At 40.7% G+C, this 55391-nt stretch overlaps 2 protein-coding genes across 5 annotated transcripts; both read left to right on the forward strand.

Annotated features, from left to right (window-relative positions):
• The first annotated feature begins 1553 nt into the window (after positions 1–1553).
• On the forward strand, positions 1554–8952 carry LOC310829585 (vomeronasal type-2 receptor 26-like). 3 transcript variants are annotated; one of them, XM_083708262.1, is made up of 4 exons: positions 1554–1883; positions 4157–4250; positions 6150–6276; positions 7875–8943. In XM_083708262.1, exons 1-4 carry the CDS (start codon positions 1852–1854, stop codon positions 8774–8776), a joined length of 1155 nt encoding a protein of 384 aa, XP_083564388.1. In that variant the 5' UTR covers positions 1554–1851; the 3' UTR covers positions 8777–8943. The 3 variants fall into 3 exon arrangements, with proteins under 3 accessions (XP_083564388.1, XP_083564390.1, XP_083564389.1); XM_083708264.1 differs by lacking the exon at positions 7875–8943 and adding an exon at positions 7621–7707 and having other exon boundaries at positions 1796–1883; XM_083708263.1 differs by lacking the exon at positions 1554–1883 and having other exon boundaries at positions 4127–4250; positions 6200–6276; positions 7875–8952.
• A 17644-nt stretch (positions 8953–26596) lies between these two features.
• LOC310829562 (vomeronasal type-2 receptor 26-like) lies at positions 26597–51207 on the forward strand. Of its 2 annotated transcripts, XM_083708190.1 has the most exons (8): positions 26597–26948; positions 28272–28365; positions 32249–32423; positions 42310–42425; positions 43839–44130; positions 46765–46992; positions 48235–48361; positions 50259–51207. In XM_083708190.1, the coding sequence occupies exons 2-8, from the start codon at positions 28331–28333 to the stop codon at positions 51158–51160; spliced, it is 1875 nt and encodes a 624-aa protein (XP_083564316.1). In that variant the 5' UTR covers positions 26597–26948; positions 28272–28330; the 3' UTR covers positions 51161–51207. The 2 variants fall into 2 exon arrangements, with proteins under 2 accessions (XP_083564316.1, XP_083564317.1); XM_083708191.1 differs by lacking the exons at positions 26597–26948; positions 28272–28365; positions 32249–32423; positions 42310–42425; positions 43839–44130 and adding an exon at positions 45360–45785.
• Positions 51208–55391: the final 4184 nt, after the last annotated feature.

The raw sequence follows: 55391 nt of genomic DNA on the forward strand, positions 1-55391 counted from the left end.
GTTTTAGGATAAGTTTGCAGTCTTTGGGTGTGCTGTGGTTTCTTCCAGACTAAGCATATTTTGAGTTGCTCGAACAATCTGCACCTCACTGTATCTGTTTCCCCCAGCAGGGCCTCACTTATAGATCCTCCTACTAAAGAAAATACAACTTCTGTGTGCAGGCAGAAAAATTTGCACAATCTTTCAGTCAAGACCTGAGGTGCATTAAGCAGAATTTTTTAAAACTAAAAAAATTTAAAAAACATGAAATAGGAGTGGAGGAAATGGATGCAGTCACCTTCTTTCACCAACTGATCAATGTAAAAACGGGGTCACATCTTGTTCAAATCAAGTTGAAACAAGACTCATCTGAATAAAAGTGGCATTGAAGGAAACAGTGACATTTTGTCCCCAAAATGCTAATGTTATTGATACTGCTGCTTGTTTTTTTCCCTCATATTGTGAGCAAGAACCATTCCATTCTTTACAGCTTGAAGACCCGATTTGTCCAATGCAAAGTAAGAAACATCACTTCACATCACTACACTGCAATTTGTAATGCAGGAAATATTCTGTACACAGCAGATTTTTCTAATGAATGTAGAAGATTGTTCCTACTAAATAAATAGATCCGCCTGTTTTATTTCATGGAGGGGATAAAAAATATGAGACATCATTTTCTGTGTGCATCTTTGGTTCTTTCCCCCCATCTGTTTATTATATGTAATCTAATTTGTATTGCAGTGTGATTCCAAAAAACTACCAGGAGGTTCTTGCCATGGTATTTGCTGTAGAGGAGATAAACAAAAATCACCGTATTTTGCCTAACATCACGTTGGGCTTCCGAATCTATGATAGCATGCACAGGGTTGTAGTTACTTACAAGCTTTCACTGGACCTACTTTCTCCACGGCATATTTCAGCTCCAAATTATAAATGTGATCGCCAGAACAATTTGATGGCCATTCTTGGAACAAAGTCCCCTGAGCTCACCTTCACTTTGGCCACTATTATAAACATGTACAAGATTCCTCAGGTGGGTGTTTTTGAGGCTAGTGCTGAGATTGTGTGAGATATGAGCATTCAAAATGCTAAGTAAAGGGTTAATACTCACAAGGACTGCAACATTCTAAGAAAGAATCTTGTGAGGTCATATAACTTGTGCAGGAGGCAGTTGTGTAAGTTGGTACAGTTACGTCAGTTAATAACAGTCTTTTTGTGTCAGAGACACTGAACAGTAGGCCTGTTCAGTTTTGCTGCAGTCTGCCTCAAAGTTTGTTGGTCTGTATGAGTTTTAGTCTTAGTGATAAGCAGAGAGGGGGCTTGGAGGGGCATTTCTCCCTCTCTGCAGCTTGAGCTCCTGCACTTCTTTGGAGAAGAATATCAGACAAACCCTATGACTACTGAGACACCTTTCCAGGAACCAGTGGGTTACACCCTAAATTATGTTTATTTAGATTATTTCAAATTAAATGCATCAAGATTGCCTTGGCTTGAAATATCCATTGATGTGAACTAAGTGAAACTAGTTTAAGAATGCATCTAACCCATTGTTTCTAATGAGAAAGTCATCTGCTGCTGCTGCTGTTGTTGGTAGTAGCAGTAGTAGCAGTGGTAGTAGTGGTAGTAGCAGTAATTAAATTTGTATACTGCCCTTCATCAAAGATGCTATCATTATTTTCCCCTGGTAAATGAAAAATTCATTTAAACCAAAGTAGTGGCTGTGGACAAAAATAATCCATATTAACAATGCATACCCTTAATCCACACATTTTCTGTGCTATTCATATCATATGTGTTTGCTTTTAGTTCACCTATGCCTGTCTTGACTCAAGGGTGACTGATAGAAGACAGTACCATTCCCTGTACCAGATGGTCCCTAATGATGTCCATGAGTACAATGGGTTGGTCAAGTTACTTTTGCATTTCAAATGGACATGGATTGGTCTCTTTACTATGAAATACATTACTGGAGAATTTTTTTTGGAAGCATTAGTTCCACAGCTTACCCTGAATTACATCTGTGTTGATTTTATACGTAGGATATGGCATTTGGCTTATGCTGAAGGAATGTCGGAATTGCTCTTCAGTGAATTTAATAAAATTTCAATTGTCATGACAAGCAAAGCCAATGTTTTTGTGGTCTATGGTACTTCCATAGTGATGGACATTTTGATCGGGTATCTTCATACGGCACAACTTTCTATAGGTAAAGTATGGCTTGTGACAAGTCATTGGGATTTCAAAACCACCAATGAAAGGAGGTGGGATATACACCATTTACAGGGTGCCTTATCTGTATCTATACACTCAAATGAACCCCTGGGATTCAGGACGTTTCTTCAGAGTCTAAATCCTTTTGAGGAAAAACAAAATAATTTGATCAAGGATTTCTGGGAAAAGACCTTCAAGTGCTCATTGAAAAATAATAATGTGGGTGAAAAGCCTAAGAAACGTTGCACTGAGGAGGAGAAATTGGAGATTCTTCCATTACAAATCTTTGAAATGAGCATGACTGGCAGCAGCTATGCTGTGTACAATGTTCCTCACGCAGTGGCACATGCTCTACATGCTATGTATAAATCTAGATTCATACCCAAATCACAGGTGGCTAGAGTGGATTTGCAGAATCTGCAGCCATGGGAGGTAATTTTACCCACAGCACAGTATTTTCTGCTCTTGGGTAGCCTAGAATACCATATTATTCCATAGCTGTGTAAAAAAAAAAAAAAATCTGATGTACATAAACAGATCTTACATTTAAAGCTTTTTCTTTCCTATCAGTTATAGATAGGTAGCCGTGTTGGTCTGCCATAGTCAAAACAAAATAAAAAAAATTCCTTCCAGTAGCATCTTAAAGACCAACTAAGTTAGTTCTAGGTATGAGCTTTCGTGTGCATGCACACTGTGTATCTGAAGAAGTGTGCATGCACACGAAAGCTCATACCTAGAACTAACTTAGTTGCTCTTTAAGGTGCTACTGGAAGGAATTTTTTTATTTTGTCTTTCCTATCAAATAGCTTGGTGAGAATTGCTGGCTTCCCTGTTTGCTGTGTTATACATAGCACTTTCACTAATAATTCATCCACTTTTATGTCATACCTCCTAAATGTGCAAATATTGGTCTGGTTGTCTTCCCCTACTGACGTTTCTGATAGACCCTATGTATAGGTTAAGTATACAATTCTGCATTTTCCAGGGCTGCTGATAACATTCTCACTGCTGGCTAATATACCAGGAACACTTATTTAAAGAAAGAAACAGGAAGATTTTTTTTTTACTTTTTCATCTTTTATTAGAAAGCATCCTCATCATGTTGAGTTTTTGCCTGCACTTGAAAATTTATTCCTTTGTCTTCATTGATGCATTTGGATACTTCTGAACCTATTGTTGTCCAGTTTTGTGTGATGGAACCTAAGAGGAATTAACAGGTTTTTGACACTTTAACTGAATCAGGTGGAGGATCAGCCACCTCTAAGTATGCAGAAGTGATGACTCCTAATGAGTTAGCTGCCAGAGACCAGGCTGCCTACCTGAAAAATAACTATTACTCAGGTGTGACAGGCTGTTCCTCAAAGAGCAAATTTCTTATGCTATGCTGATGACCTGCAGTTATGTTCTGGGTGTGGCTCTGAAGACCCATAGTTTTAATCTGGCAGTTTCTGGTAGAGAGTGATGGCACAACTTCCTTACATGAGTTCATTAGCTAGGATAGTAAGCAAACTTTGCATGATAATTCCTAAGACTGAGAACCTAGTTTTTGTCTATGTTTGGTTACAATTGGATGCAATTTTAAATCAAGATGATGAACTGAACCTTTCAAAACTTTGCTGTTTTTAAACAAAACTGCCAATATTCTATACTATTTTACGAATTAACTTTAGAATTATTTTTTTATGGTGAAACTAGCTTAAGGTTTTTTTATTTCATAAAATGTCTGGACTGTCTACAAACACACAACTAGTGCACACCTCTCTGAAAATTATGGTTGTATTCACCACTCTGAGGATTCAAACATTTTACCCCTTTCTATATTTTTTGAATGTAGCTCCATCCCTTTCTAAGAAATCTCACATTCAGCAACAGTGCTGGAGAGACAATACAGCTTAACGAACATGGAGAGATAATGGCAAAATTTGATGTGACCAACTGGGTTTCCAAATCAATCTTTTGGTAGAGTCAAAATTGGAAGGCTGGATCTTCAAGCTCCTCCAGGCAAGGAGTTAACCATTCAGGATGAACGCATTGTGTGGCATAGAACATTTAACCAGGTGAGCTAGGAAGACTTTTAAATCTTTTTCTTCCAAACAACTGGAAATGGATTTTTCAAATGTGCCTGATGACTTTTTTTCAATATTGTTACAAGCACTCCGATTAGTGCACCCCCATTCTGCAATCAACAAAAGGTTTCAAGACCTCCAACATGTACCCTGGGTTGGTTTCATTTAAAGAGGGTCACTGGAGACTCAGGAAATGCTTGCAATGTAAGGCTAATCTGTACATATATTCACAGTAAGCATAAGAAGTTGGTCCATAGCCCTAATTTCCACTGATTTCCCATCCTTCCTCACATGATCCCAGGGATGGTTACAGTTAAAACATCAGCAAATCAATCAAATGCAACATTCATAATACAGAAATAAAACAATAACTAATAATTTAATTGAACACAGAAAATAAAAAGGCAAAGAATAAATGAATAGCAGCTGGCCTTCTGAAAGAAGAGGGTTTTCAACTGCCAGCAAAAGAGTAAATGGTTGGTAGCAGAACTACTTAGGAAGGGGGATTCAAAAAATGGAACATTAAAACTAAGATGGCCCTGGAGTATGCTGCTTACTCACAGTCTTCAGCTAGTAATACGAGCAGGAAGTACGAGCAGGAGAATATATGGAGATATCATTCCCCATCAAATCTCCCCAGGCTCCAATGGGATTAGAACCACCAATATCACAGCATTGTATTGTCCTACTAGGGAATTCAAGTCTATGTCTCTTTCTGAATCAGTTCCAGGAGTGCTAATCATTTGATCACTTTCACAAACCAACCCTTCAACGTCATCTTTGGGCATCAGAAGAAGACCAGCACCTTAATCATGGGCCAGCAGCAAATTAGTAGCCAGTGCCATTCTCTCAGCAGTGGTGTGACTGGTTGCCAATACTGTGTCCCAGTAAGCAGTCAAGCAACTGTAATTTGCATCAGCTTCAGCCTCTTGACCAGCCTCAAGGGATTCCCCACATAGACACCAGGGCTACAGCCCCCCTTGTTTCAGATGTTACAGAGAAGTAGAGTCCATTACGTCAACTCAGAAGGATACCATGGTCAATGGCATCAAAAGCCATTGACATGTCCCTTGTCCTTCTCCTCATAACCAGGCATGAAACCAGACTGGCATGTGTCAGCCATGATACACTGGAAAAGAGATATAGGACATAGTATAGAATTAAGTGTGTTGGAAAAATTGAGGAGTAAGTATTTAAAATTTACAGATTGTGATACGTTGAAAGACGTATGAAAACTTCATGAAGATTATATATAGGTGGTATTTTATGCCGAGTAAATTAGAGAAAATGTATAAATCAGAATCAAGTACCTGTTGCAAGTGTCAAGAAAGGGAGAGTACGTTTTATCCTATGTGGTGGGCATGTAGAATTCTGCAGGAATTATGGGAGGTGATATATAATGAAATCAAAAAAATTTATAAAAAGAACAGAAACCTTCTCACAAGGTATATTAGGAACAGATGCCACCGCAGAACGGCAGAATTTCTTTAAGCAATTACAGCAGTCTGAGGTATATGCTCAAAAATAGAAAGAGAGAAGGAGGAGTGGAAGAAAAAATTATTGGAATATGCAGAATTGGCAAATTTAACCAACAGAATAAGAAATCAGGAAGATGGCGTGTTTAAGAAAAAGGGGGAAATGTTTGCAGAATACCTCAAGAACTATGCAAAGCAAGATAAAGTGTTAGCAGGATTAGTCTAAAAGTAGCAGTTTAAATTCTTAAAATTATAGTGGGGGGAAATGAATAAAAGGGGAATTAGAATATGTAGTCTTAATTGATAAATATATGGAACCATGGAAGTGGTAAAGATATCTATTATTCAATGTGTGGTGATATTCAATGAAATGTGAAATGTAATGAAAATAATAAAATTGGACATTTATTTATAGATTCTTCCCACTTCTCTGTGTAATGACAAGTGCCGTCCTGGATACAGTAGGAAAAAGAAGGAAGGGGAGCCTTTTTGCTGTTATGAATGTGTTCCTTGTCCAGAAGGGAAGATTTCTAACCAGACAGGTAGGAGATATGGTTGTCACAGAGGTCAATGTGCCTTTGACACTTAAGGTAGGTATTTTCAGTACATTCCTGTACTACTAATTATTTTAACAGTATCATAACTGTTTTTAATGTACAGTTTTAAAATGTTGCATCTGTTGGGATCTGTTGGTAAAGGGTGAGTAATAAATTGAATATTAGTAAGTGCAGAATGAATTCCACAATTTTCCAGCAAGACTGACGTGACTATATTTGGTATTCAGCTAAGTTGTTGTGCGTGCAGAACAAGGCCTGTGCATGCAATGGAACCTCCCTGCTCCCCCCCCCCTTCAGAACCTAAACCCATTCTGGGTTTCCCACAAGGCTCCAGGGAATAATTATGGAGTTCATGGAAAATAGGGGGTACAGGGGGGAAAGTGCCAGTGCGTGTGTGGACCTCATTCACCATGTGTTTGGTCCACAGAGTGCTACATTGAAACCCACCATATGGCTTTAAAGGGGGGAAACAATCATACTTAAAATGTGCATTATCTTGTTTGAATGCTGAAAATATTCCATATGCAGTACACTTTCCACCAACAATGTAAACAATTCCTTTTCAGAAGTAGCCCAGTCCAAATTTAAGACATGTAGTAAAACAAGTTACTATTTAGACTTTCATGTTCTGATATCAGCAATTCTGGCCAGGGCCTTAGAAGGACACCAAATGGGTTTTATTATATATCGTTTGCTAACTATTGGTATTGTAAGTAACATCTCTTATTCTATATCTCACTACAGAAATTTATTGTGAGACACATCACATAAAGCGGAAGCTGAATTTTCAAAAAATCATCTTCATTATAATTTTCCAATTATATATATAACAAAAAATTCAGTACACTTTACTTATTTCATTTTTATTAACCCCACCATAGAAAAATAGATATAAAGCAAAAACAAAAACAAAAAAGATATGTATATTGAGAAACTGAAATTAAATGATCTGAGAACCTATTAATCCCAATTTATTTCTTCAAATAAGTAAAACATGTGAATCAATAGAATGATTTTTATTATCTTTTTTATTACTTATACCCCGCCCATCTGACTTGTTTGTGCACCAGCCCCACCACCACCTGCTCTCCGCCCCCTGGTGCCGAAACATGAAGCTTCGTGACTAACCAGAAGGCCCTTGGAGGTGGACATTATTGTCTGGGATGAACAGGGCCTGAATATATACATATTCCTATATACAGGGCCTGAATTGTGCTCAGAAATGTACTGGGAGCCAACGTAGATCTTTAAGACCAGTGTTATAACATCATGCTCATTATGGTGGAAGGTGGCTGTGACTTTTTAAATTAGTTTTATGCTTTCTGCTAGTTCTTCCAGGGCTGGCATAGCTTCCCCCCAGTTCTGGACTAGGATCTGTGGAATAATGTGCCATATACCCCAAAACACCTTTTTTGCTGATCTCTCACATCTGATGGAAATGTTCAAGGATGGATACTCTTTGCATGTGAGGAGTTTGCAGTTGAATGAAAACCCTTGGCTAATGAACTTGGAAATGAGGAGAGATTTAATGCAGCTCCTACAATGACTATAAAAGTATCCAATTTTTTTAAATTTTATTCTAGATATGGATGTCTGCACGGAATGTCCAGAAGATCAATATTCAAACATCCACCAGAACCAATGCATTCCCAAAGTCATAACCTACCTTTCATACGAGGAACCTTTAGGAATGACTTTAGCTTTGTCTGCTCTTGCTCTTGCTCTGATCACAGCTTTGGTGATAATAATATTTGTGAAGCACCAGAACACACCCATCGTCAAAGCCAACAACCGAAGTGTCACCTACATTCTTCTCGTATCCCTCCTACTGTGTTTCCTCTGCTGCTTGCTTTTTATTGGAAAACCTGGACAGCTAATTTGCTTACTCCGACAAACAACTTTTGGCATCATATTTTCTCTTGCTCTTTCCAGCTTGTTAGCTAAAACCATCACTGTGGTCGTGGCATTTATGGCTACTAGACCAGGATCCAGAATGAGAAAATGGATGGGGAAAAAGCTGACAAACTCTATCATGTTTTCAGGCTCCTTTATTCAAGCAGGAATTTGTACCCTTTGGCTGAGTATTTCTCCCCCATACTCAGATACAGACATGTCCTCCGTCAATGGGGAAATTATAGCAGAGTGTAACGAAGGCTCAACTGTCATGTTTTATAGTGTCCTGGGCTATATGTGCTTCCTGGCCCTTGTCAGCTTCACAGTGGCATACCTTGCTAGGAGGTTGCCAGACACTTTCAATGAAGCCAAATTTATCACTTTCAGCATGATGGTGTTCTGCAGTGTTTGGTTGTCCTTTGTTCCTGCCTACCTGAGCACCAAAGGAAAATACATGGTGGCTGTGGAGATCTTCTCTATCTTATCCTCCAGTGCTGGGTTACTGCTTTGCATCTTTTCCCCTAAATGCTATATTCTTTTGTTCAGGGCTGACTTGAATAACAGGGAGCAACTAAAATCAGGAAAAGACTAAGTTATATGGGAATTAAAAACAGATAGCACTTCCCTCCCCCCTTTCAAGTATGCGATCTGAATGGTAGAATGAATAGTATAATGACCGACACATACAGTACTTCACAGAGGTTAAATATACCGAGAAACATCCTTTCTAAAGCTTTCTAAAGCTTTCTTGACCTGAAAATTAATCTCAACGATGTTAATGGACCTTTTCTTATATTTATTCTCTTCATATTCATCAGCCAAACAGAATTATTGACTGAAATTTCCACGAATAAATATAAAATAGGGACTGAAGGTAATAATATATTGTTATTTTCTCTCTGTTGGAAAAACGCTACTGAAAATGGTGGTTCATGGACCAGTGCCTGTATGTGAGCAATTGGCTGCTGGTCTGTGGTGATTTCCCAGGAATTAAAAACAGATGGCACCCTCCCCCCTTTCAAGTATGCAATCTGAATGGTAGAATGAATAGTATAATGACCGACACATACAGTACTTCACAAAGGTTAAATATACTGAGAAACATTCTTTCTAAAGTTTCTAAAGCTTTCTTGACCTGAAAATTAATCTTGACGATCTTAATGGACCTTTTCTTTGACATTTTAGTGAAATTATTTGCAAGTCAAGATCCACAAGGTGAAGTTGCATATTTATTCTCTTCATACTCATCAGCCAAACAGAATTATTGACTGAAATTTCCACGAATAAATATAAAATAGGGAGTGAAGGTAGTAATATATTGTTATTTTCTCTCTGTTGGAAAAACGTTAGTGAAAATGGTGGTTCATGGACCTGTACCTGTATGTAAGCAATTGGCTGCTGGTCTGTGGTGATTTCCCAGAAATTCCAGCAGTAGGAAGGGAAGGGAAAGGGCAGCCAGGATACGGAGGAGGAAGAGAAGAAGAGGAGGAAGGAAACTACCTGCCTATCTGCATGGCCGTAGCTAGGGGGTGGCAAGGTGGGCCCCCACCATGGGGCACAGGCAATGGGGAGGCACATAACTGGCTTTAAAATATGTCCTTACATATAAATATTGATTATTGCCTCATAAGAAATGGTTTTAAATAGAGGGTGAATTGAATGGGTGGAGGGGTTGGGGTTGGAGGAGAGGTGAAAAGAAGAGCTACTTTGTCCATGGCTAGGGGGCGCAATCTGGACAGTTCTGCCAGGGGCGCAAGATCACCTAGTTACGGCTCTGCCTATCTGCCTATGTCAAGGGGGAGGGGGCTGGAGTTGCTGCTGCTGCTGCTGAGCCTGAATTGGGAGTAGGAAGACAGGGTCCTTGGAAACATTGAGCCAGGGGAAGGAGGAGAAACCCATAAAGAAGCAAGGAGTGTCTGGTGGCCCCCTCAGGAGCAGTTTAGCAGACTCCCTTACCTGGACCTTGTTTATGGACCTTGTTAAGCTAGCATCTGTACTCTTTAGTTAAGTACTTCCCTCCCATTCTCAGACACAGACATGCAGTCACTGAATGGTTAATTCATATTTGAATGCAGCAAGGGTTCATCTACCGTGTTTAATTGTGTCTTGGGTTGTATGGGTTTTTTGGCTGTCATGAGTTTCATTCTGGCTGTCCTAGCCAAAAAGTTACCTGATGGTTTTAATAAGAATAAGTATACAAATAATACACTATTGTTGTGTCAAGAACATGCTGCAGAATAACCCCACAATAAAACACCAGTCTGGATGGGTCCGTTGTTTCTTTCCACCTATCTACCCCTGCCCAAACAAGCTGACCCACATAGAATATAACTCAGATTATTCACCCTTCTTAATAGTCAACAGCCACCAATTGTTGTTGGCTTTTCAATCTATGCATATTTTTATGGTTGGCATATAAAGGTAAAAAAGGTGAAGGACCCCTGGAAGGCAACTGTGGGGTTGCAACACTTATCTTGCTTCAGATTGAGGGAGCCAGCATTTTTCCACAGACACCTTTCCGCATCACGTGGCCAGCATGGCTAAACCGCTTCTGGCCGCTTCTGGGAAATGATATATAACAAATTGAAAAAAAATGTTGAAATATACATTTGTTAAGAAACCAGAGGCATTTTTGTTAGGAATGGTAGGAAATGAAATAAACAGAAAAGATTACAAGTTTTTTCTATACGCAGTAACAGCGGCAAGAATACTGCTAGCCCAAAAATGGAAACAAGAAGAATTACCGTCAATGGAAGAATGGAGAATGACGTTAATGGAATACTCAGAACTTGATAAACTAACAGGAAGGATCTGAGGCCTACGAGACCACAGATTCACTGAAGACTGGAGTAAATTTATAGACTATTTGAAAAGTATTTGTGATGAGCAATTAACGTTTGTAGGTTTGCAAGAGGCTCTGTGAAAATAATATCAGAAATATTGTAAAAAAGGGAATAAGAGGGAGGAGGTTTTTAATAGAAGGCAATATTAGGTTAAGAAATGCAAAGAAGGACTAAAATGGAGGATTTGCAGAAGAGCTGAGGGAACTCCAAAAAATGTATTTGTGAAAAATTGTGTGATGTGTTTTTATATTTTTGTATTGTAAAATGAATAAAAAATATTTTTTTAAAAAAAATAAACCGCTTCTGGCCAACGGAAATGCTGTTACCTTCCTGTCAGGGAACTGCCATCGGAGCTCGGGGGGGGGGGTGGAGAGGCTCCCAGACGCTGGGGAGGGAACCGGCAGAGAAAGAGGGAGAGCTTCTGCTGAGGAAGGAGGGAAGGAGGAGGAGGAGTCAGAGGGAAGGCTCAGGGACGCTTCCAGCGAGACCAGTGGAGAGAGCTCAGGACCTACCCTTGGGACGCCCACTCTGCGCAGAAAGCTGTTGCGCAGGGAATCCAGGCAGAGACTCTCTGTCAAGGAGCTTTTATGTTGGAAAAAGTTCAGGAAACGCCCACTGATGGATTCTGCCAGTGATTAAGACAGCCACGAAGTAAGGGCTATCCGGTTACGGAAAGTTTTAGCCAACTACTCAACTTGGAGAGTGGTTTGACGCTTACGCACAAGCAACCCCTTATCCCATTACAGCAATCCGTCAGTCTCCGATGTTGTTTGTGCGGAGGGGGGCATCATGAGCAAAACAGGAGGAGTTGGCAGAGCAGAGGGAGCCAGGGAAGGACCAACTCTGGAGGAGAGAAACAGAGATTTGGAACAACAGCTGGCTCTACTAGCAGCGTGGCTCGATGAAAGGTGGGCTCAGGATGCACAGGGGAAACCCACCCCCATTGCAAGAAAGGTACCGGGACTGGTGCATAAGTTCGGGGGCGATCCAAGGGACTACCAGGCCTTTAAGACAGAGGTGCAGTATGCACTGGACCTACAGTATGATGACTTTGTGGATGAAGGGGCGAGAGTAGCCTTTGTGATTGGACACCTGGAGGCGGGGGCCAGAGAGTGGGTTAGACCACTGATGGCATCGGATAATGCTGCCTTAAAAGACTTGAGGAAGTTTTTTTCCTGCCATGGACTTGATGTTTTCCAGCCAAATTGAGCAGAGCGTTGTATGCAGGCAGTTGATGGCGTGCAAACAAGGGAATCAATCAGTCACAGAGTACTGGTCGTGATTTGCCATGCTCATACACCTACTGGGGTGGGATCTGACTTCGGAACCGATTCAGATGTTATTTGAGGAAGGCCTAGCCCCCGCAGTGAAAGACGAACTTTCCTGCGCGCCCCGTCCGCAGTCGATGGATCAGCTGACCAAAGCTGCGCTTGCGATTGGAGCGCGGCAGGAAGCTCGGGCTCTAGAGAAGTGGGAAGGCAGAGGAGAGCGTTGGAATGACTTCCACATTCCTGAAATAGCCGAGCAGCCTTCCCCGCCAGTGGAGCCAACGGAGATCGGAGGCACGCGCGCGCGCGCACGGGGTTTCAAACTCCAGCGAAGTGCGAAAGAAGGAGGGGAAAATTGCCAAGAAGTGTTTCATCTGCCAACAGCCAGGACATTTTGCCAGGGTCTGCCCTCAAAGAAAGGCATGGCAAGGAATGGTGGGGGCGGCTGGGAGTGAGGAGGAGGGGCTTAAAGAGCAGGGAAAAGCCAGCGCTTGGCTGCCGACGACAGGGCACAGCAGCCAGGCAAACGACCAGTAAACGTACCCAAGCCAGAGCCCCCCCGAGCAGCCATTGCCATAGAAGTGGTCTAGAGCTACCCAATGGCCACCCACTCAAGATAAAGGCTCTACGGGACTCAGGCAGTTCTTGCAATTTCCTTAGCAAGGAATTTGCGTTAGAGCACCGGCTGCAGACACTGCCTCTAGGTAATCCCTTGCAAGTCACGACCATTGATGGGAAGGAACTCCTGGGAGGAGAGGTGACACACCAAACGGCTTTCATGAGAATGAGGGTTGCCAGCCACACTGAAATCATTGCCTTTCACGTAGCCACCCTGGCGGGGCCACCCATCATACTGGGAATGAGCTGGCTGGCGCTACATGATCCGTTAGTGGGATGGCACCAGCGGACGGTCTCATTTGGGTCAGCCCACTGCTTGGAACACTGCCACGGGGGGGAAACCCCGAGGGTGGCAATAGCCAGAGTGGCAGGGATGGCGGTGGGGGAGAAGGGGCAGGTACCACCGCAGTACGCTGACCTGCAAGATGTCTTCAGTGAGAAAGAAGCAGATAGACTGCCTCCTCATAGGCCCTTTGACTGTCAAATCAACCTACTCCCAGGAGCCCAGCTGCCAGTGGGCAAACTGTACGCCATGTCAGACAGGGAGATTCAGGAGTTGAGGGAATTTAAGTTATATTATGAAGCAGCAGCTTTTTGCTGGTTGAAGGATTGGCTACTTCTTGAAAACACGGACATTCTAGATTTGGAAGGATATGATAATGTTTTGGGGTGGCATGCATACTTGTGGTACGGTAAGGCTAAAGTCTATAAAGCATTTAAAAACCATATTGTCAGGAAAGCATTGTTTAATGTCTGGATGAAGTATAAAGATTTTTTGGAAAATAAAACCCCAAGGTGGCTCTCACCTATGGAAGCAAAGGCCTTGAAAAAACTCAATATGGAATCTAATTGGCCTAAATATTGGGAAATTTTGGAGCAGGAGGGAGACAAATTGAAATTGCAGAGTTATGAGAAACTTAAAGATAAGGTACGAGACTGGTTACACTATTTTCAAGTAAGAGAGGCCTATAATTTGGATAGGAAAAATGGTTTCCAGGTGGAAAAATCAAAGTTGGAAACAGAACTACTAGAACCCAATGCTAAGATATTGTCGAGAATGTATAATCTGCTGTTGAAATGGAACACTGAGGATGAAACGGTAAAAGCTGTCGTGCAGGGAATCCAGGCGGAGACTCTCTGTCAAGGAGCTTTTATGTTGGAAAAAGTTCAGGAAACGCCCACTCACGGATTCTGCCAGTGATTAAGACAGCCACGAAGTAAGGGCTGTCCGGTTAGGGAAAGTTTTAGCCAACTACTCAACTTGGAGCGGTTTGGCACTTACGCACAAGCAACCCCTTATCCCATTACACTTCCCATTGCAGTGGTACCTATTTATCTACTTGCACTGGCATACTTTTGAACTGCTAGGTTGGCAGGAGCTGGGACAAAGCAACAGGAGATCACCCCATCATGGGGCCTCAAACTGCCGAACTTCTGATCAGCAAGCCCAAGACGCTCAGTGGTTTAGACCAAAGTGCCTATACTAAGAGTTATTATGCAGCCCCAAGTCAGCATCATTACTCTTTTTCATAGATCCAAGAGAAGACAGACAAAGAATGTCCTTTCAATGTTTTATTCACTCTCACATTTGTTAATACACTTATATGTAGTAAATCACTTCAATATATGCATCCTAGTCTCATACTCTAGCACTATTTGATACACTATTCTTATGCAGCACATGCTTAAGACTTGTTGACAGAATAAAGAGCAAGTTAGAGTCTTACTGAACCATGAGCTATCTGGTGTTGTAGTCAGATGAGGTGTGATTCTCTGTCAAATATGAAACTCAGCCAGATGGGCGGGGTATAAATAATATGTTGTTGTTGTTGTTGTTGTTGTTGTTGTTGTTATAAATAATATGTTGTTGTTGTTGTTGTTGTTGTTGTTGTTGTTGTTGTTGTTGTTGTTGTTATCAAACTTTCTCCAGAGAATTCAGCAGCATTTTTGTGTAAGTTTATTCTAATATCCTAATTGCAATGTAATTTCCCCTTAAAAACCTTTTACAAGAAATTTACCACAATAGAATGCATCTGTATGTTATTTTCACCAACACATATGACTTTATTGATGTATTGAGTGCTTGTGCTTCCGCGTCCAGTGTTGTGATGTATCACAGGCCACTGTTTTGTTCATAATGCTATTTAGCATCTATATGAAGCTATTTATAGAGCTTAAGATGTTTGGGGAAAGCTATCACAGAATCATAGAATTACAAAGTTGGAAGGGCAACAAAGGTCATCTAGTTCAATCCGCTGCACTGCAGGAATCTCAACTAAAGCATCCATGGCAGGTGGCCATCCAATATTTGCTTTAAAACCTCCAAGGAAATCTGAATGCTCTGTGGATGAACTTAACTCTAGCACTGGTCAGATCTGAATCTACCAGGCTATATAACGCTGGCTACTTATTATTCATCAAAGCACAAAATAATATGTCTATGATTCTGGTGGAAAGAAAAAAAATCTTTTAGCACTTTTGTTATTCATGATACAACTTCAGAAGTCAACAACACACTGGGGAAATGATAATCATACCTGTTAATGCCACTGACATTCAGCACATGCTAGCAACACACCAAAAAAAAAAAAAAAACAAGATTCTGAAAAGAGCTATAAAACCCTTGTATCCTTCAGAACTAGGTCCAGGTATTGGCAGGGCTCCATCATACTTCTGTTAGATAATCTCTCTTCTATGTTAGGTTATATATCCACTTCCTGGCTTTAGAAATGATATGCAATACAGTAGAGGCCACCATGGAAACTGACATTTGGAAGGGGTATTTTATCAACAGGATCATGATGATGATGATGATGTTGCTTATATTGTTGTGTCATATTGTATGCAAGACACATTTCATTAATTGCAGCATACATGATGATCGTCTCCCCATTCCTTATGAATTTTACCAATGAGGTGACCTTTTCATTGCTGGGATTGTTTATCAAGTCGTGTTCCTCTATAATACACCCTCTTTCATGGAACAGCCTTCACAGATTGTGATTGGCAAGGGTATGTAAGACACCATCCTCCTCCACCACCTCCTCTCTCTTTCTCTCTCTCTGTCACACACACACACACACACACTATTGTAATGTTTTCAGATCATAGTTACCATAACACATATTTAATGAATATTGCATTTATTTATTGTGGGTGTGATGAAAGTGCCACACTGGCAATGCTTGGACTGGTTAGTCAATATTTTGCCCTCTATATTCTATTGCTGGGCACAAGACATTAGTAAGCCTTTCCTCATAAGTGCCAATGAAATGATGGAATGGATCTGGTATACTTCTCTTTGCCCCAGCAAAATGACCTCCTAGAGGAATATACAGTGGTACCTTGATAGTGCTTCTATCATAAACATCACATGTTTATTTAACCAGACTTATCCATTTTTGTTCTACAAAGGGTCCCTTTCTGCATCTCCTACCTTCCAAAAATTAATACAGCTCCAAGGCTTCAGCAAAACTTAATCTGACCTGCTTATTGCAGAATCAAGATCCCCATGCTCAAGGGGGAAGTCATTTTGTAACTATTCTCTTTTTCTATTTCCATTGGACAAACAATATCATTTAGGAAAAAACTCATCTAGCGCTCTGTTCAAGGGCCTTGCCTTGCCTTAAAGTAAATGTGTCTCAAGTCACCTCAACATTATTCTGACACATCTTTTTATACAATATGTGAAGGAGCACAGCAAATAAACCACTTTCAGAAGAGACTGGTTGAATTGTGGTAGAATCAAAATGATACCTGCTCCACCTGTATATATGTTAATACAAAGACAAGTCATTATCACATATTATTTTATGTTCATAGAGGGAGGAAAATAACATGGCAGAATTCTTTTTCAACTTACATTCATTAGAATTTGTGCATATTATTCATGTTATTACGTTGTGTGGCGAGTTCCCGTCCCCCAGTGGAAATAATGACACAGGACAGAATTATGAAGGTTAATGGGCTAAATAAGGCCACAATTTTATTGGTTACAGGTGATGAGCGGTATTGGCTTAGGCATTGGTCCTAACAGACTATATCCGACTTCAGCCCATCCGCTTGAAGTCCAGGAAGGGTTAACCACCAGTAGGGGAAGTCCTGCTGATGCACATCAACTAGGAACTCTCCCAGGGTCACCGATTGGGGGCGTGCCTTAGGCCATCGCATCCATAGGCTTCGGACAGGGCCACGCCCCCCAGAATCCTTTATCAATATATGGGGCAGGTGATGGCACTACCTCCCCTCTTCCATCTACAGAGCAATACCAATGCATAACCACCAATACCAAGAAAGTTGTGCTTATTTGCTATGAGGTGGGCAAAAACCAAGTGGCTGGTGCCAATTTGCCAGGCCCCTCAACGGCGACCAACCAAGGTCCATAGCAAGGTCAAGGAACGAAAACCTTATAGGGCGGGAGGGTGGGAAAAGCAGCAACAGCTGGCAGGCAGCAAAGAGGGAGATCCCTGGCTGCGTCCTGGTTCAAATTGGGCAGGCCACACCCCCAGAGCCAGCCAATTGGCTGGCCAGGAGGTGACACGGCCGGGAATCCCCTCAATCGTGAGGGGGCTGGGTTTCAGCTGCCGCATGTGTAGTGGGGCTGTGAAACCCGCTACTCCACCGCCTCTGAAGGTCATAAATCGCTTTTCTCTCTTTCCAAGAGAATAGAAACCACACTGAACTAAGTACAAGTGAATGATTCTACTCTGATTTGGGGAAAATATAATACCATACCCTCCAACACAGTGATAGCAAAATCCAGGAAAAATCTTACTGAACAACATATTCCCATTTTTTTCTCATGAATGAATGGGGGTGGTTTTGGTTGTCATGATCTCACATGATTTGCAAGAAAATTTCCCCAAGGAATGGTGCCCAAAAATGTGTGTTTGCGGGCACTGTGCAAGATTGCACGACCCCAACACTTTAAAAAGTGGGTGGGGGGGCTTAGAGGGAAAGTTGTGGTGCAAAATCATGCAAGACCTTGGTGACCAAAAATGCCACTGGTCTCTCATGAGAAAAATTGGGATGCCCAATAACAAGCGTACTGACAAATTTAAATACAACCTTAACCTTCAATTAGGTCATCAATCTTTGATCTTAACACCAAGGAAAGTGAGCCTAACTATACAAAATGGGGACCCAAGATGGAGAACCTTGGGGGTGCCAAGGATCTCTTAAAGGTGCTTTTAAATATGGAGGCAACACAAATTGACCTCTGTGCAGTCCTCCCCTTTGCCCATCATCATAAATCTCAGAGAGTCCTGCTTGCGCTTCAATCCACAAAAATTCCCACTATCATACTACGCAAGAAAGCATTTTTGTTTCGCTGTGGGATAGTACCAACGAGAGCTTTTATAGACTCTACGCCTAAACCCCTACTGTTGGAAGCAATAACCAAAGAGGGCTCAAAATCTGCTAAACCCGATCCACCAGTGGTCACCAGAGGGGGTGTTCTACCCCAGGAGAAGAGCTATGTAGCCACCTCTCCCCTAGCAAAGAACAATGACCATCCGGAAAGTGGCCTGACACCACCAGAAGAGATCGAACTCATTGCCTCCTTTGCAAATTTACCAGTGGCGGAACAAAAAGAAATTATTAAAAGACTGGAATCGCTTAAAACCCAACTTATTAGGAAGCTCAGCACCAGAGTACTCACGTACAGCGAATATGACTGTCTAGAAGAACCAGGTCATATGGATCTCTCAATATCTAATGCTAAATGTATGTCGGCAATGGAGGAGAAGAGACAACCCCAAGAAGCAACTACCAGTCCTTCCCTCCAAGTAGAACAATCCTCTGTGCTCTTAATAGATTTACATGATTGTCCATCGAAAAACATCCCTGAAGAAAGTAGCACACAACAGGAAAAATCCCCTTCTACACATTCATTGATGCCTGACCTGGAACCTTCTTATAGCACTGACCAATCAAGAGAAGAGGCGCCTTTGTCAATCTTCCCTAATAGCTCTCTCGCCCAGCCTTATCCCTCTTTGCGGAGTATTATGGATTCAACAGCAAGACCAGTGACAGAACTGATTGAAGACCCAACAGGCCACATAAATCATGTAGCCCAAAAGACCAGTAGCAGGCTACAGAGAGACCAAACTTCCGACGAGATAGCTGGTCCACCCCGGGTGGCCCACCAAACCCTTTTGGAAAAGGGGTCCGCCCCTGTTCAAGGTCCTACTCCTAGTAGTTTGAGTGGCCAAGCTCAACAATCAGATGACCTTGTAAATCCCACTCAGCCTTTATGAGGGGTTTTACATCAGAGGAAGATAACAGATTTTTTTATTGGCAGTCAATTGGAGGAACGGGGAAACCCCAGCCTTCAATATTAAGTTGGAACATTGCTGGATTGAAAAGTAAAAAATTAGATCCAGAATTCCAAAAATATATTAATTCCTTTCTTATCATACTATTACAAGAAACTTGGGTGGAGGAGGAAATTGAGTTAAATGGCTTTGAGTTTATATGTCTGCCTGCTAGCCCGTCAATGAATGGTGGCCGCCCTAAAGGTGGCCTTACAATTGGTATCTCTCTTAAACTTCGGGCTAAACTTTCACTAGTGCATGCATTTCCGCCTTATGCTATTACCGGACTGATCTCTGGAGGAAACTTCTCTTTATTGGTTACAAATGTCTATTTCCCTCCAGGAGGGTTAGCAGCTGATCTTACTTCTAGATGGGAATCCCTAGAGGATTTTTTACTTTCCTGTTATCTTAAATATCCCAATGTCCCCTCCATTACTGGAGGCGATTTTAACACTCGGATAGCCTCAAATTGGGAGGCTCTTAAAAAGTCTAAGTGGTGGATTGACCCTGGCGCTCAAACTTACGATCTAGCATACACCCCCACTAAAAGTCAATAAGGCGGGAGTGATGCTTTATCAGATGACTCTACGCCTTAATTTAATTATATTAAATGGAAGGTGTCCTCCAGACATACCAGGAGAGTTCACCCACCTGGGGTTAAAATCAAACAGTGTTCTCGACTATGTTTTGGTTTCCCGGGATTTATTTTTGAAAGTCACCTCTTTTAAAATTGATAATGTCCAATTTAGTGACCATCTTCCCCTGACAACCAAGTTATGTGTTGACTGGCAGTTGCTCGACCGCTCCCACCCAATCTCGGTGACTGTGGAGTCGTCCACTAAAATAAAGGGGACTAGATGGTCCCCTGCCCTTGCTCATAGATATATGGATTTTATCAGAGAAAGGTTTCCTGGTGACCAGCCGGATGTAGGAATAGTCCCGCGTGATCCTATTAACTGTATGAATTTTTTTTCTTGCCTGATAGAAGTTTTAACTCGCTTTTTTACTTCTCCAACCCATGGAGTTAAAAACGATTATGTTAAATTTGGCGCCCCTTGGTTCAACTCTGCTTGCAAGCTAGCCAGACTCCATCTACATACAATATATAATGACTATAAACTTTCCAGCGCTCCAGCCTTACCTCCATCTTATTCCCTGGCTAAAAAAAGCATACAAACAGGCCCAGAAATCGGCCAAATGGGAATGGCATTAAAATCGTTGGCAGACTATAATTTCTGCCTCAAAATCTCATAACTCCCAGAAATTTTGGTCCTTAATAAAGGGAAGAAACACGAAATATCCCTTAACGGTGATCCTGGCCCCTACATGGGAGCAGTTCCTAAGAAAAAAATTCTCAGTGGTAGAAGCTCCGGCCACTCATTGGAGACCTTCTAATCCCCTTTCCCGTCTGGCCTAATACCGACCCTGCTGAAATCCTAGAATTGATAGCCGAGCTGAAAACTGGTAAGGCCCCTGGGCCAGATTTGGTCCCTGTTGAGGCTATAAAGCTTCATTCAGCGTGGTGGGCAGGGATTTTAGCTAAAACGTTCGACGCAATAAATGCCACGGGCTTAATTCCAGGAATGTGGAAGGAGACCATTATAATTCCTATCTACAAAAAAGGCCCTCCCGGTGACCCAGGGAATTATCGGAATATCAGTCTGCTATCGTCCATTGGGAAAATATATGCCCGTTTTTTGCTGGCAAGGTTGATGAAGTGGTCAGTTGAGGCTGACCTGATTGGACATGAGCAAGCTGGATTTAGATTAAACCGATCCACAACAGACCAGGCAATTATTCTTTATCACTTAGCCCGGAAATACTTGACACCTAGACGGGGCCAACTTTGCGCAGCTTTCATAGATTTGAAAGCTGCGTTTGATAGTATGCCGAGGAAATTACTATGGGATAAACTTGCCAGTTGGGGAATAGATAGAAGGCTCCTGTGGCTTATTTCCCAACTTCATGCCGGGTCCGTGGCCAGGGTGAGATTATCCCCTGCTGGAGACCTGACTAACCCAGTGCCAGTAAATAAGGGTGTATGCCAGGGTTGTATTTTAGCGCCGCTTCTTTTTAACTTATTTATCAGTGATATGAGGAACCCATTAGCCGTCTCACATAAATTTATCCACTCCCCTCGTATAGCAGATTACCGTTGTCCTTTACTTCTCTACGCAGATGATGCTGTACTACTCTCTTACTCCAGAGTGGGTTTAAGGAGGGCACTAAAGATTTTTGCGACATATTGCCATTCTAATCATCTGTCTATTAACCACACCAAGTCCAAAGTACTGATATTTTCAAGGAGTCGAAAACTTTATTCATGGAAACTGGAGGGCACGAAAATCGAACAAGTACACAAATTTAAATATTTAGGAATTTATTTTCAATATAATTTAGAGTGGAAAGCGCATGTTGAATATCTTCAAAACAAGACAAAAGCCCTATCACACTCCCTCCTTCGTTTTTTCTACTCTGAGGGGGCCTTATTCATCCCTGCGGCCCTGAAAGTGTATAGCATCACAGTGATGGCCACAATGACCTATGCTGCACCTTTATGGGCTGCCTTTGCAAACCTCTCTCCATTAGAGTCACTTCAAAGCCAATTCTTACGCCGACTTTTAAAATTACCAACAAACGTAAGTAATGCGGCTATTCGCTTAGAAATGAAGATCCCGTCAGTGGAGTTAGTTATATGGAGGAGAGTTTTGATCTATTGGATATCCCTATGGCATAAACTCCCGAACCACTATCTCATTCAATGCATGTGGCAAGATGACTTCACAAATTTGTGGTCAGGAAAAATCCTTGCCAAATTGCAGTCCTATGAGATCTTGCCCACTGAATTGCTCAAACTGGATCTAAATGTGGCAAAAAGGTGTATAAATCAAAGGCTGGATGATGCGGAGCTATACCAAAATTTCGTAGCTGGTGGTGGAGCCTGTTCGTCGTTAAATTTCGGCATAATCCCTATCTACCGCACTCCGTCCTACTTAACATCGCTTATAGCCGCTTATAGTCTCACCAATATGCCTTCATTAGAGTTAGGTTTAATGTCTTTCCAACAAACGTGCTGAGACATAGATTCACTAAGGGCCAAGTCCCTTCAATGTGTGCTTGTGAAATGAAAACATCTGAATCTCTACATCATGTTATGTTTATCTGCCCTTTGTACAGTTCAGCCCGTGCTAGCATACTAAACTCCATAATCCAGCCAATGGCTGACAAACCAGTAGACCTACAGCTTGTCTGGGTTCTTCAAGATGTGGATCCTTATATTACCCTACAGGTTGCTAAATTCCTAACAGCCATCCTCTCATACAAGAGACGAAATGGAATGTTAGCTGATTATTGATAGTTATAAGAATTTTCTATAACGACATCAGATACTGATTTTAGTGTAGTGCAAAAAATAATAATTTTAATCTTAATCTTAAACTTTTCTTATGAATGGCTAATATTTGTCCTTGTGAGTTGTGAACTGTGTTATACTACTTGTGGCTTGTACGAGTCCGCTGTTTTATTTGATTTCTTGTGTTAGGTTTGTTTCATGATGGGCGTAAAGCCGAATAAACATTTTGATTGGGATGCCCCAATTTTTCTGAGACACTTGATGGGTATGACATACACGTTTACCAGACTGTTCAACTCCCACTGTTTTTCAAGTTGTTTTTCTGTATGTAGCAGAGACAGCAATGTCTGCAGATGGGGAGATGATTATCACCCCTATAATTATGGACACATAATTACCCTGCTAAACAAACTCCAGAAAATGTATGTTCAAGGCCTTGAGAAAATAAACCACAGCTTGAACAATCTGCACCTCACTGTATCTTCTGTTTCTCCCAGCAGTGCCTCACTTACAGATCCTCCTAATAAAGAAAATACAACTTCTGTGTGCAGGCAGAAAAAAAAGTACAATCTTGCAGTTAAGAACTGAGGTGCATTAAATAGGGGAGAAATCAATTAAAATCAATTAAAAAACATGAAATAGGAGTGGAGGAGATGGATGCAGTCACCTTCTTACATCAACTGATCAATGTAGGAATGGGGTCACATCTTGTCAAATTAAGATGAAACAAACTCATCTGAATAAAAGTGGCATTGAAGAAAACAGTGACGTGTGTCTCAAAGTAATTACTTGTCCCCAAAATGCTGGTGTTATTGATACTGCTGCTTGTTTTTCTCCCTCATATTGTGGGCAAGGGCCATTCCATTCTTTCCAGCCTGAAGATGCGTTTTGACCAATGCAAAGTAAGTAACACCTACTTCACTTCACAGGAGTTTTCTCAGCCAGGAAATCTTGTCATTGGGTTTATTGCTTCTCGGTTTTACATGATGCACTTCCCTACAATTTCATCTGAATCGTCCTCTTCAGCACCCCAGAAGGAACTCATGTAAGTCACCCTCTTTTTCCTCTCTGTAGAATTAATGTTTTTTATCTCACATGAATGAAGAACAGATAATGAAGCAACAAGAGGTCTTTTCCTCTCTTATAATCTGAAATGTGAGATGCAAATCATATGTTGGTACTTCTGAACATTTATTAGCTGCACTTTCAGCATAGGTGGGTTTGTTTATTTTTTAGTAGATGCAAACCTGGTGCATATTTTATCACTTAATTCTACTGTTACTTTTTTGCAGCCTTCTAATTTGATAAATCTAGTGTTCCATATTATATGCTTATGCAATTTCTTTCTGGACACCTGATTTTAGAGAGCAGAAGGGCTGCCTTAGTGCAGTGCTTCTTTAAATCTGTTTTTGCTCCACATTCATTTGTTTAAATAGAGCAAATAAAGGAATATAATGCAAGTTTACAGTGTTGTTAATTGAGGCCCCGTCTCCTGCTTTATGATGAAATAAGACACATGGACACAAGTATTTTAGGTAAATTGGCTAAAGAGGCCACAACCTTATTGGTTACAGAATGTGATTGGTATTGGCTTAGGCATTGAATCCAAACAGACTAAAACTGACACCTGCCCGCCATGCAGGAAGTCACAGAAGGGTTAGCAACCTGCAGGGGGAGCTTGTTGATACAAATCAACTGGAAGCTTTCCCCTAGAGTCACCGGAGAGTTGTCCCATGGCCCTAGTCACCACCTGGGCTTCAGACAGGAACCACGACCACTGGATTCCTTTAATGGAATACCCTTCAAAGGGAGTGGTAGGTGATGGCCACAACCTCCCCTCCAACACACAACACATTTTCCAATGCCTAACTGCCAAACCTTACAAAGTTGTGATGATTCGCTATGAGGTAGGTGAAAAATCAAGTGGCTGGTGCCAGTCTGCCAAGAGGAAAAAATTCCTACCAGGCCCCTTCAACAGGCAACCAACCGAGGTCCATAGAAAGGTCAGATATTGAATGCACGAGAATAGAGGGAGGGAGGGAGGGAGGGAGGGAGATCCATGCATGCAGGAAAGAAACAGGCTGAGCCACAGTCCCACGCTCATTTAAGAGTAGCAAACCACGAACCCCCCGTCAGCCATATTGGCTGGCTGTGGGCATGACACAGGCCAGGGACTCTCTGACACAGTGCACCATCCATGCCCCCTGCAAACTGTGGGAAGCGAGACCCACTCACAACTCCTCACTTTGGGGAAGAGGAGAGGCTTTTTCTGATTCATTTGTAAATAATGCACATTGTAGCCCTACCCTAGAAACATTCCATTGGATGTCCATGAGTTTTAGGCTAGAAATATTTCACAGCTCTAGAGCACATGAAAATACTTTTTTCTGAATTGTTCAAAAGACTATAAATTTATGCAAAAAACTGTGCAAAGGCAATGTTGCAATGGATTTGCAGTAAAGGACACCTTACACTGCAAATTGTATTGCAGGAAATATTTTGTGCACAGCAGATTTTTCCTAACGGATGGAGAAGATTGTTGCTACTAAATAAGTAGATCAACCTGCTTTATTTCATGGAGGTGATAAAAAATATGAGAAATAGTATAACTGTCTCTCCCCCCCCCCCCAATTTGTATTGCAGTGTGGTACCCAAAAACTACCAGGAGGTTCTTGCCATGGTATTTGCTGTAGAGGAGATAAACAAAAATCACCATATTTTGCCTAACATCACGTTGGGCTTCCGAATCTATGATAGCATGCACAGGGTTGTAGTCACTTCTAAGCTCTCACTGGACCTACTTTCTCCACGGCATATTTCAGCTCCAAATTATAAATGTGATCGCCAGAACAAATTAATGGCCATTCTTGGCACAAGGTTCACTGAGCTCTCCTTCAATATGGCCACTATTATAAACATGTACAAGATTCCTCAGGTGGGTGTTTTTGAGGATAGCACTGAGATTGTGTGAGATATGAGCATCCAAAATGCTAAGTAAAGGGTTAATACTCACAAGGACTGCAACATTCTAAGAAAGAATCTTGTGAGGTCATATACCTTGTGCATGAGGGAATTGTCTAAGTTGTTACAGTTATGTCAATTAACAACAGTCTTTTTGAGTTCGAGACACGGAGCAGTAGGCCTCTTCAGTTTTGCTGCAGTCTGCCTCAAAGTTTGTTGGTCTGTAAGGGTTTTAGACTTAGTGATAAGCGGAGAGGGGGCTTGGAAGGGCATTTCTCCCTCTCTGCAGCTTGAGCTCCTGCATTTCTTTGGAGAAGAATATTAGACAAACCCTATGACTACTGAGACACCTTTCCAGGAACCAGTGGGTTACACCCTAAATTATGCTTATTTAGATTATTTCAAATTAAATGCATCAAGATTGCCTTGGCTTGACATATCCATTGATCATAATGAAACATTCATTTAAACCAAAGTAGTGGCTGTGGACAAAAGCAATCCATATTAACAATGCATACCCTTAATCCACACATTTTCTGTGCTATTCATATGATATATGTGTTTGCTTTTAGTTCACCTATGCCTGTCTTGACTCAAGGGTGACTGATAGAAGACAGTACCATTCCCTGTACCAGATGGTCCCTAATGATGTCCATGAGTACAATGGGTTGGTCAAGCTACTTTTGCATTTCAAATGGACATGGATTGGTCTCTTTACTATGGAATACATTAATGGAGAAATTTTTTTGCAAGCATTAGTTCCACAGCTTACCCTGAATTACATCTGTGTTGATTTTATACGTAGGATATTGCTATTGGCTTATGCTGAAGGCATGACGGATTTGCTCCTTAGTGAATTTAATAAAATTTCAATGGTCATGTCAAGCGAAGCCAATGTTTTTGTGGTCTATGGTAGTTCCATTTTGATGGACATTTTGATCGGGTATCTTCATATGGCACAACATTCTATCGGTAAAGTATGGCTTGTGACAAGTCATTGGGATTTCAAAACCACCAATAAAGGAGGTGGAATATGCACCATTTACAGGGTGCCTTATCTGTATCTATACACTCAAATGAACCCCTGGGATTTAGGACATTTCTTCAGAGTCTAAATCCTTTTGAGGAAAAACAACATGATTTGATCAAGGATTTCTGGGAAAAGACCTTCAAGTGCTCATTGAAAAATAATAATGTGGGTGAAGAGCCTAAGAAACGTTGCACTGAGGAGGAGAAATTGGAGAGTCTTCCATTACAAATCTTTGAAATGAGCATGACTGGCAGCAGCTATGCTGTGTACAATGTTCCTCACGCAGTGGCACATGCTCTACATGCTATGTATCAAATTAGATTCAAACAAAAATCACAGGTGGCTAGAGTGGATTTGCAGAATCTGCAGCCATGGGAGGTAATTTAACCCACAGCACAGAATTTTCTGCTCTTGGGTCGCCTAGAATACCATATTATTCCACAGCTGTGTAAAAAATATATATCTCCTGTACAAAAACATAACTTACATTCAAGGCTTTTTCTTTCCTATCAAATAGCTTGGTGAGAATGGCTGGCTTCCCTGTTTGCTGTGTTATACATAGCACTTTCACTAATAAATCATCCACTTTTATGTCATACCTCCTAAATGAGCAAATTTTGGTCTGGTTATATTTCCCTACTGGCCTCCCTGATAGACCCATGTATAGGTTGAGTCTACAATTTTGCATTCTTCAGGGCTGCTCATCACATCTTCACTGCTGGCTAACATACCAGGAACACTTTTCTAAAGAAAGAAACAGGAGATTTTTTTTACTTTTTCATCTTTTATTAGAAAGCATTCTCATCATGTTGAGTTTTTGCCTGCGCCTGAAAATGATTCATTTGTCTCTTCCCAAGCTCCTTTGGCTTGGTGGAAATGTATCTTGCTGCCACACCATACATTTGGATACTTCTGAACCTATTGTTGTCCAGTTTTGTGTGATGCATCCTAAGAGGGATAAACAGGTTTTTGACCCTTTTCCTGAATCAGGTGGAGGATGAGCCACCTCCAAGTATGCAGAAGTGATGACTCCTAATGAGTTAGCTGCCAGAGACCAGGCTGCCTACCTGAAAAATAACTATTACTCAGGTGTGACAGACCAAATTTCTTATGCTATGCTGATGACCTGCAGTTATGCTCTGGGTGTGGCTCTGAAGACCCATAGTTTTAATCTGGCAGTTTCTGGTAGAGAGTGATGGCACAACTTCCTTACATGAGTTCATTGGCTAGGATAGTAAGCAAACTTTGCATGATAATTCCTAAGATTGAGAACCTAGTTTTTGTCTATGTTTGGTTACAACTAGATGCAATTTTAAATCAAGATGATGAACTGAACCTTTCAAAACTTCACTGTTTTTAAACAAAACTGCCAATATTCTGTAGTATTTTACAAATTAACTTTAGAATGATTTTTTAAGGGTGAAAGTAAATTAAGGGTTTTTTATTTCATAAAATGTCTGGACTGGCTACACACACACAACTAGTGCACACCTCTCTGAAAATTATGGTTGTATTCATCACTCTGAGGATTCAAACATTTTACCCCTTTCTATATTTTTGAATGTAGCTCCATCCCTTTCTAAGAAATCTCACATTCAACAACAGTGCTGGAGAGACAATACGGCTTAATCAACATGGAGAGTTAAAGGCAGGATTTGATGTGACCAACTGGGTAATGTTTCCAAATCAATCTTTTGGTAGAGTCAAAATTGGAAGGCTGGATCTTCAAGCTCCTCCAGGCAAGGAATTAACCATTCAGGATGAACGCATTGTGTGGCATAGAACATTTAATCAGGTGAGCTAGGAAGACTTGTAAATCCTTTTGTTCCAAAAAAGTGGAAATGGATTGTTCAAATGTGCCTGAAGACTTTTTTCCATATTGTTACATACACTCCAATTAGTGCACCCTGTTTTGCATTCAGAAAAGTTTTCAAAACTTCCAACTTCCAACATGTACCCTGAATTGGTTTCATTTAAAGAGGGTCACTGTAGACTCAGGAAATGCTTGCAATGTAAGGCTAAACTGTACATATATTCACAGTAAGCATAAGAAATTGGTTCATAGCCCTAATTTCAGGTGTATAGTATTTCCATTGATTTTCCATCCTTTCTCCCATAATCCCAGGGATGGTTACAGTTAAAACATCAGCAAATCAATCAAATGCAACATTCATAATACAGAAATAAAACAATAACTAATAATTTAATTGTACACAGAAAACAAAAAGGCAAAGAATAAATGAATAGCGGCTGGCCTTCTGAAAGATTAGTGCTTTCAACTGCCAGCAACAGAGTAAATGGTTGGCAGCAGAACTACTTGGGAAGGGGGATTCAAAACTAAGATGGTCCTGGAGTATGCTGCTTACTCTCAGTCTTCAGCTAGTAATTTTATAAAATACGAGCAGGAAAATATATGGGGATATCATTCCCCAACAAATCTCCCCAGGCCCCAATGGGATCAGAACCACCAATATTACAGCATTTTATTTTCCTACTAGGGAATTCAAGTCTATGTCTCTTTCAGAATCAGTTTCAGGAGTGCTAATCATAGAATCATAGAATCATAGAATCATAGAGTTGGAAGAGACCACAATGGCCATCGAGTCCAACCCCCTGCCAAGCAGGAAACACCATCAGAGCACTCCTGACATATGGTTGTCAAGCCTCTTCTTAAAGACCTCCAAAGAAGGAAACTCCACCACACTCCTTGGCATCAAATTCTACTGTCAAACAGCTCTTACTGTCAGGAAGTTCTTTAGGTGGAATCTTCTTTCTTGTAGTTTGGATCCATTGCTCCGTGTCCGCTTCTCTGGAGCAGCAGAAAACAACCTTTCTCCCTCCTCTATGTGACATCCTTTTATATATTTGAACATGGCTATCATATCACCCCTTAACCTCCTCTTCTCCAGGCTAAACATGCCCAGCTCCCTTAGCCGTTCCTCATAAGGCATCGTTTCCAGGCCTTTGACCATTTTGGTTGCCCTCCTCTGGACACGTTCCAGTTTGTCAGTGTCCTTCTTGAACTGTGGTGCCCAGAACTGGACACAGTACTCCAGGTGAGGTCTGACCAGAGCAGAATACAGTGGCACTATTACTTCCCTTGATCTAGATGCTATACTCCTATTGATGCAGCCCAGAATTGCATTGGCTTTTTTAGCTGCCGTGTTACACTGTTGGTTCATGTCAAGTTTGTGGTCAACCAAGACTCCTAGATCCTTTTTACATGTACTGCTCTCAAGCCAGGTGTCACCCATCTTCTATTTGTGCCTCTCATTTTTTTTGCCCAAGTGCAATACTTTACATTTCTCCCTGTTAAAATTCATCTTGTTTGTTTTGGCCCAGTTCTCTAATCTGTCAAGGTCCTTTTGAAGTGTGATCCTGTCCTCTGGGGTGTTAGCCACCCCTCCCAGTTTGGTGTCATCTGCAAATTTGACCAGGAAGCCCTTGAGTCCATCATCCAAGTCATTGATAAAGATGTTGAATAAGACCGGGCCCAAGACAGAACCCTGTGGCACCCCACTAGTCACTCTTCTCCAGGATGAAGAGGAACCATTGATGAGCACCCTTTGGGTTCGGTCAGTCAGCCAGTTAGAAATCCACTCAGTGGTAGCATTTGATCACTTTCACAAACCCTTCAATGTCATCTCTGGGCATCAGAAGTAGACCAGCACCTTAATCATGGCCCAGCAGCAAATTGGTAGCCAGTGCCATTCTCTCAGCAGTGGTGTGACTGGTTGCCAATACTGTGTCCCAGGAAGCAGTCAAGCAATTTGCATCAGCTTCAGCATCTTGACCAGCCTCAAGGGATTCCTCACATAGACACCAGATCTACAGCCCCCTTGTTTCAGATGTTACAGAGAAGTAGAGTCCACTACGTCAACTCAGAAGGATACCATGGTCAATGGCATCAAAAGCCATTGACATGTCCCCTGTCCTTCTCCTCATAACCAGGCATGAAACCAGACTGACATGGGTCAGCCATGATACACTGGAAAAGAGATATTGTTGCTGCTGCTGCTGCTGCTGCTGCTGCTGCTGCTGCTGCTGTTGTTTAGTCGTTTAGTCGTGTCCGAGTCTTTGTGACCCCATGGACCAGAGCACGCCAGGTACTCCTGTCTTCCACTGCCTCCCGCAGTTTGGTCAGACTCATGTCTGTAGCTTCGAAGACACTATCCAACCATCTCGCCCTCTGTCTTCCCCTTCTCCTTGTACCCTCCATCTTTCCCAGCATCAGGGTCTTTTCCAGGGAGTCTTTTCTTCTCATGAGGTGGCCAAAGTATTGGAGCCTCAGCTTCACAATCTGTTCTTCCAGTGAGCACTCAGGGCTGATTTCCTTAAGAATGGATAGGTTGGATCTTCTTGCAGTCCATGGGACTCTCAAAAGTCTCCTCCAGCACCATAATTCAAAAGCATCAATTCTTCGGCGATCAGCCTTCTTTATGGTCCAGCTCTCACTTCCATACATCACTACTGGGAAAACCATAGCTTTTACAATACGGACCTTTGTTGGCAAGGTGATGTCTCTACTTTTTAAGATGCTGTCTAGGTTTGTCATTGCTTTCCCCCCAAGAAGCAGGCATCTCTTAATTTCGTGGCTGCTGAGGTTGTTGATATTTCTTCCAGGAATCTTAATTCCGGTTTGGGATTATCCAGCCCAGCCTTTTGCATGATGAATTCTGCATATAAGTTAAATAAACAGGGAGACAAAATACAGCCTTGTCGTACTCCTTTCCCAATTTTGAACCAATCAGTTGTTCCATATCCAGTTCTAACTGTAGCTTCTTGTCCCACATAGAGATTTCTCAGGAGTCAGATGAGGTGATCAGGCACTCCCATTTCTTTAAGAACTTGCCATAGTTTGCTGTGGTCAACACAGTCAAAGGCTTTTGCATAGTCAATGAAGCAGAAAAGAAAAAAAAAGGAAAAGAGATATAGGACACAGTATAGAATTAAGTGTGTTGGAAAAATTGTGGAGGAAGGATTTAAAATTTACAGATTGTGATACGTTGAAAGAAAACTTCATGAAGATTATATATAGGTGGTATTTTATGACGAGTAAATTAGCGAAAATGTATAAATCAGAATCAAGTACCTGTTGCAAGTGTCAAGAAAGGGAGGGTACTTTTTATCATATGTGGTGAACATGTAGAATTCTGTGGGAATTCTGGGAGGTGATATATAATGAAATCAAAAAATGTTATAAAAAGACCAGTAACCTTCTTACAAGGTGTATTAGGAGCAGAAGTCCCCGCAGAACTGCAGAATTTATTTAAGCAATCACAGCAGTCTGAGGTATATGCTCAGAAATAGAAAGAGAGAATGAACCCAACAAAGGAGGAGTGGCAGATAAAATGATTGGAATATGCAGAATTGGCATATTAACCAACAGAATAAGAAATCAGCAAGTTTAAGAAACAATGCAAAATGTTTGCAGTATACATCAAGAATTATGCAAAGCAATATAAAGTGTTAGCAGGATTAATCTAAATGTAGCGGTTTAAATTATTAAAATTATAGTGGGGGGGATTGAATAAAAGGGGAATTAGAAGATGTAGTCTTAATTGATAAATAAATGGCACCATGGAAGGGGGAAAGATAAGTCTGTTATTCAATGTGTGGTGATATTCAATGAAATGCGAATTGTAATGAAAATGATAAAATTGGACATTTATTTATAGATTCTTCCCACTTCTCTGTGTAATGACAAGTGCCATCCTGGTTACAGTAGGAAAAAGAAGGAAGGGGAGCCTTTTTGCTGTTATTAATGTGTTCCTTGTCCAGAAGGGAAGATTTCTAACCAGACAGGTAGGAGATATGGTTGTCACAGAGGTCAATGCGCCTTTGACACTTAAGGTATGTGTTTTCAGGACATTCCTGTACTACTAATTATTTTAACAGTATCATAACTGTTTTTAATGTACAGTTTTAAAATGTTGCATCTTTTGGGATCTGTTGGTAAAAGGTGAGTAATATATTGAATATTAATAAGTGCAGAATGAATTCCACAATTATCCAGCAAGACTGATGTGACTATATTTGGTATTCAGCTAAGTTGTTGTGCGTGCAGAACAATGCCTGCACATGCAATGGAACCTCCCTGCTGTTTCCCCCCTGCTGCTCCTTAACCCATTCTGGGTTTCCCACAAGGCTCCAGGGAATAATTATGGAGTTCATGGAGAATAGGGGCAGGACAGGGGGGAAAGTGCCAGTGCGTGCGTGGACTTCATTCACCATGTGCTTGGTCCACAGAGTGCTACATTGAAACCCACCATATGGCTTTAAAGGGGGAAATAATCATGCTTAAAATGTGCATTATCTTGTTTGAATGCTGAAAATATTCCATATGCAGTACACTTTCCACCAACAATGTAAACAATTCCTTTTCAGAAGTAGCCCAGTCCAAATTTAAGACATGTAGTAAAGCAAGCTACTATTTAGACTTCCATGTTCTGATATCAGCAATTCTGGCCAGGGCCTTAGAAGGACACCAAATGGGTTTTATTATATATCTTTTGCTAACTATTGGTATTTGAAGCAATATCTCTTATTCTATATTTCACTGCAGAACTTTATTGTGAGACACATCAAGGGGAAACTGAATTTTCAAAAATTCATCTTCATTATAATTTTCCAATGATATATATAACAAAGAAATTCAATACGCATTACTTATTCCATTTTTTTTAACCCCACCATAGAAAAATAGATATAAAGAAAAAACAAAAAAAGATATGTATATTGAGAAACTGAAATAGCATGATCTGAGAACCTATTAATCTCAATTTATTTCTTCAAATAAGTAAAACATGTGAATCAATAGTACACTTTCCACCAACAATGTAAACAATTCATTTTCAGAAGTTGTTGTTGTTTAGTCGTTTAGTCATGTCCAACTCTTCGTGGACCCATGGACCCAGAGCACACCAGGCACTTCTGTCTTCAACTGCCTCCTGCATTTTGGTCAAATTCATGCTGGTAGCTTCGAGAACACTCTTCCAACCCTCTCATCCTCTGTTGTCCCCTTCTCCTTGTACCCTCCATCTTTCCCAACATCAGGGTCTTTTCCAGGGAGTCTTCTCTTCTCATGAGGTGGCCAAAGTATTGGAGCCTCAGCTTTACGATCTGTCCTTCCAGTGAGCACTCAGGGCTGATTTCCTTAAGAATGGATAGGTTGGATCTTCTTGCAGTCCATGGGACTCTCAAAAGTCTCCTCCAGCACCATAATTCAAAAGCATCAATTCTTCAGCGATCAGCCTTCTTTATGGTCCAGCTTTCACTTCCATACATCACTACTGGGAAAACCATAGCTTTAACCATACGGATCTTTGTTGGCAAGGTGATGTCTCTACGTTTTAAGATGCTGTCTAGGTTTGTCATTGCTTTTCTCCCAAGAAGCAGGCATCTTTTGATTTTGTGGCTGCTGTCACAATCTGCACTGATCATGGAGTCCAAGGAAGTAAAATCTCTCACTGCCTCCATTTCTTCCAATTCTATTTGCCAGGAGGTGATGGGACCAGTGGCCATGATCTTAGTTTTTTTGATGTTGAGTTTCAGACAATGTTTTGCCCTATCCTCTTTCACCCTCAATAAAAGGTTCTTTAATTCCTCCTCACTTTCTGCCATCAAGGTTGTGTCATCTGCATATCTGAGGTTGTTGATATTTCTTCTGGCAATCTTAATTCCGGCTAGGGATTCATCCAGCCCAGCCTTTCGCATGATGAATTCTGCATATAGGTTAAATAAGCAGGGAGACAATATACAGCCTTGTCGTACTCCTTTCCCAATTTTGAACCAATCAGTTTTTTCCATATCCAGTTCTAACTGTAGCTTTTTGTCCCACATAGAGGTTTCTCAGGAGACAGATGAGGTGATCAGGCACTCCCATTTCTTTAAGAACTTGCCATAGTTTGCTGTGGTCAACACAGTCAAAGGCGTTTGCATAGTCAATGAAGCAGAAAAGAAAAAAAAGGAAAAGAGATATAGGACACAGTATAGAATTAAGTGTGTTGGAAAAATTGTGGAGGAAGGATTTAAAATTTACAGATTGTGATACGTTGAAAGAAAACTTCATGAAGATTATATATAGGTGGTATTTTATGACGAGTAAATTAGCGAAAATGTATAAATCAGAATCAAGTTCTAACTGTAGCTTTTTGTCCCACATAGAGGTTTCTCAGGAGACAGATGAGGTGATCAGGCACTCCCATTTTTTTAAGAACTTGCCATAGTTTGCTGTTGTCGATGCAGTCAAAGGCTTTTGCATAGTCAATGAAGCAGAAGTAGATGTCTTTCTGGAACTCTCTAGCTTTCTCCATAATCCAGCACATGTTTGCAATTTGGTCTCTGGTTCCTCTGCCTCTTCTAAATCCAGCTTGCACTTCTGGGAGTTCTCAGTCCACCTACTGCTTGGGCCTTCCTTGTAGAATTTTAAGCATAACCTTGCTAATGTGTGAAATGAGTGCAAGTGTGCAGCAGTTGGAGCATTCTTTGGCACTACGCTTCTTTGGGATTGGGATGTAGACTGATCTTCTCCAATCCTCTGGCCACTGCTGAGTTTTCCAAACTTGCTGGCATATTGATTGTAGCACCTTAACAGCTCATCTTTTAAAATTTTAAATAGTTCAGCTGGAATACCATCACTTCCACTGGCCTTGTTATTTGCAGTGCTTTCTAAGGCCCATTTGACTTCACTCTCCAGTATGTCTGGCTCAAGGTCCACATTACCTGGGGTGTACGAGCCATCCGTATCTTTCTGGTATAATTCCTCTGTGTATTCTTGCCACCTCTTCTTGATGTTTTCTGCTTCTCTTAGGTGCTTGCCACTTTTCTCCTTTATTATTTTCAGAAGTAGCCCAGTCCAAATTTAAGACATGTAATAAAACAAGCTACTATTTAGACTTTGATGTTCTGATAACAGCAATTCTGGCCAGAGCCTTAGAAGGACACCAAATGGGTTTTATTATATATCTTTTGCTAACTATTGGTATTGGAAGTAACATCCCTGATTCTATATTTCACTGCAGAACTTTATTGTGAGACACACCACATCAAGTGGAAACTGAATTTTCAAAAATTCATCTTCATTATTATTTTCCAAAGACAAATATAACAAAAAAATTCAGTACGCATTACTTATTCCATTTTTATTAAAGCTACCCTAGAAAAATAGATATAAAGCAAAAACAAAAACAAAAAAGATATGTATACTGAGAAACTGAAATTACATGATCTGAGAACCTATTAATCTCAATGTATTTCTTCAAATAAGTAAAGCATGTGAATCAATAGAATTTTTATTTTTTTATTTTTTTATTACTTATACCCTGTTCATCTGACTGGTTTGCCCCAGCCACTCTGGGCGGCTTCCAACAGATGTCTTTGAAAATTTGCGTAGTTGTTTAACTGTTTGACATATGATGAGATGACATTCCACAGAGCAGGTGCCAACACCAAGAAAGCCCTCTGCCTGGTTCCCTATAACTTCATTACTAGCAGTGAGGGAACCATCAGAAGCACTGGCAGAGGAAGAGGAGTGCGGGTGGAACACACAGCCCCCGGCAGCGCAATCCCAGTAAGTGCCATCGCAGTTGCCACCCACCCGTGCTGGGTGCCACGCCCATGCAGGCAGCATACCCGCCCCAGGATGCGCACCAGCCCCACCACCACCTGCTCTCCACCCCCTGGTGCCGAAACATGAAGCTTCGTGACTAACCAGAAGGCCCTCGGAGCTGGACATTATTGTCTGGGATGACAGGGCCTGAATATATACATATTCCTATATACAGGGCCTGAATTGTGCTCAGAAATGTACTGGGAGCCAACGTAGATATTTAAGACCAGTGTTATAACATCATGCTCATCAGGGTGGAAGGTGGCTGTGACTTTTTAATTTAGTTTTATGCTAATTTAGCCTCCCCCCAGTTCTGGACTCGGATCTGTGGAATAATGTGCCATATACCTCAAAACACCTTCTTTGCTGATATCTCATATCTGATGGAATTGTTCTTTGCTTAAAAGCAAAGATGGATAGTCTTCACATGTAAGGAGTTTGCAGTTGAATGACAACCCTTGGCTAATGAACTTGGAAATGAGGAGAGATTTAATGCAGCTCCAACAAGAACTATAAAAGTATCAAATTTTTAAAAATTTTATTCTAGATATGGATGCCTGCACTGAATGTCCAGAAGATCAATATTCAAACTTCCACCAGAACCAATGCATTCCCAAAGTCATAACCTACCTTTCATACGAGGAACCTTTAGGAATGACTTTAGCTTTGTCTGCTCTTGCTCTTGCTCTGATCACAGCTTTGGTGATAATAATATTTGTGAAGCACCAGAACACACCCATCGTCAAAGCCAACAACCGAAGTGTCACCTACATTCTTCTCGTATCCCGCCTACTGTGTTTCCTCTGCTGCTTGCTTTTTATTGGAAAACCTGGACAGCTAATTTGCTTACTCCGACAAACAACTTTTGGCATCATATTTTCTCTTGCTCTTTCTAGCTTGTTAGCTAAAACCATCACTGTGGTCCTGGCATTTATGGCTACTAGACCAGGATCCAGAATGAGAAAATGGATGGGGGAAAAGCTGACAAACTCTATCATGTTTTCAGGCTCCTTTATTCAAGCAGGAATTTGTACCCTTTGGCTGAGTATTTCTCCCCCATACGCAGATACAGACATGTACTCCGTCAATGGGGAAATCATAGCAGAGTGTAATGAAGGCTCAACTGTGATGTTTTATATTATCCTGGGTTATATGTGCTTCCTGGCCATTGTCAGCTTCACGGTGGCATACCTTGCTAGGAGGTTGCCAGACACTTTCAATGAAGCCAAATTCATCACTTTCAGCATGATAGTGTTCTTCAGTGTTTGGTTGTCCTTTGTTCCTGCCTACCTGAGCACCAAAGGGAAATACATGGTGGCTGTGGAGATCTTCTCTATCTTATCCTCCAGTGCTGGGTTACTGCTTTGCATCTTTCCCCCTAAATGCTATATTCTTTTGTTCAGGGCTGACTTGAATAACAGGGAGCAACTAAAATCAAGAAAAGTCTAAGTTATATGAGAATTAAAAACAGATGGAACTTCCTCCCCTCTCCCTCTTTCAAGTATCCAATCTGAATGGTAGAATGAATAGTATAATGACCAACACATACAGTACTTCACAGAGGTTAAAAATACCGAGAAACATCCTTTCTAAAGCTTTCTAAAGCTTTCTTGACCTGAAAATTAATCTCAACGATCTTAATGGACCTTTTCTTTGAAATTATTTTCAAGTCAAGATCCACAAGGTAAAGTTGCATATTTATTCTCTTCATCCTCATCAGCCAAAGAGAATTATTGACTGAAATTTCCATGAATAACTATAAAATAGAGACTGAAGGTAATAACATATTGTTATTTTCTCTCTCTTTTTTGTAATTTTTTAAATTAATTTTAGCATAAATATTTTTAAAACAGACATACCACACAAGTTATTATACATATATCCTTATTTGGACTTCCTTCAGCATCTCTGATAGCCTTCCGTCTTAATTATTTCTCCTGCAATTCTTAACCTAATATTGCATTTACATTTTCTAACAAATCATTTCTTCCTTTCCATTTTAACAATATTTCTTAAATTACTCCTCACAGAACTTCTTGTAGTCCTAGAAACGTAATTTGATCATCGCAAATACTTTTCAGATACTCGGTATACTTAGTCCAGTCTTCAATAAACCTCTGGTCCCACCAGTCTCGGATCCTTCCTGTTAGCTTATCTAATTCTGCGTAGTCCATCAATTTCATCCTCCATTCTTCTAATGTTGGTAGTTCTTCTTGCTTTCATTTTTGGGCCAATAATATTCTTGCTGCTGTTACTGCACATAAAAACAACTTACAGTCTTTCCTTTTTATATCATTTCCAACAATACCTAGAAGAAATGCTTCTGGCTTTTTAATAAAAGTATATTTCAACCTTTTAAAAAACTCATTATATATCATCTCCCAGAAGCATTTCACCTTTTTACATTCCCACCACATATGATAAATTAATCCTTCTTTTTCTTTACATTTCCAACATTTATTTATAACTTTATACATTTTTGCTAACTTAACTGGTGTGATGTACCATCTATACATCATCTTCATCACGTTTTCTTTCAATGAATTACATACAATAAATCTCAAACCCTTTTTCCATAATTTGAGCCATAATTTGTTATTTTCTCTTTATTGGAAAAACGCTACTGAAAATGGTGGTTCATGGACCAGTGCCTGTATGTAAGCAATTGGCTGCTGGTTTGTGGTGATTTCCCAGGAATTCCAGCAGTAGGAAGGGAAGGGAAAGGGCAGGAAGAGAAGAGGAGGAGGAAGAAAACTACCTGCCTATCTGCAGGGCCGTAGCTAGGGGGTGGCAAGGTGGCCCCCCACCATGGGGCACAGGCAATGGGGGGCACATAATTGGCTTAAAAATATGTCCTTACATATAAATATTGATTATTGCCTCATAAGAAATGGTTTTAAATAGAGGGTGAATTGAATGGGTGGAGGGGTTGGGGTTGGAGGAGAGGCAGCAAAGAGGGAGATCCCTGGCTGCGTCCTGGTTCAAATCAGGCAGGCCACACCCCCAGAGCCAGCCGATTGGCTGCCCACGAAGTGACACTGCTGGGAATCCCCTCAATTGTGAGGTGGCTGGGTTCCAGCTGCAGTGCGCGTAGTGGGGCCGTGAAATCCGCTACTCCACCTCCTCTGAAGGTCAGAAATCGCTTTTCTCTCTTTCCAAGAGAATAGAAACCACACTGAACTAAGTACAAGTGAATGATTCTTTTTTTAAAAAAATAATATTTATTGAACATTTTCAGATATGACAGAAAAAAGAAAAGAAATAAAACATCCATTTTGTAACCTTATATTCATTGACATCTTTTCAGGACTTCCCCACCCCACCCCCTCTTGTATTCCAATTCCTTCAAATAGATTCAACAAGTTCTTACCCCAAATTTTAAACTTATTATGATTAGCCCAATGTTAAAAATATTTTTCCCTCCCCTAAAATCGACCCCGCTCCCTTCCACGAGTTCCCCTTTTTAATATGCAGAACAGATTAAAATAAAAGAAAATAGAAAAAAGAATAAAGTATAGTTTAACACCCTTTGGATTCCAAATTTCCCTCCCCCCTTTCCCGGTTGCGTTCCCCAATGTCCATCAATGCCTGTTGTCATCCTGGAGATCCCACATCTAGGCCGAAATCCTTCACAAGTCCACTTTGCCGTCTTTTTAATAGTCTTTGCCATCTTTTTGAACAACTTTAATTTCGAGCGTCCAATCTTGGAAAAACTCTTGTCTCAAAAAGGTCCATTTTTTCCATCCAGATCTCTATATTTAAGAGTAAAAACTCCAATTTTGTTTCTTTAAGCCTTTCAAATCTGGATGTCCCAAATGTTCCCACTTCCAGCTTTATCCAATTCTTGTTGTTCATGTTGTTCTTATTATTCTCTCTCCTCACTTTCCTCTGGTTTCTTTTCCTGCTCCACTGCAAAAATGTTCCAATTCCAAAAGCTTCTAAATCCCCTACAGAGGCTTTGTTATTCAGGAACAAAACTTCACGTCAAGTCCCTTCCATTCTTCAATAGATAAATCTATTGTCTCCTTTAGTGTAGAGACCTCTGTAGACAAAATAGTGTTCCATTTCTGCAGTTTCCCAGGAGATAAAAAGTCCAATTCAAATTCCATGCCAGCAATACTTGTAGTGTCCCACAGCCCCTCTAGAGGGATTATAGTAACTCAGTTTCCTTCCAGATTGTACCCAACAGTCAAAATAACTTGTTATTCCTTGTTTTAAACAATTTATATCTAATTTGTAACAAATGTAACCAGCAAAGTCCTCATAACAAAGTTCTCTTTTTATTCTTCAGCTTTGACAGCTCCTTTGACAGCTGTCAAAGCCTCTATTTCTCCTCTCCCGGCGCTCTCACAAATCGCTCCCGGTTCCTGGGGGGGGGGAGGGGTTGCATTTTAGCTCACGTTCTACTTTTCTCCTCCAGCCCAGTCTTATAATTTTCCATCGTGAAATTAGTAACTTTATCAAACCAAGGTAGCACTCGATCTTAGTTGTTAAATCCTTTGCTTTAAATCCTCTACGACAGGGGGGAGATGGACTTCCTTTTTGCACCTCCCCCACTCGCTCCGAATTTAAATTCCCCCCCCCCCTTTTCTAAGTCCAGTTTCCAATTGCTCACGGGTTGTTCTTTAATCTGAATTTTCAATAGAAGAAGTCAGCGCTCTCCGCCAAATGGCATACGGCTTCGCTCGGCAGGGGAAGCGGAGGACTCATAGCACCACACACACCCCGGCACCCGCTCCGCAGCCTTTAAAAAGGCTCCTTCGCGGGTCGGGGGGCGCAAACGGTGCCGGCCGAGTCACCATGCCCATGGGTTTCAGCGCCCATGGTTTTTGAGGGTCCCCGCAACGCCGACGCGGTAGAACCCAGCCCCTGCCGAGCAGGCTCCCTCCGGAGCTCGGAGGAATTCCGCCATTCGGCGATGGCGCCAACCCGGAACAAGTGAATGATTCTACTTTGATTTTGGGAAAATATAATACCATACCCACCAACACAGTGATAGCAAAATCCAGGAAAAATCTTATTGAACACCATATTCCCATTTTCCCCCTCATGAATGAATGTCAGTGGTTTTGGTTGTCATGATCTCACACGATTTTGCAACAAAATTTCCCCAAGGAATGGTGCCCAAAAATGTGTGTTTGCGGGCACCGTGCAAGATTGCACAACCCCAACCCTTTAAAAAGTGGGGGGGGTTCAAGAGGGAAAATTGTGGTGCAAAATCATGCATGACCTTGGTGACCAAAAATGCCACTGGTCTCTCATGATAAAAATTGGGATGCCCCAATTTTTCTGAGACACTTGCTGGGTATGCCATACACGTTTACCAGACTATTCAACTCCCACTGTTTTTTAAGTTGTTTTTCTGTATGTAGCAGAAACAGCAGTGTCTGCAGATGGGGAGATGATTATCACCCCTATAATTATGGGCACATAATTACCCTGCTAAACAAACTCCAGGAAATGTATGTTCAAGGCCTTGAGATAATAAACCACAACAATAAAAGTACTTATAAGAGTCTTCTCCAATGCTCAGATCTGTCACATAGCATAAAGGGCAGGAAAGGCCCTGTCATTCTGAGCTCTAACAGTTTTAGGATAAGTTTGCAGTCTTTGGGTGTGCTGTGGTTTCTTCCAGACTAAACATATTTTGAGTAGCTTGAACAATCTGCACCTCACTGTATCTTCTGTTTCTCCCAGCAGTGCCTCACTTATAGATCCCCCTAATAAAGAAAATACAACTTCTGTGTGCAGGCAGAAAAAAAAGTACAATCTTGCAGTTAAGAAGTGAGGTGCATTAAATAGGGGAGAAATAAATTAAAATCAATTAAAAAACATGAAACAGGAGTGGAGGAGATGGATGCAGTCACCTTCTTACATCAACTGATCAATGTAGGAATGGGGTCACATCTTGTCAAATTAAGTTGAAACAAACTCATCTGAATAACAGTGGCATTGAAGAAAACAGTGATGTGTGTCTCAAAGTAATTTCTTGTCCCCAAAATGCTGATGTTATTGATACTGCTGCTTGGTTTTTCCCCTCATATTGTGAGCAAGAGCCATTCAACTCTTTCCAGTCTGAAGATGCGTTTTGACCAATGCAAAGTAAGTAACACCTACTTCACTTCACAGGAGTTTTCTCAGCCAGGAAATCTTGTCATTGGGTTTATTGCTTCTCGGTTTTACATGATGCACTTCCCTACAATTTCATCTGAACTGTCCTCTTCAGCACCCCAGAAGGAACTCATGTAAGTCACCCTCTTTTTCCTCTCTGTAGAATTAATATTTTTTATCTCACATAAATTAAGAACAGATAATGAAGCAACAAGAGGTCTTTTCCTCTCTTATAATCTGAAATGTGAGATGCAAATCATGGTACTTCTGAACTTTTATTAGTTGCACTTTCAGCATAGGTGGGTTTGTTTATTTTTTACTAGATGCAAACTTGGTGCATATTTTATCACTTAATTCTACTGATATGCTTATGCAATTTCTTTCTGGACACCTGTTTTTAGAGAGCAGAAGGGCTGCCTTGGTGCAGGGCTTCTTTAAATCTGTTTTTGCTCCACCAACGTTGGTATATCACTCCTGTGAAATTGCACAAAATGTATAAGACTGGCGACAAAAGGTGTTGGAAGTGTATATCCAAAGAGGGGAGCTTCTACCATATGTGGTGGAAATGTGAAGAAGTTAAAAAAAAATTGGGATTCCATCTACAATGAACTAAAGAAAATACTTAAATACACCTTTGTCAAAAAGCCCGAAGCTTTCCTTCTGGGAATGATTGGAGAGGAGATCAAGAAAGAAGATCATATAATGTTTCAATATGCAATTGTAGCTGCCAGGATTTTGTTAGCACAAAATTGGAAATCCCCAAATATCCCGACCATATGGATTTGGCAAAAATGACGCAGAACATCAGACAGAAAAAAGGCATAAAGTTTATTGACAATTGGTCTAAATTCATAACATATATGGAAACAAATTCTAGAGATATAAAAATTACAGTAGGTTTAATATAACTCTTGTGATGTGTAGACGTTATAAAAGGAAAAACTGCAGAATGGTTCTAATTTTCACATAATCCAAAACCGAGAGGGAGGGAAGTCAATCATTATTTGTTGTTATTTAATGTCTGTTTTTTTTGTTGGTGTAGGTGTTTTGCTTTGGGTGATGTTTGCTTTTTTCTTTGGTATGTGTGGGCTATTTTTTGTCTTTATTTTCCCTTTATGTTGTTGTTTGATTACAGAAAATGAATAAAAAGAATTTAAATATATATATATATATCTGTTTTTGCTCCAGATTCATTTGTGTAAATAGAGCAAATAAAGTAATATAGCACAAGTTTAAAGTGTTGTGAGTTAAGGCCCCGTCCTCTGCTTTATGATGAAATAAGACACATGGACACAAGCATTGTTCAAAAGACTATAAATCTATCCAAATATCCTTACAAAGGCCATGTTGCAATGGATTTGCAGTAAGGGACACCTTACACTGCAATTTGTAATGCAGAAAAAATTCTGCGCACAGCAGATATTTCCTAACAGATGTAGAAGATTGTTGCTACTAAATAAGTAGTACAGCCTGTTATATTTCATGGAGGTGTTAAAAAATATGAGAAATAATATTCTGTCTCCTCCCCGCCCCAATTTGTATTGCAGTGTGGTACCCAAAAACTACCAGGAGGTTCTTGCCATGGTATTTGCTGTAGAGGAGATAAACAAAAATCACCATATTTTGCCTAACATCACGTTGGGCTTCCGAATCTATGATAGCATGCACAGGGTTGTAGTTACTTCTAAGCTCTCACTGGACCTACTTTCTCCACGGCATATTTCAGCTCCAAATTATAAATGTGATCGCCAGAACAAATTGATGGCCATTCTTGGGACAAAGTTCACTGAGCTCTCCTTCAATATGGCCACTATTATAAACATGTACAAGATTCCTCAGGTGGGTGTTTTTGAGGATAGTACTGAGATTGTGTGAGATATGAGCATCCAAAATGCTAAGTAAAGGGTTAATACTCACAAGGACTGCAACATTCTAAGAAAGAATCTTGTGAGGTCATATAGCTTGTGTATGAGGCAGTTGTGTAAGTTGGTACAGTTATGTCAATTAACAACAGTCTTTTTGAGTTCGAGACACGGAGCAGTAGGCCTGTTCAGTTCTGCTGCAGTCTGCCTCAAGGTTTGTTGGTCTGTAAGAGTTTTAGACTTAGTGATAAGCGGAGAGGGGGCTTGGAAGGGCATTTCTCCCTCTCTGCAGCTTGAGCTCCTGCACTTCTTTGGAGAAGAATATTAGACAACCCCTATGACTACTGAGACACCTTTCCAGGAACCAGTGGGTTACACCCTAAATTATGTTTATTTAGATTATTTCAAATTAAATGCATCAAGATTGCCTTGGCTTGAAATATCCATTGATATGAACTAAGTGAAACTAGTTTAAGAATGCATCTAACCCATTGCTTCCAATGAGAAAGTCATAGAAATATATCCTGCTATGCATCTGCTGTTGCTGCTGCTGCTGCTGCTGTTGTTGGTAGTAGTAGTAGTAGTAGTAGTAGTAGTAGTAGTAGTAGTGGCAGTAGTAGGAATTAAATTTGTATACTGCCCTTCATCTGAAGATGCTATCATTATTTTTCCCTGATAAATGAAATATTCATTTAACCCAAAGTAGTTGCTGTGGACAAAAGTAATCCATATTAGGAATGCATACCATTAATCCACACATTTTCTGTGCTTTTCGTATCATGTGTTTGCTTTTAGTTCACCTATAATTGTCTAGACTCAAGGGTGACTGAAAGAAGACAGTACCATTCCCTGTACCAGATGGTCCCTAATGATGTCCATGAGTACAATGGATTGGTCAAGTTACTTTTGCATTTCAAATGGACATGGATTGGTCTTTTTACTATGAAATACATTACAGGAGAAATTTTATTGGAAGCATTAGTTCCCCAGCTTACCCTGAATTACATCTGTGTTGATTTTATACATAGGATATGGCCATTGGCTTATGCTGAAGGAATGACGGATTTGCTCCTTAGTGAATTTAATAAAATTTCAATTGTCATGACAAGCAAAGCCAATGTTTTTGTGGTCTATGGCAGTTCCATTTTGATGGACATTTTGATCGGGTATCTTCATATGGCACAACATCCTATAGGTAAAGTATGGCTTGTGACAAGTCATTGGGATTTCAAAACCACCAATGAAAGGAGGTGGAATATGCACCATTTACAGGGTTCCTTATCTGTATCTATACACTCAAATGAACCCCTGGGATTCAGGACATTTCTTCAGAGTCTAAATCCTTTTGAGGAAAAACAACATGATTTGATCAAGGATTTCTGGGAAAAGACCTTCAAGTGCTCATTGAAAAATAATAATGTGGGTGAAGAGCCTAAGAAACGTTGCACTGAGGAGGAGAAATTGGAGAGTCTTCCATTACAAATCTTTGAAATGAGCATGACTGGCAGCAGCTATGCTGTGTACAATGTTCCTCACGCAGTGGCACATGCTCTACATGCTATGTATCAATCTAGATTCAAACCCAAATCACAGGTGGTTAGAGTGGATTTGCAGAATCTGCAGCCATGGCAGGTAATTTTACCCACAGCACAGTATTTTCTGCTCATGGGTGGCCTAGAATACCATATTATTCCACAGCTGTGTAAAAAAAACTTCAAATCTCATGTACATAAACATAACTTACATTCAAGGCTTTTTGTTTCCTATCAAATAGCTTGGTGAGAATGGCTGGCTTCCCTCTTTGCTGTGTTATACATAGCACTTTCACTAATAAATCATCCACTTTTATGTCATATCTCCTAAATGAGGAAATTTTGGTCAGGTTGTCTTCCCCTACTGATGTCTCTGATACACCCTATGTATAGGTTGACTCTACAATTCTGCATTCTTCAGGGCTGCTGATCACATCTTCACTGCTGGCTAATATACCAGGAACACTTTTTAAAAGAAAGAAACAGGAGGAATTTTTTTCCTTTTCATCTTATATTAGAACGCATCCTCCTCATGTTGAGTTTTTGCCTGCACTGCTCCTTTGGCTTGGTGGAAATATGTCTTGCTGCCACACCATCTTCATTGATACATTTGGATACTTTTGTACCTATTGTTGTTTTGTGTGATGGATCCTAAGAGGGATAAACAGGTCTTTGACCCTTCTACTGAATCAAGTGGAGGCTGAGACACCTCCAAGTATGCAGAAGTGATGACCTCTAATGAGTTAGCTGCCAGAGGCCAAGCTGCCTACCTCAAAAATAACTATAACTCAGGTGTGACAGGCTGTTCCTCAAAGGCCAAATTTCTTATGCTATGCTGATAACCTGCAGTGGGTGTGGTCACTGTTTTTAAACAAAACTACCAATATTATGTAGTATTTTACATATTAACTTTAGAATGATTTTTTAATGGTGAAACTAAATTGAGGGTTTTTTATTTCATAAAATGTCTGGACTGGCTACACACACACAACTAGTGCACACCTCTCTGAAAATTATGGTTGTATTCACCACTCTGAGGATTCAAACATTTTACCCCTTTCTATATTTTTTGAATGTAGCTCCATCCCTTTCTAAGAAATCTCACATTCAACAACAGTGCTGGAGAGACAATACAGCTTAACGAACATGGAGAGATAATGGCAGGATTTGATGTGACCAACTGGGTAATGTTTCCAAATCAATCTTTTGGTAGAGTCAAAATTGGAAGGCTGGATCTTCAAGCAACTCCAGGCAAGGAATTAACCATTCAGGATGAACGCATTGTGTGGCATCGAACATTTAACCAGGTGAGCTAGAAAGACTTGTAAATCTTTTTGTTCCCAAAAAGTGGAAATGGATTGTTCAAATGTGCCTGAAGACTTTTTTCTATATTGTTACATACACTCCAATTAGTGCACCCCGTTTTGCATTCAGAAAAGTTTTCAAAACTTCCAACTTCCAACATGCACCCTGAATTGGTTTCATTTAAAGAGGGTCACTGTAGACTCAGGAAATGCTTGCAATGTAAGGCTAAACTGTACATATATTCACAGTAAGCATAAGAAATTGGTCCATAGCCCTAATTTCAAGTGTATAGTATTTCCATTGATTTCCCATCCTTCCTCACATGATGCCAGGGATGGTTACAGTTAAAACATCAGCAAATCAATCAAATGCAACATTCATAATACAGAAATAAAACAATAACTAATAATTTAATTGTACACAGAAAATAAAAAGGCAAAGAATAAATGAATAGCAGCTGGCCTTCTGAAAGAAGAGTGTTTTCAACTGCCAGCAACAGAGTAAATGGTTGGCAGCAGAACTACTTGGGAAGGGGGATTCAAAAAATGGAACATTAAAACTAAGATGGTCCTGGAGTATGCTGCTTACTCTCAGTCTTCAGCTAGTAATTTTATAAAATACGAGCAGGAAAATATATGGGGATATCATTCCGCAACAAATCTCCCCAGGCCCCAATGGGATCAGAACCACCAATATTACAGCATTGTACTTTCCTACTAGGGAATTCAAGTCTATGTCTCTTTCAGAATCAGTTTCAGGAGTGCTAATCATCTGATCACTTTCACAAACCCTTCAATGTCATCTTTGGGCATCAGAAGAACTTTCTTTAAGCAATTACAGCAGTCTGAGGTATATGCTCAGAAATAGAAAGAGAGAATGAACCCAACAAAGGAGGAGTGACAGATACAGTTATTGGAATATTCAGTATTGGCAAATTTAACCAACAGAATAAGAAATCAGGAAGATGGCGTGTTTAAGAAAAAGTGGAAAATGTTTACAGAATACCTCTAGAATTATGCAAAGCAAGATAAAGTGTTAGCAGGATTAATCTAAATGTAGCAGTTTAAATTCTTAAAATTATAGTGGGGGGAATTGAATAAAAGGGGAATTAGAATATGTAGTCTTAATTGATAAAGAAATAGAACCATGGAAGGGCGAAAGATAGGTCTAATATTCAATGTGTGGTGATATTCAATGAAATGTGAATTGTAATGAAAATGATAAAATTGGACATTTATTTATAGATTCTTCCCACTTCTCTGTGTAATGACAAGTGCCATCCTGGTTACAGTAGGAAAAAGAAGGAAGGGGAGCCTTTTTGCTGTTATGAATGTGTTCCTTGTCCAGAAGGGAAGATTTCTAACCAGACAGGTAGGAGATATGGTTGTCACAGAGGTCAATGTGCCTTTGAAACTTAAGGTAGGTGTTTTCAGTACATTCCTGTACTACTAATTATTTTAACAGTGTCATAACTGTTTTTAATGTACAGTTTTAAAATGTTGCATCTGTTGGGATCTGTTGGTAAAGGGTGAGTAATAAATTGAATATTAGTAAGTGCAGAATGAATTCCACAATTATCCAGCAAGACTGATGTGACTATATTTGGTATTCAGCTAAGTTGTTGTGCGTGCAGAACAATGCCTGCACATGCAATTGAACCTCCCTGCTCCCCCCCTTCAGAATCTAAACCCATTCTGGGTTTCCCACAAGGCTCCAGGGAATAATTATGGAGTTCATGGAGAATAGGGGGAGGACAGGGGGGAAAGTGCCAGTGCGTGCGTGGACCTCATTCACCATGTGTTTGGTCCACAGAGTGCTACATTGAAACCCACCATATGGATTTAAAGGGGGGGAAACAATCATCCTTAAAATGTGCATTATCTTGTTTGAATGCTGAAAATATTCCATATGCAGTACACTTTCCACCAACAATGTAAACAATTCCTTTTCAGAAGTAGCCCAGTCCAAATTTAAGACATGTAGTAAAACAAGCTACTATTTAGACTTTCATGTCCTGATATCAGCAATTATGGCCAGGGCCTTAGAAGGACACCAAATGGGTTTTATTATATATCTTTTGCTAACTATTGGTATTGGAAGTAACATCGCTTATTCTATATCTCACTACAGAAATTTATTGTGAGACACATCACATAAAGGGGAAGCTGAATTTTCAAAAATTCATCTTCATTATAATTTTCCAATTATATATATTACAAAAAATTCAGTACACTTTACTTATTCCATTTTTATTAACCCCACCATAGAAAAATAGATATAAAGCAAAAACAAAAACAAAAAAGATATGTATATTGAGAAACTGAAATTAAATGATCTGAGAACCTATTAATCTCAATTTATTTCTTCAAATAAGTAAAACATGTGAATCAATAGAATGATTTTTATTATTTTTTTATTACTTATACCCTGCCCATCTGACTCATTTGCCCCAGCCACTCTGGGTGGCTTCCAACAGATGTCTTTGAACTTTAACTGTTTGACATCTGATGAGATGACATTCCACTGGGCAGATGCCACCACCAATAAAGCCCTCTGTCTGGTTCCTTATAACTTCATTACTAGCAGTGAGGGAACCTCCAGAAGCACTGGCAGAGGAAGAGGAGTGCGGGTGGAATGCACAGCCCCTGGCAGCGCGGACCCAGTAAATGCCATCGCAGTTGCCACCCACCCGTGCTGGGTGCCACGCCCCTGCAGGCAGCATACCCCGTCCCAGGATGTGCACCAGCTCCGCCCCCACCTGCTCTCCGCTCCCTGGTGCCGGAGCATGAAGCTCCGTGACTAACCAGAAGGCCCTTGGAGGTGGACATTATTGTCTGGGATGAACAGGGCCTGAATATATACATATTCCTATATACAGGGCCTGAATTGTGCTCAGAAATGTACTGGGAGCCAACGTAGATCTTTAAGACCAGTGTTATAACATCATGCTCATTATGGTGGAAGGTGGCTGTGACTTTTTAAATTAGTTTTATGCTTTCTGCTAGTTCTTCCAGGGCTGGCATAGCTTCTCCCCAGTTCTGGACTAGGATCTGTGGAATAATGTGCCATATACCTCAAAACACCTTTTTTGCAGATATCTCACATCTGATGGAAATGTTCTTTGCTTAGAAGCAAGGATGGATAGTCTTCGCATGTGAGGAGGTTGCAGTTGAATGAAAACCCTTGGCTAATGAACTTGAAAATGAGGATTTAATGAAGCTCCTACAATGACTATAAAAGTATCCAATTTTTTAAAATTTTATTCTAGATATGGATGCCTGCACCGAATGTCCAGAAGATCAATATTCAAACTTCCACCAGAACCAATGCATTCCCAAAGTCATAACCTACCTTTCATACGAGGAACCTTTAGGAATGACTTTAGCTTTGTCTGCTCTTGCTCTTGCTCTGATCACAGCTTTGGTGATAATAATATTTGTGAAGCACCAGAACACACCCATCGTCAAAGCCAACAACCGAAGTGTCACCTACATTCTTCTCGTATCCCTCCTACTGTGTTTCCTCTGCTGCTTGCTTTTTATTGGAAAACCTGGACAGCTAATTTGCTTACTCCGACAAACAACTTTTGGCATCATATTTTCTCTTGCTCTTTCCAGCTTGTTAGCTAAAACCATCACTGTGGTCGTGGCATTTATGGCTACTAGACCAGGATCCAGAATGAGAAAATGGATGGGGAAAAAGCTGACAAACTCTATCATGTTTTCAGGCTCCTTTATTCAAGCAGGAATTTGTACCCTTTGGCTGAGTATTTCTCCCCCATACGCAGATACAGACATGTCCTCCGTCAATGGGGAAATTATAGCAGAGTGTAACGAAGGCTCAACTATCATGTTTTATAGTGTCCTGGGCTATATGTGCTTCCTGGCCCTTGTCAGCTTCACGGTGGCATACCTTGCTAGGAGGTTGCCAGACACTTTCAATGAAGCCAAATTTATCACTTTCAGCATGATGGTGTTCTGCAGTGTTTGGTTGTCCTTTGTTCCTGCCTACCTGAGCACCAAAGGAAAATACATGGTGGCTGTGGAGATCTTCTCTATCTTATCCTCCAGTGCTGGGTTACTGCTTTGCATCTTTTCCCCTAAATGCTATATTCTTTTGTTCAGGGCTGACTTGAATAACAGGGAGCAACTAAAATCAGGAAAGGACTAAGTTATATGAGAATTAAAAACAGATAGCACTTCCCTCCCCCCCTTTCAAGTATGCGATCTGAGTGGTAGATTGAATAGTATAATGACCGACACATACAGTACTTCACAAAGGTTAAATATACTGAGAAACATTCTTTCTAAAGTTTCTAAAGCTTTCTTGACCTGAAAATTAATCTCAACGATGTTAATGGACCTTTTCTTTGACATTTCGGTGAAATTATTTGCAAGTCAAGATCCACAAGGTGAAGTTTCATATTTATTCTCTTCATACTCATCAGCCAAACAGAATTATTGACTGAAATTTCCACGAATAAATATAAAATAGGGACTGAAGGTAATAATATATTGTTATTTTCTCTCTGTTGGAAAAACGTTAGTGAAAATGGTGGTTCATGGACCAGTGCCTGTATGTAAGCAATTGGCTGCTGGTCTGTGGTGATTTCCCAGAAATTCCAGCAGTAGGAAGGGAAGGGAAAGGGCAGCCAGGATAAGGAAGAGGAAGGAAACTACCTACCTATCTGCAGGGTCATAGCTAGGGGGTGGTAAGGTGGGCCCCCACCATGGGGCATAGGCGATGGGGGGCACATAATTGACTTAAAAATATGTCCTTATATATAAATATTGATTATTGCCTCATAAGAAATGGTTTTAAATAGAGGGTGAATTGAATGGGTGGAGGGGTTGGGGTTGGAGGAGAGGTGGAAAGAAGAGCTAATTTGTCCATGGCTAGGGGGCACAATGTGGACAGTTCTGCCAGGGGCGCAAGATCACCTAGTTACGGCTCTGCCTATCTCCCTATGTCAAGGGGGATGGGCTGGAGTTGCTGCTGCTGCTGCTGCTGCTGAGCCTGAATTGGGAGTAGGAAGACAGGGCCCTTGGAAACACTGAGCCAGGGGAAGGAGGAGAAACCCATAAAGAAGCAAGGATCTACAATAAAACACCAGTCTGGATGGGCCCCTTGTTTCTTTCCACCTATCTACCCCTGCCCAAACAAGCTGACCCACATAGAATATAACTCAAATTAATCACCCTTCTTAAGAGTCAACAGCCACCAACTGTTATTGTTGTTGGGTTTTCAATCTATGTATATTTTTATGGTTGGCATGTAAATGAAAAAAGGTGAAGGACCCCTCGAAGGTTAAGTCCTGTCCAAGGCAACTGTGGGGTTGCGACGCTTATCTTGCTTCAGATTGAGGGAGCCAGCATTTGTCCACAGACACCTTTCCGGGTCATGTGGCCAGCATGGCTAAACTGCTTCTGGCCAACGGAAACGCTGTTACCTTCCCATTGCAGTGGTACCTATTTATCTACTTGCACTGGCATGCTTTTGAACTGCTAGGTTGGCAGAACCTGTGACAAAGCAACTGGAGATTCCTTCGTCACGGGGCCTCAAACTGCCGACCTTCTGATCAGCAAGACCAAGAGGCTCAGTCATTTAGACCACAGTGATTGTACTAAAAGTTATTATGCAGTGCCAAGTCAGCACCATTACTCCTTTTCATAGACCCAAGAGAAGACAGACAAAGAGTGTCCTTTCAATTTTTTATTCACTCTCACATTTGTTAATACACTTATATGTAGTAAATCACTTCAATATATGCATCCTAGTTTCATAATCTAGCACTAGTTGATACACTATTCGTATGCAGCACAAGCTTAAGACTTGTTGATAGACAAAACAGCAAGTTAGAGTCTTACTGAACCATGAGCTTTCTGATGTTGTAGTCAGATGAGGTGTGATTCTCTGTCAAATATGAAACTCTGCCAGATGGGCAGGGTATAAATAAATTATTATTATTATTATTATTATTATTATTATTATTATTATTCCTGCTATCAAACCTTCTCCAGAGAATTCAGCAGCATTTTTGTGTAAGTATCTTCTAATATACTAATTGCAATGTAATTTCCCCCAAAAAACCTTTTACAAGAAATTTACCTCAATAGAATGCATCTGTATGTTATTTTCACCAACACATGTGACTTTATTGATGTATTGAGTGCTTTTGCTTCAGTATCCAGTGTTGTGATGTATCACAGGCCACTGTTTTGTTCATAATGCTAATTAGCATTTATATGAAGCTATTTGTAGAGCTTAGGATGTTTGGGGAAAGCTATTACAGAATCATAGAATTACAACGTTGGAAGGGCAACAAAGGTCATCTAGTTCAACTCCCTGCACTGCAGGAATCTCAACTAAAGGATCCATGGCAGGTGGCCATCCAATATTTGCTTATAAACCTCCATTGAAATCTGGATGCTCTGTGGATGAACTTAACTCTAGCACTGGTCAGATCTGAATCTACCAGGCTATATAACGCTGGCTACTTATTATTCATCAAAGGACAAAATAATATGTCTATAATTCTGGTGGAAAGAAGAAAAAATCTTCTAGCACTTTTGTTATGCGTGATACAACTTCAAAAGTCAACAATACACTGGGGAAATCATACCTGTTAATGTCATTGACATTCAGCACATGCTAGCAACACACACACACACACACAAAAAGATTCTGAAAAGAGCTATAAAACACCTTGTATCCTTCAGAACTAGATCCAAGTATTGGCATGGCTCCATCATTCTTCTGTTAGATAATCTCTCTTATATGTTAGGTTATATATCCACTTCCTGGCTTTAGAAACAATATGCAATGCAGTAGAGGGCACCATGGAAACTGACATTTGGAAGGGGCATTTTGTCAACAAGATGATGATGATGATGATGTTGCTTATATTGTTGTGTCATATTGTATGCAAGACACATTTCATTAATTGCAGCATACATGATGATCGTCTCCCTATTCCTCATCTCCCTATTCCTTACGAATTTTACCAATGAGGTGACCTTTTCATTGGTGGGATTGTTTCTCAAGTCGTGTTCCTCTATAATACACCCTCTTTCATGGAACAGACTTCACAGATTGTGATTGGCGAGGGTATGTAAGACACCATCCTCCTCTTCCACCTCCTCTCTCTTTCTCTCTCTCTGTCACACACACACACTTTTGTAATGTTTTCAGATCATAGTTACCATAACACATATTTAATGAATATTGCATTTATTTATTGTGGGTGTGATGAAAGTGCCACACTGGCAATACTTGGACTGGTTAGTCAATATTTTGCCCTCTATATTCTATTGCTGGGCACAAGACATTAGTAAGCCTTTCCTCATAAGTGCCAATGAAATGATGGAATGGATCTGGTATACTTCTGTTTGCCCCTGCAAAATGACCTCCTAGAGGAATATACAGTGGTACCTTGATAGTGCTTCTATCATAAACATCACATGTTGTTTATTTAACGAGACTGATCCATTTTTGTTCTACAAGGGGTCCTTTTCTGCATCTCCTACCTCCCAGAAATTAATACAGCTCCAAGGCTTCAGCAAAACTTAATCTGACCTGCTTATTGCAGAATCAAGATCCCCATGCTCAAGGGGGAAGTCATTTTGTAACTATTGTCTTTTTCTATTTCCATTGGACAAACAATATCATTTAGGAAAAAACTCATCTAGCACTCTGTTCAAGGGCCTTGCTTTGCCTTAAAGTAAATGTGCCTCAAGTCACCTCAACATGATTCTGACACATCTTTTTATACAATGGGCTAAATAAGGCCACAACTTTATTGGTTACAGGTGATGAGCAGTATTGGATTAGGCATTGGTCCTAACAGACTATATCCGACTTCAACCCATCCGCTTGAAGTCCAGGAAGGGTTAACCACCAGTAGGGGAAGTCCTGCTGATGCACATCAACTAGGAACTCCCCCAGGGTCACAGATAGGGGGTGTTCATTAGGCCATCACATCCATAGGCTTCGGACAGGGCCACGCCCCCCAGAATCCTTTATCAATATATGGGGCAGGTGATGGCGCTACCTCCCCTCTTCCACCTACAGAGCAATACCAATGCATAACCACCAATATCAAGAAAGTTGTGATGATTTGCTATGAGGTAGGCAAAAACCAAGTTGCTGGTGCCAATTTGCCAGGCCCCTCAATGGCGACCAACCAAGATCCATAGCAAGGTCAAGGAACGAAAACCTTATAGGGCGGGAGGGTGGGAAAAGCAGCAACAGCTGGCAGGCAGCAAAGAGGGAGATCCCAGGCTGCGTCCTGGTTCAAATTGGGCAGGCCACACCCCCAGAGCCAGATGATTGCCTGGCCAAGAAGTGACATGGCCGGGAATCCCCCCGCGCGCGTGGTGGGGTTGTGAAGCCCCTCAATCTT

Source organism: Podarcis gaigeae, assembly GCF_964106915.1.
Source record: "Podarcis gaigeae genome assembly, chromosome: 13".
NCBI classification, from domain to species: Eukaryota; Metazoa; Chordata; class Lepidosauria; order Squamata; family Lacertidae; genus Podarcis; species Podarcis gaigeae.

What these genes read in the sequence shown, in the direction of transcription:
- LOC310829562 (XM_083708190.1), top strand. Translation starts at nt 28,331, where the DNA reads ATGAACGCATTGTGTGGCATAGAACATTTAATCAG. An exon ending in GGCATCGAACATTTAACCAG is followed by an intron (nt 46,993 to 48,234) that starts GTGAGCTAGAAA and finishes ATTTATTTATAG; the next exon opens with ATTCTTCCCACTTCTCTGTG. An exon ending in GAAGATTTCTAACCAGACAG is followed by an intron (nt 48,362 to 50,258) that starts GTAGGAGATATG and finishes ATTTTATTCTAG; the next exon opens with ATATGGATGCCTGCACCGAA.
- LOC310829585 (XM_083708262.1), top strand. Translation starts at nt 1,852, where the DNA reads ATGGTCCCTAATGATGTCCATGAGTACAATGG. An exon ending in GATGTCCATGAGTACAATGG is followed by an intron (nt 1,884 to 4,156) that starts GTTGGTCAAGTT and finishes ATCTTTTGGTAG; the next exon opens with AGTCAAAATTGGAAGGCTGG. An exon ending in GAAGATTTCTAACCAGACAG is followed by an intron (nt 6,277 to 7,874) that starts GTAGGAGATATG and finishes ATTTTATTCTAG; the next exon opens with ATATGGATGTCTGCACGGAA.